A 72,089-nucleotide genomic window follows, 5' to 3' on the forward strand; every position below is an offset into this window, starting at 1 on the left:
AGCAATGACCACCCCAGTAAGAGCGATCCCGCTCCAGTTCCCGCAGTCATATCAAACCTAACCAGTCCCGTAAACCTGCCACTCATCCGTAGATATTGCGTCCGTTCTTGAAATATCTTCATCGGCATACTTCGCCGATGATTCCTGAAATACATACGGCCTGATTCCTGTAAAACTAGGGATATGTAGGTAGCTCAAAAGCCAGGGTGCGGCCTAAACCTCTTCAACCCGTTTTGCTCGGTCAAAATTGGACATCATATCTTTACCCGAAAACTCTTTCATTCTTCCCGGGTAAAGAGGGGCAAGTTGTTGATACCCAATTTTTCCATATATATTTTCAATATGCAAAATAACTTCAAAATACCATATATATGCATATATAAGCATGTCCAAGGATTTTATTATATAAGCAAGTCCAAATGTTTTATTATTTTTCCACAATTTTTTAAAGGTTTAAATTGATTTATTTTCTCCCTTTTATCCATAAAATCCCAATAATTATTTCTAGAATTATTATCTTGATAATTAATCTATTGGATTTTTATATTATGTCAAATTATGGCTAAGGTAAGTTTTACACATTTTTACAATTTTATTTAGTATTTTTAAAGCTAAATTGCACATAATTGCAATATTGTCCCTTTTAAGGTTTAATTATGTTTTGTACGCATAATATTGGGCCCTATATTTTTAAATTGTTATTTATGTGTTATAAATCATTTCAGTACTTTCAATTTATTTTCAGAAACTATTTACTATTTTTTATAAATTAAAAAGGGGAAATGGCTATTTAAATAACAACCCATTTGTATTTCAATTATAGCCTAAATTAGACCCCAAATCCTCAGCCCAATTTTGATTTAAACATGACCCTAACCCTTTCAAAACCAACCCAAACCCGGATCCCCACCTACCCTATTTAATCTAGGTCGTTGATCATTCAAATCAATGGCCACCATTCCACCTTACCATTTTTAACCCCAAAAGACCCCCTAACCTAAATCATTTCTCACCAGTCCGCCGCCCTTGAATCCCCTCTCCTATCAAACTCTCTCGGAAAACCTAAGGCTAACCCTAGCCGCCGCCACCCAAATCCACCCTAAACCCCTTCAATCCTCATTAAATCCATGGACTCCCATGGCTGTTTGAGACGTGTACTCATCTCCTATGTCTCCTTGTGGCCTGCTTTTGTGATCTCATGAAAAAATCTCCAAGAGACCTAATCCGGATCCTACTCGACTACGATCTATGGTCTTTTTCCAGCTATTCATGGCCGATCGAGTCAGATCCATGGCTTTTTCGGCAAGATCCGTAACTTTTCGAAGTTTTTCTCACTTTTCTAGGTTCTCTGAAACCCTAACCTTTAAGATCTTTTGATTTTCTTTCAGATCCATCTTAGATCTGTGTATGTTATGAGCCTCTTAAGTGTTTTCCTCAAAGCATTTTTGATTTTTTCAAAGCGACTCTCCGTCTTCAAAAATTAGGGTTTTTCTTAAACTTTTTTAAAAGATTTCTTCTCTAATTTTTCAGTATTAGCTTATGATTTTACAATGTTTAAATAGTTTGTTTATGTTCTTCTTCTACCTGTTCATCGTATTTGAAACCCTAAGTGTTTTGGTTCTATCCGGGGTTCTGAAACTCTCTTTGTTTATTTTATACGCATGCTTGGTTCGATTAAGTTCTTTGTGTTTGAATCCTTTTCCTTGTTTGACTTATCTAATTCTGAGTTCTTACCATTTTTTAACTCGACTATTGTTAAAACCCTAATTTCTTAAAAGGTTTTCCTCACTTATTGTTGTGAGTTTTTTACTTGTTTCTGACTTTCTTTACCTGTTAGACTAGTTTCTTTATTTTGGTTCTATGTGTGAGCCATGACTGCTTGACCTTGTTAATTACCATGCTTTGAATAGTCCTTACCCTATTCTTGTCACTCTTGTATATTTATTTTCATCTAGTTTGCTCCTTTTTGTCAATATGTTTGACCTTGCATGTCTAATACGCCTGTTCATTCCTTTCTATTTATATGTTGAAGTGCAGAATCATGACCATTTCTTGATTGATCCTGTTTTCCTTAAGTTACGAATGATTGCAAAACGGTTTTCTTAAAAACCCTAATTTTACTCATTTGTTTAAATTGATTGATTCCTTCCCTTTACTTGCTGTGATATTTTACCCCGCTGAATCCTTTCCCCAAATTAAGTATATTCTGTACCTAGACTCAATTGTATGCTCTATATTTTACTATCCCTTATATGGTCAGAAATCAATCTTTCTCAAATTGATTTTATTTCCTTAATTATCCCGTTAGTACCTGTTAAGCAGTAATTCCTTCATTAAAGTGAAGTACTTGTATTAGTGGGATTCTGATTGTGATTATTGCCATATTTGTGTTAAACCTTTACTTGTTACCATATTTTCTACTTGTTTATGAAGCTATAAAAACCCTACCCTCTCTTTTTTAAAGACACAAACAACTTAGTTCCAAAAAATACACACTTATACATTCAAACTCTCTATCTTTCTCTACTACTTGTGCTACTGCCTTGTCTAGCCGGCTGGAAGCCAAGGCTGGACTTTGGAACCCTGATTACTTTTCTTTTCTGCACTTTTCTTTCTCAACTGGTATATCCTAGTTTAATGTTGAAGCTTCAACAATAACATGCTTCTTTATGTGTTTCGGCTTCTTCCATTTTGGTCTACTTCTGCTTGTGGTCCTGATAAGATACATTACCAGCATGCTGTAATGTGTCCCCTTCCCTTTTAGATTAATGCACTCCCCTATGTGTGTTTCAAGGCATACTCTGTCAGTCGCTTATTATGTATTTGCCATCCCAAACCCCTATCCCCTCCATGTGTTTGTGTTCTTTTGGCTGATTTGTGATCATACCAGTATTAGTTATTGCTGTGCATGTCCAAAGTAGATCCCTGTTGGGGTAATTTGTTTAGAATCAAATATCTGTGTGTCCCAAATCCCTTAACCCCCTTTGTATGACTACTGATTCTGTGTGTGATCCCATCTTGGGAGTTCGAGTTTTGTTTACTACTACAATTGCTTTCAATCACCTTTGTTGCTGGTTGCTTTTCAAAATAAATAGATTTGACAGTCCAGTTTTTACACAAACGCTTCTTCAAACTATGTCAAGCACTCTCACATATACTCTTAGAATACTAGGTTCTGCCCTCTTGTGTGAGCCTTGCCTTGGGACCCTTGAGCTCTCTCTGAAAATTGACACATACGAATTGGCCCTTCCACACTGTACTCACTATCTTGGTTATGCAATCTGGGTGTGAGCACTACCCGGGATCCTTTGAGGTCCTTAGGGAACTCTAACATACCCAGATATGAGCAAGGCTTTAGAACAATATTGGCATTGAAGTAGTTTATTACATAACTCAGAGAGGAAGTCAGGATTAGGCTTCCTATGATTGTAACTTTTTATTTTTGCACTTCTTTTGTAATTCAATCATTTGGTCTGTGATAATTTGTAAACAAGTATGGGGTTAGCCAGTCAAAAGGATGGGAAATATGCATGTTTTAGCTATCAAAAGGGTAGAAAACATGTTATTAGGTTTATATTCCTATTTATGCAATATAAACCATGCTTAGGACTCATGTTCCTAGGACTTATACTTATTGTTTTCAGCATGTCCATTTCACTATCACATCCCTTATAAAATTCTACGTTAAATATGTTAATAATCGGTGTTTCTGTGATCATGTTCTTACTGCCATGCACACTTAGAGATCCTGTTTTAGGCTAAACTAATAAACATATCATCTCTGCATATTCTGGAAATCATGTTCAAATGCTGTAATATTTGTGCATATAGAAATCTTGCCTAGGATTCTGCATTATTCTGCACTCTATACATTAGATACCATGTCTTTAGGATTTCATTCACTTAAACACTCTAAGGCTAACTATGAATGCATAAAAGGAATAAAACAATTCTACTCAGTTTTTTACAAGCAACTGACCATAGTTCTGTATGCTGAACACCTAGAACAACATGTTGTAGGTAATATAATAATCTCCAAACTGTCTTAGCAATCCTGAATAACTACTGAATACTGCTTATGCATAGGCGACCCTTAGGTAATTACCTAAATAAAACTGGAGCTACTTTTATTTAATTATCAACTGCTACAACCAGTAGACAGACCTGATTCAGACTTCTTTTCTGGGTTATATAATGAATCTAGTTTTGACTTAAACACCCTTCTTTAGGATTTTTAAATTCAGACCTTAACTGTGTACGAGTCATGCTATCTATGTGCATTGTTTGCGGAGGTATAACGGAGCCTTTTATTTGCTTATATGTTTTCCCTAATTGCAGTTTTATATGTTTTGTATGTCGCCTTAGCATTTTACCTTTAAACCTAAGGGTTAGCCTAGAACCTCCTTCTTATTGGAATAAGAGTCCTAAATTCCTCCGAGACTGATAGGAATGGGACGGGTAACAACATGCAATAGAGGTCGAGACCAACCCTCGCTTTAATTACCTTAACGGGGTGGGAAAGGGTGATATGGATATGATGACCGGTGCACTAATATTATGTGTATCCCCTCTTCTGAGGAGTATCATACCGAGTATTGCATTGATGTGATCCATATTACAAACAAACCTAGGACACCCCATTTATTTTTATAAGTATGCTTAGACTATAACTCTTTTCCAAACCTTGCTTTTATTAATCGTTTTTCAAACACTTGTGTATTTAAACTTAAAATCCCCTATTACTTGAGCCTTATTTGTTTACTTGCTAATTGCACAAATTCACAAAAACTATCTGGCCGAGAACCACACTAGTGGATCCTGAGGGGTGCCTAACACCTTCCCTTAGGATAATTTCAAGCCCTTACCCTATCTATGGTTATCAAACATAGTTGTAGTTGGACCTTATAGGTGCCCTAACGCACCTTAAATCGTTAGGTGGCGACTCTTCAAATACCCAATTACCAAAAAGGAAATGAGTCATTACACCTCATGAACGTCGAAACCCGGACTCCTCTCCATGGAGGGGAAAAGGGGGCGCGACACCAGGTTCATTTGGGATGACACTGACTAAATAGTCACAAGCAATCAGAGTATTAATGCCTAAATAATCCTTGCTTGAGGCCATTTTCCATTTCTTCAAAGGCACATTGCACCTATCCAGAACCGTAGTCAGAATAAAGCCATAGGGGGTAGCATGAGCCTTGGAGCCATTGATGACCCTGTCTAGTATCTTGATGATGAATGTAGGCCAATTAACTTGGCTTCCACTCTCCAGGCACTCCATTAGCACTAAATCCATATAATTTGCAATACACCTTTTCTCCTGCCTGGGCAGTAGGCACTTGTTGACAAATTCAAACAAGACTTTGTGTTGTGGCCTCATTTCACTCTTCTGAATAGCCCTAGCCTCATTCACATCTGTAGCATCACAGAATCTCCTGGTAATTTCAAGGGCAGTAGGAAGGGAGTCCAGACATGGCCACCTTTGCCTTGTATATTCATCAAACCCTTCAAAGGGTATGTCAAGGATCTCTCCAGTTTCTCTGCATCAAATGTCACTTGAACTCCTTTTCACCAGGCTTCTCACTTTTCCATCCTTAACCTCTATATTTGCCATGAACTCAATGATCTCATTCCTGGCTTGACTTCCATCAATCTGAAGGACAATGTCCTTCCAGCCCTGAGAAGCTAAGACATCCACTAGTCTCATCATTCCTGGTTCCACTAGGTCTTTCATCAATCTTCCTTTCAAAATTTCCTTTTGCCAAGCATGGCAAACTTGTCTTGTTCACCATCAGACTCATCTCTTTTTTCTTCATCACTCCATTCCTCATCTTTAGACATTCTAACTTGTTTACTTTTCACTACAGACCTTGTCCTCTTGGCTAATGGAGGTTCAGCAGCCTTAGACACAGAGGAAGAATTCTTGGAAGAAGTCTTGGGCTTTTTGGGCTTGGGGGTCTGGACCTCCCCTGTTTGAACTTCCTCCTGATGGACTTGTTCCATCTCATCAACCTCCACAGCCTATGAGGACTCTGTAACCTTTCATTTCCTTTAGCCGGCTTTTTCTTCTTACTCTCAGCTAGAGCCTTTTGGAGATCACTCTCACTCTGCTTCACCCTACTTCTTGTAGCTCTTTCCTTTGGCAATGAAATTTTAGTAGTAGTTAGGGATGAAGCGTTTCTTTTCTTGGAGGGTTTAGGAGCACTAGGGGCTTTTTGTGTGGGAGTTCTTTGTTTCTTAGGATCATAACTTGCCCTAACCTTTTTCAACAGGTCAGCTAGGGTCTCTTTAGTAGATGAATCGGGTTCATCTTTTTGTGTGCTTAGATGAACTAACCATTCAGAAGCTTCACCAGAACCACTTCCCCCTGACTTCTTGCCACTCTCTTCTACCTTTTCTTGTTCAACCCCACAAATAGCAGGCACAAACAAATCAGCAGTGGGTGAATGATCAACCACTCTTTCCCATTTCCCCTCTTCACTATATGCACCCTATCTCTCTTTTTCTTTTTCAGATTTTTTTACCTCCACTCTTTCGTAACTCAGGTAATTCTAAATTCTTAACAGGCCCAACCAGAACAAACCTAGTTTCTAGAATTTTAGACGAAGAGAAACTTACTTTAGAAGGGGATTCATGAGTCTTTTCATAGTCAGAAGTCACAGGAGTCAGAGTCTTGGAACTGGCTTGCCTTTAATTTCTCATTTAATTTCTTTTTGAGAGCCCCAAACACTACTGTTTTGCGAGCAAGCATTTTCACCTTCTCATCTTGGGTTTGGGAGATGTACTGGGTGGATGAGGGGTAGATGAATTAGAGGGAGTGGGTGGTGGAGGAGTTCCAGGATTGTCTTGTGGGTTGGTCATGATCGTTGGTTTCTTGAGAGAATTTGTGAGTTAGAATTTTGGAGAAGATGGCAAGTGAAAGTGAAGAAGGATTTTTTTACAGTTTTGAATTATGGAGATAGCAGAAGGAATGGTGTGTATTTAAAAGAGAAATAAACATTTAATGTGTAACGACATCTTTTAGCAGTGGCCAATTAGAGGTCTGATATCTGAAATTGCAGGTTTGAATGATCGGTTTAACTTCCCTAGATTTTAGGCAATTTTTGTGGTTTAGAGTTCTAGGCTGACAGAACTGTTCAAATCTAACATACAGAGTTTTCTAAGGAATTGAACAATTGTAGGACTTCTGCTCATGATTTAAATATTTATATTTCTAATTGTGTAGAATATAGAAAACATACCTTAGCTTTCAGATGAACCCATACTGATGAACCAGGTTCTTCATTTAGAAATCTCTTGAACATGCCTCAATTTAACATAATAGAGAAAATTTTGTAAGAGATCAGTGAGTTATATTAACACAAGTCACAGGAGTATACTAATTTCAGTATGAGACTGAGTAAAAATTAATCTAGATATTTACACAAGTTCAGACTTCCTAGCCAAAATTTTTTTCGTTTTCAATTTTTTTTTTTATTTTTTTTATTGTGTATTCTGAGCTGGTCCTATTGGGTGATCTTAATCATCCCTAATTCCAACATATTCCTCTCAAAGTTTTCTCTACTAAGTGCTTTAGTAAAGATGTCAGCAATTTGTTTATCAGTAGCACAGAATTATATGGTGATCAATCCTTTCTCATAGTTATCTCTCAAGAAGTGGTGTCTAACATCTCTGTGCTTAGTCCTCTTACGACGAACTAGGTTCTTTGTCATACTTATAGCACTAGTGTTATCACAAAAGATAGGAATGCAACCAACTTCAATGCCAAAATCTATCAGCTGTTGTTTGATCCACATCAATTGAGCACAACAAGAGGCAGCAGAAACATATTCAGCCTCAACAGTGGATAAGGCCACTGAATTCTGCTTTTTAGTGGCCCATGATACAAGCCATGAACCAAGAAAATGAGCCACACCTGAGGTGATCTTCCTATCCATAAGGAAACCTGTATAGTCAGCATCAGCAAACCCTACTAGATTGAAATTACTACCTTTAGGGTACCAAATACACAAGTCAGTAGTGCCTTTCAAATATCTAAGTATCCTCTTGACAGCAGTCAAGTGAGATTTCTTTGGATTAGCCTGGAAAAGACCATAAAATCCTACACTGAAAATAATGTCAAGTCTGCTGGCAGTAAGATACAAAAGTGAACCAATCATACCCCTATACAACTTCTGATCAACAGATGAACCAGGTTCATCTATATCTAATTTAGTGGCAGTTGCAATAGGGGTGTCTATTTCCTTTGATTCATCCATTTTAAACTTTTTGATCAACTCTTTTGCATATTTCTACTGATGGATCATGGTTCCATTTGGGTTTTGTTTGATCTGTAAGCCTAAGAAAAAGTTAAGCTCACCCATCATGCTTATTTCAAATTCACTTCGTATTAGTTTAGAAAATTCCTTACTCAGTTTTTCAGTGGTTGCCCCAAAAATGATGTCATCAACATATATTTGTACTACTAATAGATCCTTACCTTTTCCCCCAAGAATAGAGTTTTGTCAATCTTACCTCTTTTGTATCCATGATCAAGCAGGAATTTGGATAAGGGTTCATACCATGCTCTAGGAGCCTGATTGAGTCCATATAGGGCCTTGTCCAGTTTGTATACATCATTTGGACACTCCATACTTTCAAACCCTGGAGGTTGTTTGACAAAGACTTCTTCCTTCAACTAGTCGTTTAAGAAGGCACTCTTCACATACATTTGGTAAAGGGTAAATTCCATGTGTGCTGCAAAGGCTACGAGGAGTCTTATTGCCTCCAGTCTTATTGCCTCTAGTCTTGCAACTGAAGCAAAGGTCTCATCAAAGTCTATGCCCTCCTCTTGGCTATATCCTTGGACTACCAACCTTGCCTTGTTCCTTGTAACCGTTCCATCTTCATCAAGTTTGTTTCTGAAGACCCATTTAGTGTCAATTACTGATCTATCCTTGGGACTTGTGACCAGATACCACACTTGACTTCTTTCAAACTGATTGAGCTCATCCTTCATTGCGTTTACCCAGTCTATATCCTACAAAGCCTCAGCAACATTTTTAGGTTCAATAAGAGACAAGAAAGCATCAAAAGCACAAAGATTATTCAGTGAAGATCTTGTTTTGATTCTAGAGGTTGGATCAGTGATTATGTTCTCAATGGGATGACAACTTTGGTACTTATAAGGTTTCACAACAAACTGATTTCCTTCTGATGTTTCTCCAATGTTTTGTTGCTGAGGAACAGGCTCATAGACAGACTCTATTGAGGTATTTGATTCAGTTCCCCCTGTCAGGTTGCCTTGGGTAGAAGAACCTGTTCCATCACCTGTTCCTTCTTCTTGTATAGGTTCAACATGAGCTGTGATTTCATTTATGATTCTTATAAGCCCAATAGCTTCATCATCATGTTCCTCTCTCTCAGAAAGAATGTTAGATTCAACAAAAACAACATGTACACTTTCTTCTACACATATAGTTCTTTTGTTATACACTTAATAAGCTTTGCTATGTGAAGAATATCCCAAGAATACTCCCTCATCACTTATGTGATCAAACTTACCTAGGGAGTCCTTTCCATTATTATTGCCAAAGCACTTGCATCCAAATGCCCTAAGATGGGATATATTTGGTTTTCTCCCTTTAAGTAACTCATATGGAGTCTTCTCTACAAGAGGTCTAGTCCTGCATCTATTGATGATGTAACATGCAGTATTTACAGCCTCTATCCAGAAGCTATGGGGCAGTTTACTAGAAAGAAGTATAGTCCTAGCCATATCTTCAAGATTCCTAATCTTTCTTTCAACTACTCCATTTTGTTGAGGAGTCCTAGGGGAAGAAAAATTATGATCTATACCATGTTCATCACAAAATTCAGCAAACTTAGCATTTTCAAATTTAGTTCCATGATCAGACCTAATTGATGCAAGTTGATTACCTAGTCGTTTTTGAATTTTTCTAACAAAGGCAGTAAACATGTCAAATGCTTCATCCTTATATGTTAAGAACAGTACCCAGGTAAACCTAGAGTAATCATCAACAAATACCATCACATATTTCTTACCACCTTTGCTCAACGTTCTCGTTGGACCACAGAGATACATATGAACCAGCTCCATCGTCCTGGTTGTGCTTACCATTTTCTATCTTTTAAATGATGATCTTACCTGCTTCCCCCTTCACAGGCCTCACAAACTTTGTCTTCCTTGAATTTGATGTTAGGTAGCCCTATCACTAAGTCCTTGGAAACTAATTTGTTGAGTTGATTCAGACGTGCATGATCAATTCTTTTGTGCCACAGGAGGGGATCATTGTCCAGCACACTCAAATAAGTGAGTTCATTTTCTAAAAGAGTAGACAAATCTACAATGTAAATATTGTTAACTCTTTTTCCCTACAAAACATTCTTATTAGTGGTAAGGTTAATCACAAAGCATTTGGTAGAGGTAAATGCTACAAGGTTACCTCTGTCACACAGTTGTGATACACTGATTAGGCTATATTTCAAGCCATTTATCAAGTAGACATTCTCAATGGAGTGTGAGTCTGTCTAACCTACCTTTCCAACCCCAATAATCTCACCTTTATTACCATTTCCAAAGGAGACATTACCTCCTTTTAAGTCCTCAAGTGAAAGGAACTGGTTCTTGCTTCCAGTCATATGTTTTGTGCAGCCACTATCCATGTACCATATTTGGCTACTTCCCTTCACTTGAACCTGCAAAAAGAAATCAGGGGTTAGTCTTAGGAACCCAAACTAGTTTGGGTCCCTTTCTATAGGCAAAGGAGTAAATCAAATATTTTTAGCCCACCCACGCAGCCTATATTTCTTTTGAACAAAGGCTTTGTTCTTTTGACTGGCCTTTTCTTTTGCATTACATTTATTTTTGTAATGGCCAGTCTTGCCACAGTGTGTGCAGATTTTGTTCTCAGGAAGAGTGAGGTACTTGCTTTTAGGATCCCACTTAGGTGCTTGAGTCCCATATCCAAGTCCTCTTTTGTTGCTACTGTGATGTTCTTGTAGCCAGGAAAGTGCATCAGAAGCCTTATTCCATTTGCAAGTTCTGTCTAGTTCATGCTTTACCTTCCCTAGGTCTTCTTTTAAGACTCTTATCTGCTCATCTTTCTTTTACAACTCATCCTTAGTTTTTCCTAAGTTTTCTTCTAAGGTGAGATGTATATGATCAGCATTTTTCTTACCTATTCCTAATTTTAGTTTTACATTTTCAAACCTAAGCTCTAGGACACTGGTGTCAAGTTCAAGAACCTAGTTCTTCAACTCAGCATTTTTACTGTCACTCTCATTAGCCCTAGATTCTAGATTGTTGAACTTGGCTTTTAATATCACACACTCCCTAGACAGCTCTTCCTTTTCATTGTTAATTATCTCAGACTCATCGATGAAGTCTAGCAATAGTTCAGACAACCTTTCATTAGACAGAAACTTAATTTTGTCTTTGAGATGAAAGATACTTACTCATTTGATTCTCCGACGGCCATAAGTGCTTGTTCGTCTCCAACTTCATCTTCTGAATCCTCATCTAATGTTTTTCCCCAAGCAGCAACCATAGCCTTTGTTGATCCTTTGTTCCTTTTGGGTTGAACATGTTCCTTCTTCCTGTTCCTTCATTCAGCCCTTTCCTTCTTCCATTCAATTTCCCATTGAGGATAGTTCTTAATCATGTGATCAGTCTTACCACATTTGTAGCAACCTCGTTAGTCTGTTTCTCAGGAGCCCTTGGTTTGTTGAAGGTTGTACCTCTTGAAGAACCCTTTACTCTTATTAAGTACTTTTTGAAATCCATTGTGATCATGGCTATTTCATCATCCTCCAGATCTGCACCTTCAGCTATTCTGAGAGCCAGACTCCTTTCCTTCTTAGGTGCATCCATTTTCTTAGTTTGCCTTCTTAGTTCATAGGTAGTGGGGTTTCCAATCAGTTCATTGATCTTGAGAGTAGAAATGTTCTTTGATTACTGAATAGCAGCGATTTTGCTTTCCCAAGTCACCGGTAAGACTCTTGTCAAGATTTTCTCAACCTTGTCTTCTTCAAGGATAATTCTCCCAAGAGATTTAAGTTCATTTGTTAGTGTTGTGAACCTTGTGTACATCTCCTGGATAGTTTCTCCTTCCTTCATAGTAAAAATCTCATATTGAGAATATAGTAGTGTTCCTCTTGATCTCTTTACTTGAGGAGTTCGTTCATGAGCCACTTGTAAAGTGTCCCGTATCTCCTTGGCAGTGGTATAGCTTTGAATCCTGCTATACTCGTCTGGACCTAGTCCACACACAAACAATTTCTTGGCCTTGGCATTCTTCTCCCATTTCTTCAAGTCTTCAGCAGTGCAGTCAACTCTTTTCTTTGGCACGTCCACTCCTTTAGCATTCTTCTTTGTAGTTGCCAGGGGACAATCAGGGACTATGTCCGAGAGTTCATAGTCTTATCCTATGATGTGATCTCTCATCCTGTTCTTCCACCAAGAATAGTACTGACCATTAAAGAGTGGAGGCCTAGCAGTGGATTGCCCTTCCCAGTTTCCAGGTGGTGCACTCATCTTGATCTTTTCCTAAGGTGTTAACCTCGTCAAGGATAACTGGCTCTTATACCAATTGAATTTTAAGCGTCAATACCACACAAGAGAGGGGGGGTGATTTGTGTGGTACCTAATTTTCACTTAACTGAACTATAGAAGAACCTGGTTCTTCTAGGTGTTCCAACTACTACTGTTTGCGGAATAATAAATATAGAAAATAAAGAACACAAAGATTTTTACGTGGAAAACACCTGGCTCAAAAGGTGAAAAAACCACAACCTACTACTAAAATAACTGATCCAAAACAACATTTACAAAAACTCGTTGTAAGCCTAAGGATTATCTCTAATCCCGTTGTGGAACACAACCTCAACTGTTGCGACAGCTTCAAGTTAACTCTAACTTGAACACTCTAGGTACCTAATACAATTGCTTTTATGAAAGCTGAAAGGTACAACGTAAAATCACCTACTACAATTGAACTAGAATAAAAGATAGACACATGGAACTAGTTCTTCTATCTCGTTCAAGTTGCTTCAGGATTGCACACTCGAATCACACATAAATTGCTTGCAAAGTCGCCTTGCTCTTTTGCTCTCAATTTAAGTTTAACATCTGCTTGTGTGCATGCTTGTAAAAGAGAACAACACTGATATTTAATGGATTAGTAATTACAGATTGATTGGGATTCAGATACTACTCTTTTATCATAGAAGAGTTCAAGTTGATCTCAAACTCTAACACTATACTCTTCCTAAACTGTGTTCTCTTCATGTAAAGAGTCTTTCTCTCCTTATCCAATATGCAACCTTTTCGATCAGATCAAGAGATATTGCTTCTTGATAAGTTAGATTTATCTCGTTCACGTGCGTCTCATATGACAAGTCGATCATGACAGTGCTTCATAAGATGGACCTGGTCCATGTCTGAGTTCTTTTGTCAGTCTTCAAAACATCACATGTTCTTGGGTCAACAATTTCTAATCACAGTAGCTGCTCAAAACAACCCAATGCCAGATATGAACCTCTTATCAAACAAGCCCTCATTCTAACACCTTTATACACTGCTAATGATGAAAGAAACACGCAAAACTCATTACTATTCATTAGATCAACAAGTCATGGAGCTCCCGCTCATTCGACAAGAGTTATAGAAAATTTCTAAGTTGATCAACAACAATATCCCTCCAAATATACCGCAATCAGATCCGATAGCACCTATTCTAGGTCCGATGACCTCATCGCATCTATGATAATCACTCTAGTGACATGCCACCTCAACACAATCTGAAACCACAACACGTGCAACCCGTGCACTAGTAATCAACAATACAAATGTACTCTAGAAAATGACTCCAACGATAGAACTATCCCGCCAGCTTAACAAGTACCATCACAATGTCATGCCAAGAACCCATCACACATTGCAGAACCCAAACACATGAATCTATCTCAAAGAATCATACCCTAATAAAACTCCACTACAATGTGTGACCCCATCCTAGTCCATATGAAATACCTCAGCCTCTTTGCTCAGAATCAATAACCACGCGCAATTCGACATCAATAATCCAAAGTGCTTTACCTTAACCATGGAGAGAAAATAACAGAATGCCACAATCCAGAAAGAATATAGCCAATGCACAATTAATCATGAAATGCCCAAATACTCATCTCACTCACATTCCTCTATAAAGCCCAAGTAGAATCGCACCACCTGTGCATATAACCAACGAATCATAACTCCTCGTATAATAGAAGAGTAACTCACAGATCATTTCAAAACACAAATAAGCTCAACAACGATCGAATGGCAAATCCCTCAACAATAGCAACATGGAGCCAACCAATCTGACTCGGTGTAGAATACATATCCAAATTGGGCCTACTAATGGACCCCAAACCAGCTCTAGTCACCCACAGATAGATGAATAACCCTTCAAAAGTCTACAATGACTGAATCATAACACATACTATCATCTAGATAGATTTGCCCATATCTTCGCAGTCCATAACCATAAAATAACCTGTCTATGAGAACTCCCAGTCTCCAAACCATAGAATATACAAATCGTCATACCTGATCTCAACTCCACCACTTGAATGTTTAATACATCCCATACACGCGACCATCCCACGTGGAATACTTCTAAAATTCTTCCATGCCTCATGGCAGAATTGAATATCAACAGTCGATGAACCATTAAAGTGCCACAATACCAATGAAGTATCCATAAATAAAAAACCATGCCCCTTCTGAAATGTACACTATCATCAAACCATACTAAATAGTAATATTATTTACCTAGTCATCTGAAACCGTCCATGCTACCTAAGATTTCAAGACCTTCCTCGCAAAACTGAATCGTGACCTTGCATATGCAAATCTCAATCTTGCACAGCACACCACAACTATTATGCCATGATATGAAAAATATGAAAATCCCAAAATCAACTCTGAGTAGCAAGCAAACTACATAATAATTTCTCCAATGACCTTCCATTTGATTTCATCTAGAGAAAATCACTATACATCACATGCTCATCACGCCAGTAGGAAATATACTCCTCGAACCATGCTAGAAACTATTGGGATCCCTTCAAAACCCATTTGCGCATATTTAAGCCATCAGAACTAAATCTCTATACCTAAACCAAGCTATGCAAGCCATTAAAAAGACGAGAGTATTGCCACAAACCAGTTGAAGAAACTCACTACATCATAAGAACAAAGAGAGACAATCACATCCGTCACCATGCTGATCCAACCTATTACCAAACCGTCCTAATTCTTCGAGTTCCTCCTGGATTACCTTCAAATTAATACTGTTCCTTGCCATAATACCACAATTCGCAACCAAAATGCACCACACGAGATACAAGAATAAAACAACACCACCCTAAGGCGCATAAGCTGCTGAATGCTCTCTAAAACACTCGACAAGTACCACAATCGAGATACCCACTCTGAAGAGACCTTTTGTGAGTTTAAAGTTGTTCATTTTTTTCCTTTTTAATACTAAAATGCAGAATCTATAATGATATAGAAATACTACGTGTATCGACACTATCCAATGTAACCCTTCGATTCTAGCCATGAACAGATCCACAAAATTCTCAATTGCTAGATTTTGTTCTTACATCCATTAGAACCATTTTTGTGAGTCTTCCACTCTACTCAGATCTCAATCAAACCGCCCAAACGGACCGAATGACCTGTGCCCTATTTCCATAAAGATAACCATGGAAGTAATCCATACTTCTAAGCAGCCAAGTGAATGCTTACCCCATGCACGATACATCATTTATGAATAACAACTCAACCAATCAATATTTCACATACACCCCCAAATCATAATACAACCCTTATCCAAAATTTCCTTTACTCGAGTGATCCTCGATCTCAACCTCTAAAAGCAATAACAGATTTACTAGTATACCTCAAACTGAAACCAATACGACACATAACCGTGTAATCAACTTATCAATAATAGACTCCCCCGCTTGGATCAAAGCCAACGAATAAATCATCTGATAACATACAATACCCATACACTGTTGCTGCCAAAATACCGCATTGAAATTCAACTAAATCCTTCATAAGCTCTTGTAACACAATCGTTAAATATCTCATATCCTCTACAATTCTCGCATTCATCCTTGTAATAGTCAGGCCAACTCTTACAAACGATCCAAACATAAATTGTAACACATATAATTCACTGGTGAAAGTGAACTCCCAACAAACAACATAGGGATCACACAAACCTCAGGACACCCCGCAGGAGATAATCCACCTGCTTCGCCTCAAACTAACATCTGTTTATAGCCTTCCACAGTCAAAACTATTACGCAATCACTTAATCTTCCTTAGTCTGAACTCATATCACAACATGAAAATCTACATCACTCCTCAACAAAACAACATCAAAGGTCCTCCAAGACACTCATAACTCAATATTATACGTTATATCAAGACAAAAATCAAGCACCAAATTTGCATCTTAATCAAACCCCTTTTGTCAAATCCAATCTATCTAAACATACCCATAGTCACTTCATACTCATCATATAGCAATCCGACCACTCATCTAGTTACAAATTCCCCTCATAGGGATGCTACCAAACATATAAGTCCAAAAGCATGTTCTTACACAATCAACACCTCTATGCTCATGCTACAGTCAAAACCCGGCCTTAAGTCCACCAAACTAGCTCATCATCATCACACAAAAACCATATCTCACACCTCATCTATAGAATTACTGAGTGCTGATGTGTGCATACGAATGCGTGGAAGGAATTCAAAAGTCATGGTTCAAGCTGAATCAATATTCCATGATAAAGAAAATAAAGATAAGAAATATATCCTAAATGTCTTGTAGCCTCTCGAAGATAGGAATGGACGTCATCATATCGATCCGCAAGACTCTACTAGACACTTGCTCGTGACTTGTAGATACTATAAACCTAGAGCTTTGATTCGAACTTGTCACGACCCAAAATCCACCAGTCGTGATGGCACCTAACCTAACCCGCTATGTAAGCCAACTAATAACTATCCAATTCCAACAATATTAAATAAACAATTAAACATAGGGGTTATTTGAATCTTATACAATTCAAAAAAATGGTAGTACAAATCATGAGCTTCTAAGAATAGAGATTACAAAGCATATATGAATTTAATACATCTTCTATTTGAAAAGTACATAAACAGAGTTTTATAAATCTACGGCTACCATGAACAAGAGGCAGCCACAATTGGAACGCAGACACATTGCCCATTCAGCTCCCATCCAACACAGCAACGTCGACATCTAAAATCTGCATGCAATATCCAAGAAGTGTAGTATGAGTACAACCAACCCCATGTACTCAAAAAGTAACAAACCTATACTTAAGTTGAAAGCAGTGACGAGCTAGAACATGGTCGAGTCCAACACCAGAATCCAACACAAATTCATTACAACATAGAGCATATAAATAATGAAGTAACTCGGAGATAAAATGCTCAGCGTTTTCAAAAAATTTCTGAAAATAGTTTGTTTTTTCAAGAATATCAGTGAAAACTCAATCCTTTAACAAAATCTTCGATAAAAATACGAGATAGTTTGAAAATTGTAGTTCTTTCCAAAATAAATAAGATGTTTCATTTTTTTCCCCAAACAGCAAGTGTGAAAAATTCCTCTCTATGCCCATATGTCAATGTGTGTGAAAGAAATCATGAGCGACGTGATATCGTACAGTATAAGGAACAATGCACCTCTATGCGTGTCTGTCATGTATGCATGCCAATGCCATGTATCCTAGAGATAAAACATGTACTCACATGCTCCACCCATGAATACGCAACCACTCGGTATATGGCACATACAGCCCAGGGAAGATCCATCCCGGAATATATACATCACTGATCATCAGTTGCCCAGTACCGAGGAAAGGCTATTCCGGTACCATGGAGAAGATCCATGTGCAAGTATATATATCAATGCTCAACCACTCGGTACTGTATCTGAATCATATGTCCTAGCAAAGATCCATCTCGAAATACATATATATACATCACTGACCATCAGTCATCAGTACCGAGTAAAAGGCCAATCATGCCCAATGGAGAAGATCCATCTCTGGATAATAATAATAATAACCTCACAACCACTCGGTCCTATATATGCTCTTACGACCAAGGGAAGATCCATCCTGGAATATATATATCAATGACCATCAGGCTCTAGTACTAAGGAAAGAGGCAAATATAGCCTCATGGAAAAGATCAATCTTCATACCAAGGGAAGATCCATCCCTAAATATAATCAACTACGCTCAATGGGGTGTGTTATAGACTCCGGAGGGGTTCCTTTAGCCCAAGCGCTATCATAATCAGAAATATAACCGCGGCGGCGTGCAGCCCCATCCCATGACTGTTACTCAGAATCAGGCTCTCGGGCTCACTCAATCATCAATCTATCCAGTCTCACTTACGGGCTCACAATGTCATGAAAACTGACCCGGAATAATGATATGATGTATGAATAAGTAGCAATTGAGACTGAGATATGATATGTATGTATGAATGTGACTGAGTACGAAATATCAATGAAATCGATAAGGTGACAGTAAGAAAACGACCACTATGGGTCCCAACAATACAACCATAAAGCCTAAATAGGGTATCTACCATGATGTATAGCTCAATTACTTTGTCACATGGTGATAAACATATATATCAACAAAGTAAGGCCACTATACAGTGTCCTAAAAACAACGGAGTCACAATTCACACGTTTCACGCCCACACGCCCGTCACCTAGCATGTTTGTCACCTCAACACCAATCAAATAGCACATAATTCGGGGTTTCATACCCTCAGCACTAAGTTTAAAAAGGTTACTTATCTCAAACAAGCCAATTTCAAATGTCGAGCAAGCCAAGTGATGCTCCAAAAATGTCATCACGCTCGTAGCAACCTCGGAACGACTCAAACTAGCCAAAATGCAACTCAAATACATCAAATACAGACCATGGAAACAATTACAAATGATAAAGATCGAATCCTAAATCATATCCTAAATCTGGCCAAAAATCACACTCAGGCCCGCACCTCGAAACCCGACAAAACTCATAAAATCCGACAACCAATTCTATTACGAGTCCAACCATTCCTGTTTCACTCTAATCTGACTTCAATTCGACATTCAAATCCCAAAAATTCGCTTTATGAAATTTCTACAATTTTCCCCAAATTTTCATCTCAAAATACTAATTGAATGATGAAAACAAACGATAATATTGCGTTTCTATTTTCTTTCTTGGTAACTCATTCGGAATTTTCTTCCTAACAAATTTCTAGGGTTTCATCTCTTCTTCGGAATTTTCTGATTTATTGGAGGAAAAGATCGTGATATATCGGAGAAAATCAAATTTAGAACAATTTTCAAATTTTATATTAGGAATGATCTAATGGAGTCAAAAGGTGGGAAAAAAAGTCCAGTAGTAGTTCCTTATTTATGAAGCTCCCCTCGGCTACAGCATTGAAGACGTTCGACCAAACGGTGGAGTCAAGAAGTTCCGATCTGTTGCTTACTCCAACTGCGTGCGCAAACCCTCCTGATATTCCCTAAGCTTTCGTCCTTAACACGTCAATAGACGCACCGAAAAAAAAAACAAAAAAAAAATTCTGCTTTCAGTTTCTTTTGCGCCCTCACTCCTTTTCTTCCTTCCTTTTCTACTTTCTGCTTTTGTGCTCATTGCTCGGAACATTTTCCTCTTTAACTTCTTTTGCTTCTGTGAACATTTTTCATCATGGATATGTCCTTGCCAGTCTCTGCCATTGGTTTTGAAGGTTTCAAGAAGAGGCTTGAAATTTCTTTCTTCGAGCCTGGTCTGTTTGCTGATCCCAACGGAAAAGGACTTCGATCTCTCTCAAAGGCACAATTGGATGAGATTCTCGGACCTGCTGAGTGCACCATTGTTGATTCCCTATCAAATGACGATGTTGATTCCTATGTCCTCTCCGAGTCGAGCCTTTTGTTTATTCTTACAAGATAATCATCAAAACCTGTTTCACCACAAAGTTGCTTCTAGCCATTCCGCCCATCCTAAAGTTGGCTGAGACCCTGTCTCTCAAAGTAAAAGACGTGAGGTATACCCGTGGGAACTTCATTTTCCCTGGCGCTCAGTCGTTTCCTCACCGTCACTTTTCTGAAGAAGTTGCTATCCACGATGGCTATTTTGGAAAGCTTGCTGCCGGTAGCAAGGCTGTGATTATGGGCAGTCCTGACAAAGCACAGAAATGGCATGTTTACTCTGCCTTTGCAGGACCTATTCAGTCTAATGACCCTGTTTACACTCTTGATATGTGTATGACTAGTTTGGACAGGGATAAGGCATCTGTATTTTACAAGACTGAAGGAAGCTCGGCTGCACATATGACTGTTCGATCTGGGATAAGGAAGATCCTCCCCAATTCTAAGATATGCGATTTTGAGTTTTAACCCTGTGGTTATTCCATGAATTCAATTGAAGGAGCTGCACTCTCAACCATTCACATTACCTCGGAAGATGGCTTTAGCTATGTCAATTGGGTATGATATGAAAACCATGAAGCTGGGTCCCCTGGTTGAGAGGGTGCTGGCATGCTTCGAGCCAGATGAGTTCTCTATTGCTTTGCATGCTGATGTTGCTACCAAGTTACTGGAACGTGTTTGCTCTGTTGATGTGAAAGGCTACTCTCGTGCTGAGTGGAGTCCAAAAGAATTTGGCAAGGGTGGTTCCATTGTCTACCAGAAGTTCACCAGAACTACTTTCTGTGGATCTCCCAAGTCCGTTCTGAAGGGCTGCTGGAAAGAAGATGAAGAGAAAGAAGAGAAGGAGTAGTATCTTGAGGGCTGTGTTATTTTTTCTTTCAGTGTCCGTGTCTGTCTCTGTCCGTGTCGGTGTTTGTTTTTTCAGTGTTTCTTAGAATAAAGGACTTGATGTCCAAGCTGTGTGTCGTTCGGATATGTAATGCCGATGTGCAAATTCTGAACTATTCTTGGCTTTTTGGTGTTACACCCGAAGCCCTATGAACCTGCATTTTGAATTATTGTGTCAAATAAACGTCTGTTTGTTGTGTAAAAAAAATGATGAAAACAATGATATATTCATGTACATTAACCATATCTGAGTTAGAATCACTTACCCCGATGAATTTCTTGAAAAACCAACGAGAAATCATCACAAACTTAGCACCCAAAGTTAAAAATATGAAATAAAACCCCAAGCCTCGCTTATATAGTACTTCCTCTGAACTTCATTGTGCGGTATGCACCATTCTGCTGCAGCCGCACTCTACCAGTCTCTACGGCCGCACAAAAATTGTGCGTCCGGACTTCTTAGCCCTCTCCTCTGCGGTCCGCATAATTATGCTGTGGCCGTACTCTCATTTTGCGGTGCGCATAATTATGCCGCGACAACACTTCCATAAGCATCAGATTAATATTAGAGTGCCGAGTCCTATCAAATCACGTCCGATTGACTTCAAATTTTTACACACAATATATATATATATATATATATATATATATATATATATATATATATATATATATATATATATATATATATAACACCGCGGACCTAGTCCATCTTCCAGAAATCCAACCCGAGGTCAAATACTTAAAAGTCAAACTTGGTCAACCTTTTTAAATTAAAATCTTCTAGTTGAGAATCATTCTTCCAAATCAATTCCGATTAATATGAAAACCAAAACCGACGATTCACATAAGTCATAATGCATCATACGGGGCTACTCATACCCTTAAACAACCGTGCGACGTGTAAATGCTCAAAACGACCGGTCGAATCGTTACATCCTCCCCCACTTAAATATATGTTCGTCCTCAAACGTGCCTGGAGTTGTTCCAAAATCCATCAAATCACTATATAACCATACCATGCACATACTCGGGGGTGATCCCACGTCACCATATCCCATATAGGTCTGATAACACAACATAACCGAAATTTCGTAATTCAAACTTCCTCATAAGCCTCAGAGCCAAATTTTTCCAACATCTGGAATTTTCTATAAGATCAGAATCTCGCATCTACACATTGTACACGTCTAAACAAGTTGTATCAAACCATATCCATAACCCCAAGATGTAATCACATGATATACCTCAAAAACTCAAATACTCATATCGATAATTTCTGGTCACAGTAGCTGCCCAAAACAACCCAATGTTGGTAATGAACCTCTTATCAAACAAGGCCTCATTCTAACACCTTTATACATTGCCAAAGATGATAGAAACACGCAAAACGCATAACCATTCGTTAGATCCACAAGCCATGGATCTTCCTCTTTTTCGACAAGAGTTATAGAAAATTTCTATGCCGATCAAAATCACGTGCAATCCGTGCACCAGTAAGCAACAATTCAAATGTACTCAAAATATAGAAAATGACTCCAACGAGAGAACTGTCCCTCCAGATTAACAAGTACCATCAGAACACCATGCTAAGAACCCATCACGCATTGCAAAGCCAAAACACACGAATCTATCACAAAGGATCATACCCCAATAAAACACCACTACAATGTATGACACCATCGAACCACTAGTCCATATGAAGTACCTCAGCCTCTTTGCTCAAAATCAATAACCACGCGCAATTCGACATCAATTATCCAAAGTTCTTTACCATAACCACGGAGAGTAAATAACACAATCCCACAATCCGGAAATAATATAGCCAATGAACAATTAATCATTCAATACCCAAATACTTATCTCACTCACATTCCGCTATAAAGCCCAAGTAGAACCGCATCACTTGTGCATATAACCAACGAATCATAACTCCTCGTAGCATAAAAGATTAACTCACAGATCATCTCAAAACACAAATAAGCTTAACAACGATCGAATGGCAAATCCCTCAACAATAGCAACATGGAGCCAACCAATCCAACTCGGTGTAGAATACACATCCAAATTGGGCCTACTAATGGACCCCCAAACCAGCTCTAGTCACCCACAGATATATGAATAACCCTTCGAAAGTGCACAATGACTAAATCATAACACATACTATCATCTAGCTAGCTTTACCCATATTTCATAGTCCATAACCACAAAATAACCTGTTTATGAGAACTCCCCATCTCTAAACAATAGAATATATGAATCACCATATCTGATCTCAACTCCACCGCCTGAATGTTTAATACATCTCATACACGCAACCATCCCCACATAGAATACTTCTAAAATTCTTCAGTTCCTCATGGCAGAACTGAATATCAACACTCGATGAACCAGGAGAGTGCCGCAATACCAATAGAGTATCCATAAATCAAAACACATACCCCATCTGAAATGTACACTATCATCAAACCATACCAAAATAGTAATATCATTTACCTAGTCATTTGAAATTGTCTATGCTGCCTAAGATTTTAGGACCTTCCTCTCAAAACTGAAGAGTGACCTTGCACATGCAAATCTCAATCTCGCACAACACACTACAACTATTATGCCATCATATGAAAAATACGAAAATCTCCAAATCAACTCTAAGTCGCAAGCAAACTACACACTCATTTAGCTAAGGACCTTCCATTTGATTTCATCCAGATAAAATCACTATACATCACATGTTCATCATGCCACTAGGAAATATACTCCTTGAACCATAGTAGAAACTATTGAGATCCCTTCAAAACTTATTTGCGCATACTTAAGCCATCAGAACTAAATCTCTCTAACTAAACCAAGTTATGCAAGCCATCAAAAACCTGAGAGTATCACCACAAAATACCTGTAGAAACTCACTACATCATAAGAACCAAAAGAGACAATCACATTCGTCACTATGTTGATCCAACACGTTACCAAACCGTCCTAATTCTCCAAGTTCCTCCTGGATCACCTTTAAATTGATACTTCTCCTTGCCATAATACCACAATCTGCAACCAAAATGCACCACACAAGATCCTAGCATAAAACAAGACCGCCCAAAGGCTCATAAGCCGTTGAATGCTCTCTTAAGCACCCCAGAAGTACCACAACTGAGATACCCACTTTGAAGAGACCTTCTATGAGTTTAAAGATGTTCATTTTCTGCTTTCTTGATACTGAAATGTAGAATCCACAATGATATAGAAATACTGTGAGTCTCGACTCCATCCGATGTAACCCTTAGATTCTAGCCATGAACAGATCCGCAAAATTCTCAATTGCCACATTTAGATCATACATCCATTAGAACCATTCTTATGAGTCTTCCACTCTACTCAGATCTCAATCTATCGGCCAAACGGACTGAACGACCTGTGCCCCATTTGCACAACAACAACCAAGGAAATAATCCATACTTCTAAGCAGCCAAGTGAATCCTTACCCCATTCACGCTACATCCTTTACGAATAGCAACTTAATCATTCAGTATTTCACATACACCCCCAAAGAATAATATAACCCTTATCCAAAATTTTCTTTACTCGAGTCATCCTCGATCTCAACCTCTGTAAGCCATAACTGATTTACCAGTATACCTCCAACTGAAACCAATATGACACATAACCGTGTAATCAATTTATCAATAACAAACTCCCCCACTTGGCGCAAAGCCAAGGAATAAATCATCTGATAACTTATAATACCATACTCTATTGCTGCCAAAATCCCGCATTGAAATTCAACTAAATCCTTTATAAGCTCCTGTAACACAACCGTTTAATATCTTAGATCCTCTGCAATTCTTGCATTCATACTTGAAACAGTCAGGTCATCTTTCACAAACGATCCAAACTCAAATTGTAACACATATAATTCATTAGTAAAAGAGGACTCGCTACAAAACAACATAAGGATCACACAAACCTCAAGACACCCCACACGAGATAACCCACCTACTTCGCCTCAAACTAACATCTCTTTATACCCTTCCACATTATAACTATTACGCAATCACTTAATCTTCCTAAATCTGAACTCATATCATGACATGAAAATCTACTTCAATCCATAACTAAACACATAAATGATCCTCCAACACACCCATAACTCGATATTATACGTTACATCAAGACAGAAATCAAGCACCAAATTTGCATCTCAATCAAACCCCTTTTGTCAAATCCAATATATCTGAACACACCCATAGTCACTTCATACTCATCATATAGCAATCCGACCACTCATCTAGTCACAAATTTCACTTATAGGGACGCTACCGGACATATAAGTCCCAAAGTACGTGCTCACACAATCAACACCTCTGTGCTCAAGCTGTAGTGAAAACCCGACCTCAAGTCCTCCAGACTGGCCTATCATCATCATACATAAACCACATCTCGCACGTCATCTATAAAATTACTGAGCGCTTATGTGCGCATACTAATGCGTGGAAGGAATTCAAAGAATTATGCTTCAAGCTGAATCAATATTGCATGATAAGGAAAGAAAGATGGGAAGTATAACCTAAATGTCATGTAGCCTCTCGAAGATAGGTATGGACGTCATCATACCGATCCGCAAGACTCTACTAGACACTTGCTCATGACTTGTAGAACCTATGAACCTAGAGCTCTGATACCAACCTATCACGACCATAAATCACTAATCCTGATGGCACCTAACCCAACCTGCTAGGTAATCCAACTAATAAATATCCAATTCCAACAATATTCAATAAACAATCAAACATAAAAGTTATTTAAATTTTATACAATTGCCAAGGACTGGTAGTACAAATCATGAGATTCTAAGAATAGAGATTACAAAACATATATGAAGTAAATACATCTTCTATTTGAAAAGTACATAAATAGAGTTTTATAAATCTACGGCTACCATAAACAATAGGTAGCCACAACGGAAATGCAGGCACATCTTCCAATTTAGCTCCTATCTAACACAGCAATGTCAGCATTCGAAATCTGCATGCAATATGTAGAAAGTGTAGTATGAGTACAACGGACCCCGTGTACTCAATAAGTAACAAACATATACTTACATTTAAAGCAATGGCGAGCTGGAACATGGTCGGTCCAACATCAGAAGCCAACACCAATTCATAATAGCATAGAGCATATAAATAAGGAAGTAACTCATAGATAAAATACTCAACGTTTTCACAATTATTCTGAAAATAGTTCGGCTTTTCAAGAATATCAGTGAAAAATTAAACCTTTACCGAAATCTTCGAGAAAAATACGAGATAGTTTGAAAACTCTAGTTCTTTCCTAAAATCCTTTCCAAAATAAATAAGATGTTTTATTTTTCTTCCCAAACAGCAAGTGTGAAAAATACCTCTCTATGCCCATATATCAATGTGTGTGAAAGAAATCATGAGCGATGTGATACCGTATAGTATGAGGAAGAATGCACCTCTATGCGTGTATGTCCTATATGCATGCAAATGCCATGTATCCCAGAGATAAAACATGTACTCACACAAACCACTCATAAATACTCAAGCACTCGGTATTGTATATGGCACACACAACCCAGGGAAAATCCATCCCGGAATATATACATCACTGATCATTAGTCACCCAGTACAGAGGAAATGCCATTCCGGCTCCATGGAGAAGATCCATCTCCAGGTATATATATCAATACTCAACCCTCGGTATTGTATTTGGCTCATACAACCCATGAAAGATCCATCATGGAATACATAAATATACATCACTAACCATTAGTCATTAGTACCGAGGAAAAGGCCAACCTTACCCCATGGAGAAGATCCATCTCTAGATAATAATAATAATAATAACAACCTCATAACCACTCGGTACTATATATGGCTCACACGGCCCAGGGATGATTCATCCCAGAATATATACATTACTAACCATCAGTCTCCAGTACCGAGGAAACAAGCAAATCCAGCCTTATGGAGAAGATCCATCTCCATACCAAGGGCAAATCCATCCTTGAATATAATCAACCCGCTCACTAGGGTGTGTTACAGACTCCGGAGGGACTCCTTCAGCCCAAGCTCTATCATAATAATAAATATAACCGTTGCGGTGTGCATCCCCATCCCTTAACTATCACTTATAATTAGGCTCTCGGCCTCACTCAGTCATCAATCTCTCCAGTTTCACCCACGGGCTCACAATGTCATGAAAACTGATCCGGAATAATAATATGATATATCAATAAGTAAAAACTGAGGCTGAGATATGATATGTATGTATAAATGTGACTGAGTACGAAATATCAATGAAATCAATGAGATGACAGCAAGAAACCACCACTATGGGTTCCAACAATAGTAGCATAAAGCCTAAACATGATATCTAGCATGATGTATAGCTCAATTACTTTATCACATGGTGAAAAACATAGATATCAACAAAGTAGGGCTACTATACAGTTCCCTAAAAATAATAGAGTCACAATTCACTTGGTGCACTCCCACACGCCCGTCACCTAGCATGTTCGTCACCTCAACACCAATCACATAGCATATAATTCGGGGTTTCATACCCTCAGCATTAAGTTTAAAAGAGTTACTCATCTCAAACAAGCCAATTCCAAACGCCGAGCAAGACAAGCGATGCTCCAAAAATGCCATCACGCTTGTAGCGACCTCCGAACGACTAAAACTAGCCAAATGCAACTCAAATACATCAGATACAACCCATAGAAACAATTACAAATGATAAAGATCGAATCCTAAATCAAATCCAAAATTCGACCAAAAATCACACCCACGCCCACACCTCAAAACCCGATAAAACTCATAAAATTCGACAACCCATTCTATTTCAAGTCCAACCATTCTAGTTTCATTCAAATCCGACTTCAATTCAACATTCAAATCCCTAAAATTTGCTTTATGAAATTTCTACAATTATCCCTAAATTTACATCTCATAATACTAATTGAATGATGAAAACAATGATATATTCATGTATATTAACCAAATCTGAGTTAGAATCACTTACCCAGATAAATTTCTTTAAAAACCCACGAGAAATCGTCACAAACCGAGCTCCCAAAGTCCAAAATGTGAAATAAAACCCTAAGCATCGCTTATATAGTCTTCATCTGAACTTCATTGGGTGGTCCGCACAATTCTTTTGTGGCCGCACTCTGCCAATCTCTGCGGTCGCACAAAAATCGTACGGCCGCACTTCTTAGACCTCCTCCTTTACGGTCCGCATAATTATGTTGCGGCCGCACATCCATGAGCATTAGATCAATATTATAGTGCCGAGTCCTATCAAGTCACGTCCGATTGACTTCATATTTTTACACACAAGACATAGATAACACCGCGAACCATCCCAACTTCCAAAAATCCAACCCAAGGTCAAATACTCAAAAGTCAAACTTGGTCAATATTTTCAAATTTAAAGTTTCTAGCTGAGAATCATTCTTCCAAATCAATTCCGATTAACCTGAAAACCAAAACTGACGATTCATATAAGTCTTAATGCATCATACGGGTCTATTCATACCCTAAAACAATCGTGCGAAGTGTAAATGCTCAAAACGACCGGTCGGGTTGTTACATCCTTCCCCACTTAAACATACGTTCATCCTCGAATGTGCCCAGAGTTGTTCCAAAAGCCAACAAATCACTATATAACCGTACCATGCACATACCCGGGGGTGATCCCATGTCACCCTATCCCATATAGGTCCACAACATAACCGAAATTTCATAATTCAACCTTCCTTATAAGCCTTAGAGACAAATTTTTCCAACATCCAGAATTTTCTATGAGATAAGAATCATGCATCTACTCAATGTACAAGTCAGAACAAGTTGCATCAAGCCATATCCATTACACCAAGATGTAATCACATGATATACCTCAAAACTCAAATACTCATATCAATAATTTCTGATCACAGTAGCAACTCAAAATAACGCAATGCCAGTAATGAACATCTTATCAAACAAGGCCTCGTTCTAACACGTTTATACACTGCCAATGATAAAATAAATATGCAAAACTCATAAAAATTTGTTAGATCAAAAAGTAATGGAGCTCCCTCTCTTTTGACAAGAGCTATAGCAAATTATAAGCCAATAAGCAACAATATCCCTCCAAATATACCGCAATCAAATCCAATAGCACCCAATTTAGGTTTGATGACCTCATCTTATCTAACATAATCACTCTAGTGATGTGCCACCTCAAAACAATTTGAAACCACAACACGTGCAATTCGTGCACCAGTAAGCAACAATCCAAATGTACTCAAATGGAGTATCCATAAATCAAAACATATGCCCCTTCTAAAATGTACATTATCATCAAACAAAACCAAATAGTAATATCAATTACCTAGTCATCTAAAACCGACCATGCTGCCTAGGATTTCCAAACCTTCCTTTCAAAATCGAATCATGACCTTGGACATGCAAATCTCAATCCCGCAAAACACACCACAACTATTATGCCATCATATGAAAAATACAAAAATCTCAAAATCAACTCTAAGTCGCAAGCAAACTACATACTCATTTAGCCAAGGACCTTCCATTTGATTTCACCCTAAGAAAATCATTATACAACACATGCTCATCACACAAGTAGGAAATATACTCCTTGAACCATGGTAGAAACTATTGAGATCCCTCGAAACACATTTGCACATAATTAAGCCATCAGAACTAAATCTCTTTAACTATACCAAGCTACACAATCCATCAAAAACCCGAGAGTATCGCCTCAAAACACCGGTAGAAACTTACTACATCACAATAACAAAAAGTGCCAATCACATCTGTCACCATGTTGATCCAACCCGTTACCAAACCGTCCCAATTCTCCGAGTTCCTCCTGGATTACCTTCAAATTGATACTTCTCCTTACCATAATACCACAATCCGCAACCAACATTCACCATACGAAATATTAGCATAAAATAATATCGCACTAAGGCTCATAAGCCGCTGAATGCTCTCTTAAGCACCCCACAAGTACCACAACCGAGATACCCACTCTGAAGAAACCTTCTGTTAGTTTAAAGTTGTTCATTTGTTTCATCTTGATACTGAAATGTAGAATCCATAATGATATAGAAATACTGCGAGTCTTGACACCATCCAATGTAACCCTCCGATTCTAGCCATGAACACATCCGCAAAATTCTCAATTGCCACATTTAGATCTTGCATCCATTAGAAACATTCTTGTGAGTCTTCCACTCTAATCATATCTTAATCAAACCGCCCAAACGGATGGAACGACCTGTGACCCATTTGCACAATAACAACCAAGGAAGTAATTCATACTTCTAAGAAGCCAAGTGAATCCTTACACCATGCACGCTACATCCTTTACGAATAGCAACTTAATCATTCAATATTTCACATACAACCTCAAAGCATAATATAATCCTTATCAAAAATTTCCTTTACTCAAGTCATCCTCGATATCAACCTCTGTAAGCCATAACTGATTAACCAGTATACCTCAAATTGAAGCCAATACGACACATAACCGTGTAATCAACTTATCAATAACAGACTCCCACACTTGCCGCAAAGCTAAGGAATAATGCATCTGATAAATTACAATACCCATACTCTATTGCTGCCAAAATCCCGCCATGAAAGTCAACTAAATCTTTCATAAGCTCATGTAACACAACCGTCTAATATCTCAAATCCTATGCAATTCTCGCGTTCATCCTTGTAACAGCCAGGACAACTCTCATAAACGATCCTAACTCAAATTGTAACACATATAATTCACTAGTAAAAGATGAGTTACTACAAAACAACATAGGGATCACACCAACCTCAGGACACCCCGTATGAGATAACCCACCTGCTTCGCCTTAAACTAACATCTCTTTATACCCTTCCACAGTCATAACTATTACGCAATCACTTAATCTTCCTGATTATGAACTCATATCACGACATGAAAATCTACTTCACTCCTCAACTAAACAACATGAAAGATCCTCCAACATACACATAACTCAATATTACACTTTACATGAAGACAGAAATCAAGCACCAAATTTGCATCTCAATCAAACCCCTTTTGTAAAATCCAATCTATCTGAACACACCCATAGTCACTTCATACTCATCATATAGCAATCCGACCACTTATCTAGTCACAAATTCCACTCATAGGGACGTTATCGGACATATAAGTCCAAAAGCACGTGCTAAGAAAATCAACACCTCTGTGCTCAAATTGTAGTCAAAACCCGGCCTCAAGTCCTCTAGACTGGCCTATCATCATCACATAGAAACCACATCTCACACTTCATCTATAGAATTACTGAGCACTCATGTGCGCATACGAATGCGTGGAAGGAATTCAAAGAGTTATGCTTCAAGCTGAATCAATACCGCATGATAAGGAAAGAAAGATGGGAAGTATATCCTAAATGTTTAGTAGCCTCTCAAAGATAAGTATGGACATCATCATACCGATCCGCAAGACTCTACTAGACATTTGTCATGACTTGTAGAACCTATGAACCTAGAGCTTTAATACCAACCTGTCGTGACCCTAAATCCACTAGTCATGATGACACCTAACCCAACTCTCTAGGTAAGCCAACTAATAACTATCCAATTCTAACAATATTAAATAAATAATTAAACATATATAGCAGTTATTTGAATCATATACAATTCCCAAGGACTGGTAGTACAAATCATGAGCTTCTAAGAATAGAGATTACAAAGCATATATGAAGTAAATACATCTTATGTTTGAAAAGTACATAAACAGAGCTTTATAAATCTACGACTACCATGAACAAGAGGCAGCCATAGTCTTCCAATTCAGCTCCCATCTAATAGCAACGTCGTCATCCGAAATCTACATGCAATATGCAAGAAGTATAGTATGAGTACAACCGACCCCATGTACTCAATAAGTAACAAACCGAAACTTATGTTGAAAGCAGTGATGAGGTCTAACATGGTCGGGTCCAACACCAGAAGCCAACAACAATTCATAACCATATAGACAATATAAATAAGGAAGTAACTCAGAGATAAAATGCCCAGCTTTTTAACAAATTTTCCAAAAATAGTTATGCATTTCAAGAATATTAGTGAAAACTCAATCTTTTACCAAAATCTTTGAGAAAAATACGAGATAGTTTGAAAATAGTAATTCTTCCCAAAAATCCTTTCCATAATAAATAAGATGTTGTATTTTTCTTCCCAAATAGCAAGTGTGAAAAATACCTCTCTATGCCCATTTATCTATGTGTGTGAGAGAAATCATGAGCGACGTGATACCGTACAGTATGAGGAAGAATGAATCTCTATGCGTATATGTCATGTATGCTTGCGTATGTGATGTACCATGCTGTCAGCCTCATGTGCTCGCACTCTCAAATGCTCAACCACTCGGTACTGTATATGGCACATACGGCCCAGGGAAGATCCATCCCAGAATATATACATCACTGATCATTAGTCACCCAGTACCGAGGAAAGGCCTTTCCGGCTCCATAGAGAAGATCCATATCTAAGTATATATATCAATGCTTAACCACTCGGTACTATATATGGCTCATACGGCCTAAAGAAGATCCATCCCAGAATACATAAATATACATCACTGACCATCAGTCGTCAGTACCGAGGAAAATGCCAATCCTTCCCCATGGAGAAGATCCATCTCCAGATAATAATTATAACCTTACCACCACTCGATATTGTATATGGATCACACGATCCAGGGAAGGTCCATCCTGGAATATATACATCATTGACCATTAGTCTCTAATACCGAGGAAATAGGACAATCCATCCCCAGGGAGAAGATCCATCTCCATACCAAGGGAAGATACATGCTTAAATCAGGCACTCGGCCTCACTTAGTCATTAATCTCTCCAGTCTCACCTACGAGCTCACAATGACATGAAAATTGACCTGGAATAATGATATGATATATCAATAAGTAATAACTAGGACTAAGATATAATATGTATGCATGAATGTGACTGAGTACGAAATAGCAATGAAGTCGGTGAGGTGATAGCAAGAAAACGACCACTATGGGTTGCAACAATACCAGCATAAAGCCTAAACAGGATATCTAGCATGATGTATAGCTCAATTACTTTATCACAAGGAGAAAAATATAGATATCAACAAAGTAGGGCCACTATACAGTGCCTTAAAAACAAAAGAGTCACAATTCACAGGTTGCACGCCCATACGCCCGTCACCTAGCATGCGCGTCACCTAAACACCAATTAGATAGTACATAATTCGGGGTTTCATACACTCAACACTAAGTTTAAAAGAGTTACTTATCTCCAGCAAGCCAATTCCAAACACCGAGCAAGCCAAGCGATGCTCCAAAAATTCCATCATGCTCGTAGAATCCTCCGAACGTTTCAAACTAGCCAAATGCAAATACATCAGATATAGCCCAAGGAAACAATTACAAATGATAAAGATCGAATCCTAAATCAAATTCCAAATCTGACAAAAAATAACACCAGGGCCTGCACCTTGGAACCCAATAAAACTCATATAATCTGACAACTCATTCCATTATGAGGCCAACCATTCTAGTTTCACTCAAATCCGACTTAAATTCGACATTCAAATCCCAAAAATTCGCTTTATGAAATTTCTACAATTTTCCCCAAATTTCAACCTCAAAATACTAATTAAATGATGAAAACAATGATATATTCATCTATATTAACCAAATCTGAGTTGGGACTACTTAACCTGATGAATTTCTTGAAAAACTCACGAGAAATCGTCACAAACCGAGCTCCCAAAGTCCAAAATGTCAAATAAAACCCTAAGCCTCGCTTATATAGTACTTCCTCTGAACTTCATTGTGTGGTCTGCACAATTCTGATGCGGCTACATTCTGCCAATCTCTGCGGTTGCACAAAAATCGTGCAGCCGCACTTCTTAGCCCTCCTCCTTTGCGGTCCGCACAATTATGTTGCGGCCGCACTCTTCTTCTGCGGTCCGCACAATTATGTTGTGGTCGTACTTCCATGAGTATGAGATCAATATTAGAGTACGGAGTCCTATCAAATCAGGTCCGATTGACTTCAAATTTCTACACACAAGACATAGATAACACCGCGGACCAAGCACAACTTCCGAAAATCCAACCCGGAGTCAAATACTCAAAAGTCAAACTTGGTCAACCTTTTCAAATTTAAAGCTTCTAGCTGAGAATCATTCTTCCAAATCAATTCTAATTAACCTGAAAACCAAACCGACGATTCACATAAGTCATAATGCATCATACGGAGCTACCTATACCCTCTAACAACCGATCGAAGTGTAAATGCTCAAAACGATCGTTCGGGTCGTTACAGTTATACTCCGTATTTTTTATTTTTAATCCAATGAACGAAATATTTGTAAATTGAAAGTATATCTAATAGATATTTGTTTTTATTAAAAGTTTTGCATTATAATTCAAGTATAATTTTTTGTGAACGAAAAGACCCCATAAGGTACATAAATTTATTTTTATAATGGAGAGGATTGGCGCTAAAAATATTTAGATAATATAAAAAAATTAACTATATTATAATATTTCAAGTCAAATTAATAAAATCACGGACATGAAACAATAATAAGATAGGAGAAAATAATATTATCTATAGTAAATGAATTCTTAATTATTTTTAATTTATTTTATGTCACGACCCGGAATTCCCACCTTCGGGATCGTGATGGCGCTTAACATTTCACTTGCTAGGAAATCCAATGTTAGTGGATTCTCAAGTCAACTTTAACCAATTTCAATAATAATAACAGTTAAGCTAAATAGAAACCAATACAGCTTTGCGGAATAACATAAACTCGAAATATCTAGAACATATAGGATATGGAGTCACAACTCACGAGCTACTATGATTCACGCAAACAGAGTCTAAAAGGAATTACACTATACTAAAGGAAAAGAAACAGTAAAACACTAAGACTAGGGAGAGACTCCAGGGTATGCGGATGCCAGCAGATCTACCTTGGGTCTCCAGTAAATCAATCCAGTGTCTAACCTCACAATCGGCTCGGTCCAGTACCAAAATCTGCACAGAAGTGCAATGTAGTATCAGTACAATTGACCCCATGTACTGGTAAGTGTCGAGTCTATCCTTGACAAAGTATTGACGGGGTTATGACAAGACACCCACATAATAAACCTGTGCAATTTAACATTATATGTACAAAATATTGACAAATAAAAGATAGACAGGTAATATTGGGAGGGGAACATGCTAAGGGGATTACAAGATAGAGAATCACAATAGTAATGACAACTTGATCAACCAATATACCTTGAACCAACAATAAATAGTAAACACAACGAAGGAAAATGCATGACATCACCTTTTCGTACTTTTACTCTCAACCTCATCATATATACAATAGAAACGACATGGCATCACCCTTCGTGCATTAACTCTCATAACATGGCACGACATTACCTTTCGTGTACTAACATTCAAAATGTGGTAGGGCATCACCCTTTGTGCCCTAACACTCTCCATTACCATAAAACAATGAACAAAAGACAACAAGGAGATAGAAATAACAAGAACAAGTCTTACATCAACATTTGGTCCAACAATACCAACCTTAACTTTGTAATCAATACTCAATTATCACCCAAAGATCCATAAACATGATAAGAACGATCAATTTGATTATACTAGTCTAAACATGGATAACATGATCAAAGGAAAGTAATAATTACAAGAAACCAAGTCCCACCCGCATGCTTTACCCGACAACAACGCATATGTACTCGTCACCTTACCTATACATTTTACCAAATATCTAAACACGTAGCAATTAGACAAATAAGTCCTAATCCCTCAAGTCAAGGTTAACCACGATACTTACCTCGCTCCAAAGAACAAACTCAAAGCTCAACCACCGCTTTGTCGTCCAACCAAGTCTCCGAACTAATAGAATCTAGCAATTTACCTACCAAACGATTCAAATAAAGCATTGGGAACTACCCACGATTGTAAAGAATTCAATTTAGGTCATTATTGAAAAAGTCAACAAAAGTCAACACCTGGGCTCTCTTTGTCCAAACCCGAAATTCGAACCAAAACCCGATTACCCATTCACCCCCAAGCTCGATTATGTGATTTGTTTTGGAATACGACCTCAATTTGAGGACTAAATCCCCAATTTACCAAATCCCTAATTTCTGCCCAAAAACACCCAATTAAACCATGAAAAGTCTAGATTTTAGACAGAAATCTAAGGGAGAGTAGTGAAAGATTGAAAAAAATTAGTTTAGAATCACTTACCAATGATTTGGGGAAGAAGGAGTCTTGGAAAAATCACCTCTAAGGTTTTAGGTTTTGAAAATTTGAAGAATGAACAAAAAACCCGTCTAAGTCATATTTACCTAGTTGCAGATGTCGCATTTGCGACCTGGGCTTCACAAATGCGAAGGAACCATCGCAAATGCAAAGTCCTTCACACCTCTATTGTCTTGACAAATGCAAACATGAACCTCTGCAATTGCGACCCTATGATTGCATTTGCGATCACTGCCTTCCCCAGGCTCACTTCGCAAATGCGAAGTATGTTTTGCAATTGCGAAAACTGTGTAGCCCAGCTACTCTTCTCATTTGCGTTGAGTAGCTCGCGAATGCGAGACTGATATGTTCAGAATTGCGAACTCTGATCTCGCAAATGCAAAATCAGAGGCCAGTTACCAGAAATTGCAGATACCAGCAAATGGTCTAGGTCCAATTTCACTCCGAGGCCTATCCGAAACTTACCCGAGCCCTCGGAGCTCTAAACCAAAAGTCCACACAAGCCTAAAATAACACCTAGAAATACAAAATTGAGCACCAAATCAAATGTAATTTTCAAGAATACTTTGAAACTCCTATTTTGACAACCGGACGTCCGAATCACGTCAAACCAACTGCATTTCTCACTAAATTTCACAGAAAAGTCATAAATATGGTATTGGACCTATACCAAGTTCCGGAACCAAAATACGGACCCAATATCCAAAAGTCAAACTTTGGTCAAATATTTCCATTTCATTAAGCCTTTAACTTTCAATTTTTAACAAAGTCCAATATCTCAGACTAGGGATTTCTGAATTCAATTTTGGGCATACGCCCAAGTCCCAAATCACGATATGGACCCACCGGGACCGTCAAACTATAAATCCGGATCCGTCTATCCAAAATGTTGACCGAAGTTAACTCAAATGAAGTTTTAGGCAAAAATTCTTATTTTTTAAAAAAATTAATATAAAAGCTTTCCGAAAACACGCCCGCTTGCACACGTAAATCGAGCAAGAGTAAAATGGGGTGTTTAAAGCTTAAAAGCACAGAATCAGGTTCTAAAACATAAGATGACCTTTCAGGTCATCACATTCTCCACCTCTAACATAATTGTTCGTCCTCAGACGGACATAGAAAGGTACCCGGGCTGGTGAAAAGGTGTGGACATCTACTCGCATGTCCGACTCGGACTCCCAAGTAGCTGCCTCAACGGGCTAACCTCTCCACTGCACTCGAGTTGAAGGATAACTCTTTGTTCTCAACTTGCGAACCTACCAGGCTAGAATAGCCGAGAGCTCCTCCTCATAAGTCAAATCCTTGTCCAACTGGATAGAGCTGAAATCTAGCACATGAGATGGATCATTGTGGTACTTCTGGAGCATAGACACATGGAATACCGGATGAACTGTTGATAAACTGGGTGGCAATGCGAGCTTATAATCCACCTCACCTACTCTCTAGAGAATCTCAAAAGGTTCGATGTACCTAGGGCTCAACTTGTCCTTCTTTCCAAACTTCATTACACCCTTCATGGGTGACACACAGAGCAACACTCTCTCTCTGACCATGAATGCCACATCATGAACCTTACGGTTGGCATAACCCTTCTGCCTGGACTGAGCTGTGCGAAGTCTATCCTGAATGATCTTAACCTTATGCAAGGCATCCTGTACCAAATCTGTACCCAATAACCGAGCCTCCCCCGGCTCAAACTATCCAACCGGCGATCGATATCGTCTATAATATAACGTCTCATAGGGGGCCATCTGGATGCTCGACTGATAGCTGTTGTTGCAGGAGAACTCCGCAAGTTGGAAGAACTGATCCCATGAGCCTCCGAACTCAATAACACAAGCGCGGAGCATATCCTCCAATACCTTAATATTGCTCAGCTCAACCTGCGTGCCCAACTCACGATGTACTGCCCTCCAAAAATTCAAGGTAAGCTACGTACCTTGATCCGAAATGATAGACACGGGCACACCGTGAAGACGAACGATCTCGCGAATATAAATCTCTGCCAACCGCTCTGAAGAATAGGTAATTGCCATATGAATGACTTGCCTTGACTTGGTCAGGCTATTCACAATGACCCAAATTGCATCGAACTTCCTCTAAGTCTGTGGGATTCCAACAACAAAATCCATAGTGATATGCTCCCATTTCCACTCAAGAATCTCTATCTTCTGAAGTAAACCACCAGGCCTCTGATGCTCGTACTTTACTTGTTGACAATTTAGACACCGAGATACATATGCAACTATATCCTACTTTATCCTTCTCCACCAATAATGTTGCTGCAAGTCCTGATATATTTTGGCGGTGCCCGGATGAATAGAATACCGAGAACTGTGGGTCTCCGTTAGAATCAACTCACAAAGTCCATCCATATTAGGCACACAAACATAACCCTGCATTCTCAAAACTCCATCATCCCCAACCGTAATCTGCTTTGTATCGGTGTCTCTAAGGACAACAAATGAGGATCATCAAAATGCTGCTCTTTGATACGCTCAAACAACGAAGAACGAGCGACCGTGCAAGCTAAAACGAGACTGGGCTCATAAACATCCAACCTCATGAACTGATTAGCCAAGGCCTGAACATCTAATACAAGCGGTCTCTCAGCGATTGGAATGTACTCAAGGCTGCCCGTCCGCCTGTCACACCTCCTTTTTCCGCACCCGAGGGAGTGCAAAGGAGTTTTTCCAATTAAAGGACAATCGAAACGGGATTGGTTTAATTATTTCAGAGTCGCCACTTGGGAGATTTAGGGTGTCCCAAGTCACCAATTTTAATCCCGAATCGAGGAAAAGAATGACTCCATATTACAGTCTGCGTACCAGAAATCCGGATAAGGAATTCTGTTAACCCGGGAGAAGGTGTTAGGCATTCCCGAGTTCCGTGGTTCTAGCACGGTCGCTCAACTGTTATATTCGGCTTGATTATCTGATTTCATACAAGTGTGAACTTATGTGCAAAATTTAACTTTTAACCGCTTTTATCATTTACTGTTTTTATCAAGAATTGCAACGTTGTGAAAATGTATCTCGAACCGCGTCACAATCAATGTACCCGTGGTCGTCGACACACTTTGACTCCGTTGAGATTTGGATTTGGGTCACATCAATGTGCACCCGAGTTTAAGGAAATTAAATTATTAAAGGCGCGCCTAAAGCGACTAGCGTATTTATTTTGGGTAGGACCGTGGAATTTTACTAAACGGTCCATCCCGAAGTCTAAACAATTTTTAAAGCAAATATTTACTGAGGGCCCCGCAATTTGTATTTTATTTGGCGAGGCTCATCTCATTCTTTTTTTTTTTTTTCTTTTTAAAATGGATTTGCAACGTCATGGACACGCATCTCGAACCACGTCACAATCAATGTACCCGTGATTAGAAACACATTTCAACTCCGTTGAGAATTGGGTTTGGGTCACATAAATGTGCACCCGAGTTTAAGAAGGTAAAATTTATTAAGGCGCGTCCTAAAGAGTCTAACGTATTGTTATTTTAGGAGGGTTGTGAGATTTGCTAAACAACCCGTCCCGGAAACTAAATTCTTCAACAATATACATTTAACAAGGGCCCCGCATTGGCACGTTGTGTTTATTTTCATCGAGGCTCATCTTGTTCTTACCTTAAAAGGTTATCCTATAGCAACTACGTTTCTTATCGCGTTTGTCCTTATCAATTGAAAACAGTATATAGTCCTAATTAATTAAATGCTTGCAAGCTATTTGTAATGACATTCAGAAAAGCTAAAAAAAAATTTCAGAAATGGGGCTGTATATGCAATCAGCCGAACAAACAATTCTGGGCCCAAATCCAGCCCATGCGCGATGGGCCAGACCTGGGCCTTCGCCTGTTCTACGCGGGCCTACTTAGTTTGCTTCGATTTGGGCTCGACCTTCATGAGGTTGAGGCCCTAAACTGATTCTTTATTTTGTGAAATGAGTTTATCAGTTTATGGGACAATATGGCAGAAGGAGAAAGAACTTTAACTAAAATGGATAGCTTTCCTATTTGGCCTACATTAAAGAATATACTATACCATCAGACTAAGTTTGAAATACAACTTATTACACTGGGCGTATTCTCACTTAGCAGTATACATACAAGGCTAGCATTCGTTAACCTACATTGATATACTTAGTATGTAGGCTGTTTCTATTGTCCAAACAAAAATGAAAATCATTATACAGTACATGATGTCTAATGTAACAATTTATGTATAAAAGTCACTCTTCAGGTCTTTTCTTTTGTATTCATGCTCAACTTTCCAATTACATTTGACAGAGTATTAGTCATGTACCTGGTATAGAGAACGAAAAGAAGAAAAGAATGGTCAGTTGGGCAGTATGCCACAAACGCAGCAGCAGCAGATACACAGCAACAGCACAGCAACAAACCAAACCAAATGTTTTCCACAAACCTCAGACGACCAACAATATTTCCCAGAACAAAGAGGACCAACAAATAGTCGAGTACCAAACCAATGAACCCAGAAAAGAAGGATGAAACAAACAGCAACAACAGAGTATTCAATGCAGCAACACTACCAATTGAATAACCAGAAACAGCTCAACCAATGCAAACCAAGAACTTGGCCAAGACAGCTTGACCAATATGCACTCTTAAACAACTTTCAGGCAGTGTTTGGTTGCAGTGTTTATTGGAAACTAACTTGTGTTTTTTTTTAGTTTTCTTTGAACTCACTAGACCTCTCTTTAGACTAAAAATTTTACAGCCTTTTGTTTTTTTTTTTTCTGAAGACTAAAAAGTCCAGCCTCAGACCCTTAAACTTCAGCCCCCCTTCTGTTCTAAAACAACTTATTTATAAGCTAATCGACCTAGTGCAGCTAAGCTGCCTGCCTCCTCCACTTTGCAGTCTGCCCATCCCTATTAAGCCCATCCTAAGCATATTTTGATGCCAGCCCTTTTTGTTCCCCACGCCTGGCTTTCTTTAATCAAGAGTTATGGGTTCATTTTTAGTATTCATTTTAAATTCCCATGCTCTTGTGTCTTGTTCCTCATTGGCATTAATTTAATCCCAAATTAGTACCCTACTTGTCAGCTCATTTAAACTAATCATTTTTGTTCTTTTCAAACCCCAGACTACCCTTGCTAGCCCTTGATTATCACTGCCCTGCCCATTGCAGTATCAGGGCACTTTGGGCTTTAACCATTCGATTTCAGAATTGCCCCAGCCTGGCTTTTTTAATTGTTTACAAGGTAGTTACAAACTAATATTCATAGGCAATGCCCAATTCAAACCACAATACAGGCTCATTAGTCATGCGACATTATTAGTTCGTTCGTTTCATTAGTTATAGAAAACTAATCGACGACATTTATCGAGTCGACTATACTAATTATAACAGATAATAATCAATCGCTCACATAAACAATACGTTTAGGGACCCAAAGGGCATCAGACAACTTTTATTAAATTACTGGGCCTATATGAATTAGTTCCTTTGACGATTAATCTAACTGACGATCATGTTTATCACAGAGTGTATTCAGAACAAACAGAAGACAATCGACCAAATAAAAGGTCTTTAACAGAGATGAAAGAAATCTGGAAAAAGTAACAAAATAACAAACAAACACAAAGAGATATGCTGACAACTTATTTGGAAATAAAACAAAAGAACGGAAAACTTACCAAAACGTTTAAACCAAAACAGAACCAAATCAAACTCGACTTCGAACTTTTGAGGCCGAACAAACTTTAACCAGGGTGTTCTCACATGAGAACACCTTGGTTAAGGTCTATTAGACCTCAAACCTATGTCAAAACTGGCCGGGTTCCCCAGGTGCATGTGTTTCAAAAGTCTGGATTTCCAGATCTGGATTTTTGGGAGTTGTGGGTAGATTCGGACCAAACCAAGTTTGGTTTGGTCACTAGGAAGGTCAGGGGGGTGTCTGGTATGAAGATGGGGTGGTTTGGTGTAGATCGAGTTTTGTCTCGAATCTTCAAATCCGGATTCGAGACGATAGGAGATGATTCGAGGTTCGTGGTTAGTGGATTCGTGTTCAGGGGAGTGAGGGGGTCTTAGGGTGTTCAGGGGGTGGTCACCGGCGTTCGTGCCGCCGGCTTTAATGGCGAAGAAGGCTAGGGCGGCTGCTAGGGTTTGGGGGTTTCAGGGTTCAGGGAAGGAGACGAGTGAGGGGTGGGGTTCGGATAGGGGGCGTGGGGTGTAAGGGAAGGTTTATATATGGTGAGGTTGATCGGATCTGAGCCGTTAGATCAGATGATCTCAACGGCTTAGATCTGATGTTGAGAAATGGGACGGGGTCGTTTGGTAATTAAACGAGGTCGTTTGGTTTAAGTGAGGGGTTGGGTCGGATTAGTTATTGGGTCGGGTTTGAACACGGGTTGTTGAAAGGGATTCTGAACCGTTGGATTGGCCTGGACGGACGGCTTGGATTTATTTGCCCGAAACGGCGTCGTTTCAGGAGGCACCTGGGCAGGCCTGGACTTGGACTGGGTCTGAGTGCTGGTTTGGGCCTGTTTTATTTCATTTCTTTTGGGCCCAAACCGGTTTTCCCTCATTCTTTTACTTACTTTTTTTTTTTTCTTTTAATAATAATAAATAAAAATAGCAAAATTAAAATCAACAACACTATAACATTTCCACATAATTATCACAAAAAATATTTAAGTGAGTTAAATCACAACCTAGAACGAACGACTCACATATTTATATTTTGAATTTTCTTTTAACGACACACATATATATATATATATATTTTTTGTATTTTTGTTTGATAATGACTAGATGCAAACTGGACAGACTCATAAACGACTAACAACACATGTCACGGAAAGATCGAAAAATTGTACAGCGAAGCCTTACGCCACTATTTTTATTTTCTTTTGGAGCGATTGTCCGTGAAGCAAAAATCACGTGCTTACAGCTGCCCCTCTTTGCTCGAAGACACGAAGGGTTTTCGCGCAAAGATAAGCGAGCGATTTTTGCCCGTCCGAATACTCCGTGTGAAGCATTTTTTGAAAAAGATTTGACCGAACCTTTGCTTCAGAGGTTTCCTACATATCCTGGGCTGAACAGGAATCAGGTCAATGTAGTTCGGGAAATTTTGGTAGCTGGGACTACCATGTGACTGTATTGCTTGCTGTTGTTGTGCGCTGTTGTATGCTGCTGTAGGATGCTACTGCTCAACCGATCTCCCTATTACATTGCTCTAAAAGGAAAACAAGAAGCTAAGTTAAACTGAGGATCCTGAGATCTCATCCATCTTCAACTTGTTCTTGCTGCCTTGCTTTCTTGTCGGCTAACGTTTTCCTCTGACGCCTTTATTTTGTGAACTTGGAGATGATGCTGGTCCTTCACCTTTTCTGACTGTCAGTTCTCATCACTTTGCTTGATTTGCTGGGGATACGGCTTTCTTCTTTAAATCTTCCAATGGTTTCTTCAGCGGTATGGCTTTTCATCAGAATTGTTATACTAGGCATGCTACAACGTTCCCAAACTGTTCCTTTTTCCTTTTGAATGGCGCGCTTGCCTCTGCAGTTGTCTGCTTCTTGGTGCTGGGGATTTCATTGTTTCCCGTTTGGGGATCTCTGTTGTACCCTTCCGTCTTCAGGTGGGGCGACTGATTCCAAAATCTAGAGCTGAATGTATTCCCGCATTATACTGGTGGGCGACCTAGAACTTAAGAGTATTCCCGCATTATACTGGTGGGCGACCTAGAACTTAAAAGTATTCCCGCATTATACTGGTGGGCGACCTAGAACTTAAATGTATTCCCGCATTATACTGGTGGGCGACCTAGAACTTAAGAGTATTCCCGCATTATACTGGTGGGCGACCTAGAACTTAAAAGTATTCCCGCATTATACTGGTGGGCGACCTAGAACTTAAAAGTATTCCCGCATTATACTGGTGGGCGACCTAGAACTTAAAAGTATTCCCGCATTATACTGGTGGGCGACCTAGAACTTAAAAGTATTCCCGCATTATACTGGTGGGCGACCTAGAACTTAAAAGTATTCCCGCATTATACTGGTGGGCGACCTAGAACTTAAAAGTATTCCCGCATTATACTGGTGGGCGACCTAGAACTTAAAAGTATTCCCGCATTATACTGGTGGGCGATCTAGAACTTAAAAGTATTCCCGCATTATACTGGTGGGCGACCTAGAACTTAAAAGTATTCCCGCATTATACTGGTGGGCGACCTAGAACTTAAATGTATTCCCGCATTATACTGGTGGGCGACCTAGAACTTAAAAGTATTCCCGCATTATACTGGTGGGCGACCTAGAACTTAAAAGTATTCCCGCATTATACTGGTGGGCGACCTAGAACTTAAAAGTATTCCCGCATTATACTGGTGGGCGACCTAGAACTTAAAAGTATTCCCGCATTATACTGGTGGGCGACCTAGAACTTAAATGTATTCCCGCATTATACTGGTGGGCGACCTAGAACTTAAAAGTATTCCCGCATTATACTGGTGGGCGACCTAGAACTTAAAAGTATTCCCGCATTATACTGGTGGGCGACCTAGAACTTAAAAGTATTCCCGCATTATACTGGTGGGCGACCTAGAACTTAAAAGTATTCCCGCATTATACTGGTGGGCGACCTAGAACTTAAAAGTATTCCCGCATTATACTGGTGGGCGACCTAGAACTTAAAAGTATTCCCGCATTATACTGGTGGGCGACCTAGAACTTAAATGTATTCCCGCATTATACTGGTGGGCGACCTAGAACTTAAAAGTATTCCCGCATTATACTGGTGGGCGACCTAGAACTTAAAAGTATTCCCGCATTATACTGGTGGGCGACCTAGAACTTAAAAGTATTCCCGCATTATACTGGTGGGCGACCTAGAACTTAAAAGTATTCCCGCATTATACTGGTGGGTGACCTAGAACTTAAAAGTATTCCCGCATTATACTGGTGGGCGACCTAGAACTTAAAAGTATTCCCGCATTATACTGGTGGGCGACCTAGAACTTAAAAGTATTCCCGCATTATACTGGTGGGCGACCTAGAACTTAAAAGTATTCCCGCATTATACTGGTGGGCGACCTAGAACTTAAAAGTATTAAAATTGCTTCCTCGTTCTTCCGAGAAAATTTTCGACAACCGGCAGAAAATTTTCTGCCCCGGTCTTGGTGACTCCCTTGGCGTTGCTGTTCTCGTCAATCCTTTGCTTTCCTGCAGCAGACAGAAGGATTTAATTAGTTTTTATCGTGGTGGTAGAGGGTGCCTTTCTGGCGGATGGTCTTCCTTTCTTCCCCTTTTCTTGCTCTTTGTCCCCATAATTGGTTGGCGGGCAAAGTTGCCTGTTGGGGGTCTCTCGCCTGCTGGGGATCGGTTTTCAATTTATCCCCTTTTCTTCTTTCTCTTTAAACACATGATGTGGGGGTCTGCTTCTAACTCCCGAAACCACTCCCTTTTGGAGCTTACTTCTTCCAAAATTTCCGGGCACAATCCCTGCATTGCCTGGGACCGGCCTTTACGACTGTTTGTATCATCCGGCATTTGGATGAATTCTCCTTTGGTTTCTGGTAGTAAGCTTTGAAAAATCCTTTCAAGACACATTTTAGGAAAAGAAATAAAGATATGGAAAAAAGAAAAACTTTCTGAACCAATATTTTTTGTGGGAGGAGACAATCCAAAGAACTTATCTGGAGGACACAATTGGTCCCCGTGATCATGACGTGCACCATAGATTCCCGACCCAGTCTATTTGTATCAATCAATTTGTCCGACGGTCTGACTTGCTGGGGATGATAAATGGATGTTCATCTTGTTGCAAATGTGGTAGCTTCGCTGATCTGTCTCGTCGCCTCATAGTGCCCTTCGAGGGGTTTTCACTAATGAGACTCTCTCTTTTCTCTCATCTCCCGGCGCCTTATGGTGCCTGTGAAGGTTTTCACCAATAAGACTCTCTCATTTTATATCCCTCATCTTACATCGCCTCTCGGTGCCTGCGAAGGTTTTCACCGATGAGACTCTCTCATTTTATTTCTTTCGAGGAATCGGGGTGCTGTAGATACGACCCTCTTTTCTGGAGATTCCTTTGACTATCAATTCGTTCCCAATCTTACGATCCTCTTCTTTGCTGGGGCTTGGTGTATTATTCTCGGCCTTATTTTCCGGATTTGGCATCTCTCGAACATTGATCGGGAGGTCTTTTGGATGTTGACGTTGGTTTTGGTGTGGGATTGAAGAAAGGCTACAAAAATGAAAACAATTTGAAGGGTGATGTGCTACAACTTTTGGAATCTAACCTTTGTTGGAACTTAAAACATAACCTCTGCCCCAGTTTTCTTGCTTGGGGAATTTTATTTTTTATGCTTATGTTGAGTTACGTGCGTTACGCACATTGTGCTATATTGTGCACACTATGTACATTATGCATCCTATATTTGCTATGATGCATACTATGTACATTATGCATCCTATATTTGCTATGATGCATACTATGACCGAGCCGTGAGGCGCCTACGTATCCTCTTTGAGGAATCAGGTCAAACGTAGTTCCCACGGTTTTATATTCCTTGATTTTTCTTTTCTTTCTTTTCATTTTCTTTTCCTTTTCTTTTTCTTTTTCTTTTCTTTTTCTTTTCTTTTCCTTTCTTTTTTTTTTTTTTTTATATCTTTCCCATTAGCGATTCCAAAAGAGGGGTATTGAAAGAATTTGCTCAAGGCTCAAAGGGGAAAGCGAAGGTTAAAAGTGTTTGGATAGAAGAAAGAATTGCCTCCGTCATCTCATTATTCAACAAATGCCAAATACAAACAAATAAACCAAAATTGCCATAATTTAAAGAAATTACGCATAATATCTCTTGACTGCATCTGAATTGATAGCCATGTCGACACATCCACCTTCGACATCTGTCAAACACAAGGCACCATTGGCCAAGACTCTGGTCACAATATAAGGCCCTTGCCAATTTGGGGCGAATTTGCCTTTCGCCTCGACCTGATGTGGGAGGATCTTCTTCAATACCTGCTGCCCTACTTCAAACTTCCTGGGGCGCACCTTTTTATTATACGTTCTTGCCATTCTCTTCTGGTACAGCTGACCATGGCACACTGCTGCCAATCTTTTCTCATCTATCAGGCTCAACTGTTCCAATCGAGCTTTGACCCATTCATCATCATCAATCCCGGCTTCAGCGACAATTCGGAGGGACGGAATTTCGACCTCCGCTGGTATCACGGCCTCAGTCCCATACACCAACAAATAAGGAGTTGTGCCTATGGAAGTCCGGACGGTAGTGCGGTAGCCCAACAAAGCAAAGGGCAATTTCTCGTGCCACTGTCTGGACCCTTCCACCATTTTTCGCAGTATCTTCTTGATATTCTTATTGGCTGCTTCGACTGCTCCATTTGCCTTAGGACGATATGGGGTGGAATTGCGGTGTGTAATCTTGAATTGTTGGCATACCTCTCTCATCAAGCTGCTATTAAGATTCGCACCGTTATCCGTGATGATCACTTTTGGGATCCCAAATCTGCAGATGATATGGGAGTGAATAAAGTCCACCACTGCCTTCTTGGTTACCGACTTGAAGGTTTTAGCCTCAACCCATTTGGTGAAGTAATCAATGGTCACTAGAATGAACCTGTGACCGTTGGATGCTGCTGGCTCGATGGGCCCGATGACATCCATGCCCCAGGCCACAAACGGCCAAGGTGCTGACATCGTATGTAACTCTGTTGGCGGAGAATGAATCAAATCTCCATGTATCTGGCACTGATGGCATTTCCTCACAAAAGTGATACAGTCGCGTTCCATGGTGAGCCAATAACACCCTGTTCGAAGGATCTTTCTTGCCAATACATATCCGCTCATGTGTGGTCCGCAAACTCCCGCATGTACCTCTTCCATAACCGTCATTGCTTGACTGGCATCTACGCATCTCAACAATCCCAAATCCGGGGTTCTTTTGTACAACACTCCTCCACTGAGGAAGAAACCATTCGACAAACGCCGAAGGGCTCTTTTTGGTCTCCCGAGGCATGTTCTGGATATATCCCCATTCTGAGGTATTCCTTGATATCATGAAACCAGGGTTCGCCATCTGCTTCTTCTTCTATGGTATTGCAGTAGGCGTGCTGATCACGGACTTGGATATGCAGAGGATCAACATACATTTTGTCAGGGTGGTGCAGCATTGATGCTAAGGTGGCTAAGGCATCTGCAACCTCATTGTGAACTCTCGGGATGTGTTTGAACTTCACCGATCGAAATTGCTTGCTCAGATCATGCAAGCATTGTCGGTATGGTATGAGCTTTAGATCTCGTGTTTCCCATTCCCCCTGAATTTGATGTACCAAGAGGTCCGAGTCTCCCAAGACCAAGACGTCTTGGACATCCATGTCAGCAGCCAAGCGCAGACCCAGAATGCAAGCCTCATATTCGGCCATATTGTTAGTGCAGTAGAAGCGCAGTTGGGCCGTAACAGGATAATGCCGTCCTGTTTCAGAAATGAGTACTGCCCCTATTCCAACCCCTTTTGCGTTTGCAGCTCCATCGAAGAAAAGCTTCCAACCTGATTCCTCGGGTAATTCCAACTCATTCGTATGCATCACCTCTTCGTCAGGAAAATACGTTCTTAAGGGCTCGTATTTTTCATCAACGGGATTTTCTGCCAAATGGTCTGCCAGTGCCTGGGCTTTCATGGCCGTCCTTGTCACGTAGATGATATCAAATTCTGTGAGCAGAATTTGCCATTTTGCCAACCTCCCCGTGGGCATAGGTTTCTGAAAGATATACTTCAATGGGTCCAAGCGGGATATGAGATAAGTAGTATATGAAGACAGGTAGTGCTTCAACTTCTGAGCTACCCAAGTCAGGGCGCAGCATGTTTTCTCGAGTTGAGTGTACTTGACCTCATGCACTGTGAATTTCTTGCTAAGATAGTAGATGGCCTGCTCCTTCCTCCCTGTGTCATCATGTTGCCCCAGTACACAACCAAATGAATTTTCCAAGACCGTCAGGTAAAGGATTAGGGGTTTCCCGGGCTTAGGCGGGACCAATACGGGTGGATTAGACAGATACCCTTTGATTTGGTCGAAAGCCTCCTGGCACTCTGCCGTCCAACCTACTGCAGCATCCTTTCTCAGTAGCCGAAATATGGGCTCACAAGTTGCTGTGAGTTGAGCGATGAACCTGCTGATATAATTGAGTCTACCCAGCAAGCTCATTACCTCTGTTTTGTTCCTTGGCGGTGGCAAATCTCGGATGGATTCAATTTTGGATGGGTCCAACTCAATCCCCCGTCGACTGACGATGAATCCTAGCAACTTCCCTGATGGAACCCCGAATGCGCATTTGGCCGGGTTAAGCTTGATATCATACCTCCGGAGTCTTTGGAAAAATCTCCTTAGGTCTGCTACATGGTCCTCCTGACGCCAAGATTTGATGACCACATCATCGACGTACACCTCAATTTCCTTGTGTATCATGTCATGAAACACCGCAGTCATTGCTCGCATGTACGTTGCCCCGGCGTTCTTTAACCCGAACGGCATTACCCGATAGCAGTAGGTTCCCCATGGCGTAATAAACGCTGTCTTCTCAGCATCCTCTTCGTCCATTAGGATCTGATGATAACCCGCATAGCAATCCACAAAGGATCCGATCTCGCGCCCAGCGCAATTATCGATCAGGATATGAATGTTGGGTAACGGGAAATTGTCCTTGGGACTTGCTTTGTTGAGATTGCGGTAGTCGACGCACACCCTGATTTTTCCATCCTTCTTTGGGACTGGTACCACATTGGCCAGCCACTCGGGATACCGAGTGACCCGAATGACCTTAGATTGTAATTGCTTAATCACCTCTTCTTTGATCTTTACACTCATTTCTGTTTTAAATTTCCTTAGTTTTTGCTTGACCGGAGGGTATGCCGGGTCAGTGGGCAATTTGTGAACCACTAAATCGGTGCTCAATCCAGGCATATCATCATATGACCATGCAAAAACATCTTTGAATTCCCTGAGAGTTTCGATCAATTCTGCTTTGACATTCGGCTCAATGTGGATGCTAATTTTGGTCTCTTGGATGTTATCAGCGTTTCCTAGGTTCACAGCCTCAGTGTCATTTAGGTTAGGCTTGGGTTTCTCTTCAAATTGGCATAGTTCTCGATTTATTTCTTCGAAGGCTTCCCTTTCGTCACATTCGGATTCATTATCACAAACGACCTCTTGCATCATTGAGTCAGATTCAGATTGATTTATTAGACTAGGTCGAAGATCCGTTGTGCATGCCATGTCATTAGGACCAGTAAAAAGAGAACTGTTCAGAAAGAAAACAAAACCAGAAATTAAAATGGGACAAAAGAAAAGAACTTTATTAAATTTGCAGGATAAAAAGGGTTCACACTTTTACAAAACGAAAGTAAAATTGGGATTACACCCTTGGATAATCCGATCAAACAAACAAACAAACAAAACATTAATCAAAGCCTACTACCAAGACTCCCCTCGGACAGGGAGAGGAGTAATCGTCCAATTGTTGGTCTTGGCCTCAGGCCCCACAAATTGTATCTCTGCCCTGCTGGAACCCTCTCCAGCTTCCACCATACTGACATCTGCGAATAGTCTCTCAAAACTCTGATTCAGGTCTTCATTTACACCGATCAAAGGTCCTCGAATCTTTGGGATCGCTGACCCCTTGGCACTTGCTTTAACAAAAGACCTTGAGAGGCGTGGCACTGGTTTAGGCAGAAACCAGACCTTCTTCTTCATTCTTCGCGCCTCCTTCCTGTCTGCTGCGGTTGGTTTGAACCCCAACCCGAAGGTTTCCAGATTCTTAGGAAGGGAAACAGGTTGGACTATCCCTTGAAGTTCAACTCCCAGGCCTTTTCCCGGCACAAATCCGTTACCCAGCATCTCCGATACCATCATGACTGTTGCGGCAGCTACCCTAGGGTGCGGGATGATTTCTCCTTCAGAGATTTTGTTGGCCGACCCTGTATCGAGAATCTGGTAGACCCAAGGACCCTTGTCATCACTGGTCTCTATGAAAGGCACAATGATTCCGCCCATGGTGTATGTTGTATCCTCACCGTGCAACACGACCTCTTGTCTTTCCCACTCGAACTTCACTGTCTGATGTAGGGTGGAAGGCACCGCTTTAGCTGCGTGAATCCAGGGTCGTCCTAACAGCAAGTTGTAAGATACCGTGGCGTCCAATACCTGGAATTCCATGGTAAACAGGACCGGGCCAATGGTTAGTTCAAGTACAACATCCCCCACAGTGGCTGTTCCGTTTCCGTCAAACCCTCGGACACAGATGCTATTCTCCCGGATTCTTCCACGGTCAATCTTTAACTGGTCCAGGGTGGACAATGGACAAATATTGGCGCTTGAGCCGTTATCCACCAATACTCGGGTTACCACCGAGTCTTCACATTTGACAGCTAGGTATAGAGCTTTGTTATGCTCCGTACCTTCCACCGGCAGGTCATCATCTGAGAATGTCACTCTGTTCACCTCGAAAATCTTGCTAGCAATGGTTTCCAGGTGGTTTACAGAAATCTCACTGGGTACATGAGCCTCGTTCAATATCTTTAACAGGGCCCGACGATGTTCCTCGGAATGTAGGAGTAATGACAATAGTGAGATCTGGGCAGGTGTTTTTCTCAGCTGCTCAACCACAGAATAGTCTTGTACTTTCATCTTCCTCAGGAAGTCTTCAGCCTCTTCTTCTGACACTGGCTTCTTGGTTGCCACTGGGTTGGTTTTTCTTAACTCCGCCGGAGCAAAACATCGACCTGATCGAGTCAAACCTTGCGCTTCACAACTGACTTCTTCCACCTGTTTTCCTTGGTACGTTGCCACTGCTTTTTCATATTTCCAGGGCACAGCCCTGCTGTCAAGCACAGGCAGTTGGACCACCGGCTTTATGGTCACCCGTTCTCTACATACCCCTTTCAACATGACTGCCGGTGTGGGCAGGATCCCTGGTATTACCAATTTGCTTGGCTCGGGTTTGCTTGTTACGACGGACGGGTTCTTCCCCCATATTACTACCGGCTTGACACCTTCTCCCTGCGACTGTACATTTGTTTCTCCCCTGGTTAAGACTTCTTTTGGGGCAGCTTGGATCATCATCACTGTTTGTGAGGGTTTTCTTAATTCACCTCCCTCACACACCAACTCAATCATGTGAGCTTCGTGGTGCGCTGGCAGCGGGTTTTGGTTGATGTTAGGAGCCTCCGGTGTCTGGACCTCGATCTTATTGGTGTCAATAAGATCCTGTATGGCGTGCCTTAACTTCCAACACTTCTCGGTATCGTGCCCAAGCATCCCTGAACAGTATTCACAACTGATTGAACGATCCAAATTCTGAGGCGGGGGATTTGGTTCCCGAGTATGGACGGGACTAACCAAACCCAATTGCCGCAGCTTGTGGAACACAGCGGTGTAGGTTTCTCCCAGTTCGGTGAAGGTTCTTTGCTTCCGCAACCTGTCATTTCTGGCATCTGGATTTCCCCGGAAACCTGCCCCTGAAGGATTTCTATATGCCCTTGGTGGAGGGTAAGTGTTTTGTGGTGGTGCATATATGTTCTGGGGAGCCGGTGCGCGCCATTGTGGGCGAACCGGAGGCTGAGTGTATACCTGGGCTTGGTGTACGGAACAATGTGGTTCTCGAGGTGGATAGAAATTTTGTGGTGGGTTGTATGGATAGTTTGACCTGTGAGGCCTGGGTTGGTTGTAGTGTGGCCTGCCAGCCCTGGGCCAACTGCCTGCCTCGATCGTGGCAACCTCTTCTTTCTTTCTTCTTAGCGCACCTCCCGTGCCGCTTTGAATAGCCTGGGTTGTGGCCTTAAGTGCCGAATAGTTTAAGATCTTGTCCGACCTCAAACCTTCTTCTATCATGACCCCTATTTTGACCACCTCGTTGAAAGATTTTCCAACCGTTGTCACCAAGTGACCAAAGTAGGTTGGATCCAATGTCTGCAAAAAGTAGTCTACCATCTCTCCCTCTCTCATGGGAGGATCGACCCTAGCTGCTTGTTCTCTCCAGCGGAACCCGAACTCGCGAAAACTTTCCCCGGGTTTCTTCCCAGTTCTCAATAACGTGAGACGGTCTGGGACTATCTCCAGATTGTATTGGAAATGACCTGCAAAAGCCTGCGCCAGGTCATCCCACGTGTACCACCTGCTGAAATCCTGCCTGGTATACCATTCCAGTGCAGATCCGCTCAGACTTTGGCCGAAATAAGCTATCAACAGCTCATCCTTGCCTCCTGCCCCTCTCATTTTGCTACAGAATCCCCGTAAATGTGTCATGGGATCACCGTGCCCTTCATATAAATCAAACTTGGGCATCTTGAACCCAGCCGGGAGTTGGACATCTGGGAAAGGGCACAGATCTTTGTATGCCACGCTGACTTGATTGCCCAGCCCGTGTAAGTTCCTGAAGGATTGCTCCAGGCTTTTGAACTTTCTCAACACTTCATCCTGTTCAGGGGCCTTAACCGGCTTCTCAACCTCTGCCGGGACTTCCAAATGGGGATTGTAAGCCTGTGGTTCGGGTGCATGGAATGTAGGTTCAGGGGGATAGAATTGTGTATCGTGAGCCTGAAACAATGGCTCACTGGTCGTTCGTTGCAAAGGGGCCGATGCAGGTCCCACAAAAATGGGAATATTGGGTGTTGGGAGAGGTTGATGGGGTGGTGGAGCTTGGGAATCATGAGGGCTTCTTTCTTGATGATAGAGGGGATTTGGGCGGCTTGTGGAGGGGCCAGAGTGAGGGTATTCCGGCATGTGTCCCAGTGTCTCAGGGCTCTTTTGTGTTTTGGCCAGGGCTAGCTGCATTGCATGCATCTCTAGTCCCATCCTTTCAATCTTTTCCATTGCCTCTTTTAGCAACTGGCTCATCGGCCTTTCTTCCTCATTACTATTCTCTGAAGTAGTCATGCTTGTTGCTACCGGTCCTTTGGATCTGGTTTGGTATGAATGTGTTGCCAGAATTCTTTAACAACTAACTGTCTGGTTATCAGACAACAACAAACTTTGTTAGTGTTAGAGCTTAACAGATTTGATCATAACACATAGAGGATGCAATGCACCTAGGCAGTTAACCGTTTCTACATGCTTTGCTTCAAACCACATGCGTCATCCCGGTTTGTTCATTCGTCTCTTTTAGAGTATTCTGCGAAACCCCGCGTCTTATTTTATTTACATTTTCTTTTCTTTATTTATTAAAAGCGGTCGAATCTTATGGGGATTGCCTACGTATCACGTCCCCGCGTGAATCAGACCAGGCGTAGTTCTGCCTTAAAGTAAAAACACACAATTTTTGTGAAATCATTGAATTCATTCTCAAAGTTTTGCTATTACAAATTACATCAAGCAAGGAATAGCAATAGTACAAACTCGACGGTTTCAAACTCGGTTTAACGAAAAAGAAAACAACATATGGAAAAACAACCAAAGCCAAATAAACAGGACTTGACCAAAACTAATTCTCCAATTTAAGGGGCCGTGAGGCATCATCCGGCCTTTTTGCGGCTCTAGGTGTAAGGTCTCTTTGCAAGCTCTTCAATTCGTTCATAATCCGGCGGACGCAACCCATGATGGAAACAAGGAGGGTCTTCCGAGGTGTTCGCTCATATGCCAAGCATTTCATGTAGATGTAATGCCCTATTTCATCAATCCTTCCCCGGATGTTGTCCCTTTCTGTGAACAAATGCCTTATCTGTTGGTTCTTCAATCCCAGTGTTTGCGCATTGTTGGCAAGCTGATCCTGGAACATCTCCATTTGCCTTTCCATTCTGGTCATTGCATCGTAATATTGCCTTCTGTCGTCTTGGGCATTTCGTGTTTGCTTGAGGATCCTTTCTCGAAGAGAGGCATTCGTTTCCCTTAATGTCCCGATGCTCAGTTCATACTCCCTTATGACTTGTTGCAGGCGCTGCCTCCGAGCCATCGCACCCTTTGCCCACTTGGTTCGCAATTTTGCTGTGCTGGCCCTGGCTTTTTCCAAATCTTCCTGGCATTCCGCAACCTGATCTTTTAACCCTGCTATCAATCTTTTATCTGCCTGGCTTCTTAGCTGGCTATTAGCCTCTTTTTTCATTCTCCGGATCTGAGCTTTGAGGATCTCTCCTTCTCTGATTAACTGGTTCTTTTCTCCCTTGTGGGCAGCAGACTGTAATTGGCACTCAAACTTCATATCCTGGATTTGTTGCTTCAGTTTGCCTGCTTTGACAAGATATTCTTGCTCTTTGGCCAACCAGTCCCACTGTTCTTGTGAAGATTTGGCAAATTCTTGCAGGTGAGGTCTTTTGGTCGGTCTTCCAGGTGATGTCTCCCTTTTGTACCAGGCTTGATACCCGGGCGAAACTTCCCCTTTTGCCCGATTCATTACACAAGTATTTGCTTCTAAGTATTGACATTGGCTCCAAATTTGATGAACCCTTGCTTCAGGAAACTGGCCGTCGGGACTGATCTCGATTACCTGGATGCTCAGATCCTCGTCTTTCGGCACTATCTGATACCTCCCAAGTTGCCTTAAAACCCGATGCGGCGCGTATGGTTGAATGCTCTTAAGTCCCATTAAAAGAAAATGGGGCCTGGCTGCTGGCATGTATATGACTTCGTCGATCGGTAACCATCCTAGCGCCCACTGTATTTGACTGGCGTTGAGGGTTTGGAAATATGAGGTCCATGCTACAACTCCTTCTGGTAGGTAGGTTTCATCAACTCTGGTATAGAACTCCTCTATGCAGGTCTTTCCAGCGGATCCATGGCTCAGAAACTGGGCTCGGTGACATAGGTGTTCGATCATCCATATTTGCAGCAACAAATTGCAACCCTCGAAAAAGCTTCCTCCGGCTTTGCAAGAAGTGAGTGCCCGGAATATATCAGATACTATCATGGGCGCCAACGTACTATCACTCTGTGTGAGCAACGTACTGACGACCCCTGCTATCTTTATGTCAATATTCCCATCTTTTCTTGGGAATATTAGTAGTCCTAAGAAAGTTATCATGAAAGCAATTCGTCTATGTTCTTCCCACTTCTGGCGATTACCTTTGCTGCACAACTGGTTTTCTGGCTTGTCGAATCCTCCTATGTGACCATATCTTTGATATATGAAACTCGTGCTGCAAAAACCTTTTGCCAAGTCAGGGTTATGAACTGTTCTGACTATCTTTAAGGAGTCCAGGAACCGGTGTACTGCTACAGCTCTTGGAGCAATCAGATATTTGTGCCTCAAAGGAGTCTCAGTGCTGCCGATATACCCTGCTATTTCTTCTAAAGTTGGGGTAAGTTCGAAATCTGAGAAGCGGAAGACATTGTGCGCAGGATCCCAGTGGGGGACTAGTGCCCTTATGATATCTCCTCGTGGCCTGATATCCAACAAACTCGTGAGGCCTTTCAGATACTTCTTGATTTCGTCATGCCCCTCTTTGCCCAAATCATTCCACCAGAGCCGCAATTGGAGGGGAATTTTATTCATGATTGAAAAGGGTTCATTCGGAATCGTGCTCATTCTGCACATTTATTAACAAGATTTTAACAAACGACACTTATCCTGCTAAAAACAAAAATATATGCGATTTTTTGTGAATTTTGAATTTTCATATATATATATATAAAACTTTCTAAAGAAGTCAATAACGGAAAATATTTTGGATTTTTTTTTTTTTTTTTTCGAAAAACTGGGAGCCTGAAAGGACTTTTCTAGACCTTTAACAAGATAAATACTTTTGCCATAAATAAAGATATATACATTTTGAAATAAAGCAAAACTTTTGAATTTTTCATATATATATATATATATACATATATTTGTAACAAATAATAAAAGTAAAGACCACACAAGACTTTCTTTTTTATTATAAAAAAAAATTTAAAATAAGATTTTTTTTATTTTTATGACAAGACAACTCTATATTTCTATTGATATATTTTTTATTATGAAAGGCAGAACAACGACTTTTCAAAATTTTGGCAGAGTTTTGACAGTATTTGTTTTTTTTTTCAACAATAAACAATCAATTCCTAACCGTTATTTCCCTTTTTTTCACAATATTCCAAATATTCAAACACCGGTCAGCATGCGGGCATGAGACAAATAAATGCACGGAAAACAGTGGGATGCACCAGAATGGTCTTTTCATATCAGGTTGCTAGTCCTAGACGGACCCAACCCCTGTGTTGAGTCCCCTAAGTCATATGCAACGTGATGCAAATAAGCGTTCCTACTAGGGATCCGGCATGAAGTCACGTTATTCTATGTTCAAAACCTGGGTCGGTGTTCTAGACAGTGTACCCGAGCGGACAACTCGAGTTGAGGAAGGAGCTCCTTTCCGGGAACCAAAAGGCCAGCCGGCTTAGAAACTTTCCGAACCTCTTTTATTTAGGGTATGACACTAACAGAATAAGGAGTCTCAACCAGTGAGCACATCCCCGGAGGTGAGAAGAGAAAGGTTTCGGCACAGTTTATATACAGTTCAAATAATATCAAAGCGGTAACAGCAACATTTAGCACATTAGTCTCAAAAACATGTAATAATCAGATAATAAATAAAGCCAAATAATAACAATTATTCTAAGCTCGACTTCTTAACCCTGAACCATTGGTTCTGGGTTTTATGTTCCCCAGCAGAGTCGCCAGAGCTGTCACACCTCCTTTTTACGCACCCGCGAGGGCGCAGGAGTTTTTTCCAATTAAAGGACAATCGAAACGGGATTGGTTTAATTATTTCAGAGTCGCCACTTGGGAGATTTAGGGTGTCCCAAGTCACCAATTTTAATCCCGAATCGAGGAAAAGAATGACTCCATATTACAGTCTGCGTACCAGAAATCCGGATAAGGAATTCTGTTAACCCGGGAGAAGGTGTTAGGCATTCCCGAGTTCCGTGGTTCTAGCACGGTCGCTCAACTGTTATATTCGGCTTGATTATCTGATTTCATACAAGTGTGAACTTATGTGCAAAATTTAACTTTTAACCGCTTTTATCATTTACTGTTTTTATCAAGAATTGCAACGTTGTGAAAATGTATCTCGAACCGCGTCACAATCAATGTACCCGTGGTCGTCGACACACTTTGACTCCGTTGAGATTTGGATTTGGGTCACATCAATGTGCACCCGAGTTTAAGGAAATTAAATTATTAAAGGCGCGCCTAAAGCGACTAGCGTATTTATTTTGGGTAGGACCGTGGAATTTTACTAAACGGTCCATCCCGAAGTCTAAACAATTTTTAAAGCAAATATTTACTGAGGGCCCCGCAATTTGTATTTTATTTGGCGAGGCTCATCTCATTCTTTTTTTTTTTTTTCTTTTTAAAATGGATTTGCAACGTCATGGACACGCATCTCGAACCACGTCACAATCAATGTACCCGTGATTAGAAACACATTTCGACTCCGTTGAGAATTGGGTTTGGGTCACATAAATGTGCACCCGAGTTTAAGAAGGTAAAATTTATTAAGGCGCGTCCTAAAGAGTCTAACGTATTGTTATTTTAGGAGGGTTGTGAGATTTGCTAAACAACCCGTCCCGGAAACTAAATTCTTCAACAATATACATTTAACAAGGGCCCCGCATTGGCACGTTGTGTTTATTTTCATCGAGGCTCATCTTGTTCTTACCTTAAAAGGTTATCCTATAGCAACTACGTTTCTTATCGCGTTTGTCCTTATCAATTGAAAACAGTATATAGTCCTAATTAATTAAATGCTTGCAAGCTATTTGTAATGACATTCAGAAAAGCTAAAAAAAATTTCAGAAATGGGGCTGTATATGCAATCAGCCGAACAAACAATTCTGGGCCCAAATCCAGCCCATGCGCGATGGGCCAGACCTGGGCCTTCGCCTGTTCTACGCGGGCCTACTTAGTTTGCTTCGATTTGGGCTCGACCTTCATGAGGTTGAGGCCCTAAACTGATTCTTTATTTTGTGAAATGAGTTTATCAGTTTATGGGACAATATGGCAGAAGGAGAAAGAACTTTAACTAAAATGGATAGCTTTCCTATTTGGCCTACATTAAAGAATATACTATACCATCAGACTAAGTTTGAAATACAACTTATTACACTGGGCGTATTCTCACTTAGCAGTATACATACAAGGCTAGCATTCGTTAACCTACATTGATATACTTAGTATGTAGGCTGTTTCTATTGTCCAAACAAAAATGAAAATCATTATACAGTACATGATGTCTAATGTAACAATTTATGTATAAAAGTCACTCTTCAGGTCTTTTCTTTTGTATTCATGCTCAACTTTCCAATTACATTTGACAGAGTATTAGTCATGTACCTGGTATAGAGAACGAAAAGAAGAAAAGAATGGTCAGTTGGGCAGTATGCCACAAACGCAGCAGCAGCAGATACACAGCAACAGCACAGCAACAAACCAAACCAAATGTTTTCCACAAACCTCAGACGACCAACAATATTTCCCAGAACAAAGAGGACCAACAAATAGTCGAGTACCAAACCAATGAACCCAGAAAAGAAGGATGAAACAAACAGCAACAACAGAGTATTCAATGCAGCAACACTACCAATTGAATAACCAGAAACAGCTCAACCAATGCAAACCAAGAACTTGGCCAAGACAGCTTGACCAATATGCACTCTTAAACAACTTTCAGGCAGTGTTTGGTTGCAGTGTTTATTGGAAACTAACTTGTGTTTTTTTTTAGTTTTCTTTGAACTCACTAGACCTCTCTTTAGACTAAAAATTTTACAGCCTTTTGTTTTTTTTTTCTCTGAAAGCTAAAAGTCCAGCCTCAGACCCTTAAACTTCAGCCCCCCCTTCTGTTCTAAAACAACTTATTTATAAGCTAATCGACCTAGTGCAGCTAAGCTGCCTGCCTCCTCCACTTTGCAGTCTGCCCATCCCTATTAAGCCCATCCTAAGCATCTTTTGATGCCAGCCCTTTTTGTTCCCCACGCCTGGCTTTCTTTAATCAAGAGTTATGGGTTCATTTTTAGTATTCATTTTAAATTCCCATGCTCTTGTGTCTTGTTCCTCATTGGCATTAATTTAATCCCAAATTAGTACCCTACTTGTCAGCTCATTTAAACTAATCATTTTTGTTCTTTTCAAACCCCAGACTACCCTTGCTAGCCCTTGATTATCACTGCCCTGCCCATTGCAGTATCAGGGCACTTTGGGCTTTAACCATTCGATTTCAGAATTGCCCCAGCCTGGCTTTTTTAATTGTTTACAAGGTAGTTACAAACTAATATTCATAGGCAATGCCCAATTCAAACCACAATACAGGCTCATTAGTCATGCGACATTATTAGTTCGTTCGTTTCATTAGTTATAGAAAACTAATCGACGACATTTATCGAGTCGACTATACTAATTATAACAGATAATAATCAATCGCTCACATAAACAATACGTTTAGGGACCCAAAGGGCATCAGACAACTTTTATTAAATTACTGGGCCTATATGAATTAGTTCCTTTGACGATTAATCTAACTGACGATCATGTTTATCACAGAGTGTATTCAGAACAAACAGAAGACAATCGACCAAATAAAAGGTCTTTAACAGAGATGAAAGAAATCTGGAAAAAGTAACAAAATAACAAACAAACACAAAGAGATATGCTGACAACTTATTTGGAAATAAAACAAAAGAACGGAAAACTTACCAAAACGTTTAAACCAAAACAGAACCAAATCAAACTCGACTTCGAACTTTTGAGGCCGAACAAACTTTAACCAGGGTGTTCTCACATGAGAACACCTTGGTTAAGGTCTATTAGACCTCAAACCTATGTCAAAACTGGCCGGGTTCCCCAGGTGCATGTGTTTCAAAAGTCTGGATTTCCAGATCTGGATTTTTGGGAGTTGTGGGTAGATTCGGACCAAACCAAGTTTGGTTTGGTCACTAGGAAGGTCAGGGGGGTGTCTGGTATGAAGATGGGGTGGTTTGGTGTAGATCGAGTTTTGTCTCGAATCTTCAAATCCGGATTCGAGACGATAGGAGATGATTCGAGGTTCGTGGTTAGTGGATTCGTGTTCAGGGGAGTGAGGGGGTCTTAGGGTGTTCAGGGGGTGGTCACCGGCGTTCGTGCCGCCGGCTTTAATGGCGAAGAAGGCTAGGGCGGCTGCTAGGGTTTGGGGGTTTCAGGGTTCAGGGAAGGAGACGAGTGAGGGGTGGGGTTCGGATAGGGGGCGTGGGGTGTAAGGGAAGGTTTATATATGGTGAGGTTGATCGGATCTGAGCCGTTAGATCAGATGATCTCAACGGCTTAGATCTGATGTTGAGAAATGGGACGGGGTCGTTTGGTAATTAAACGAGGTCGTTTGGTTTAAGTGAGGGGTTGGGTCGGATTAGTTATTGGGTCGGGTTTGAACACGGGTTGTTGAAAGGGATTCTGAACCGTTGGATTGGCCTGGACGGACGGCTTGGATTTATTTGCCCGAAACGGCGTCGTTTCAGGAGGCACCTGGGCAGGCCTGGACTTGGACTGGGTCTGAGTGCTGGTTTGGGCCTGTTTTATTTCATTTCTTTTGGGCCCAAACCGGTTTTCCCTCATTCTTTTACTTACTTTTTTTTTTTTTTCTTTTAATAATAATAAATAAAAATAGCAAAATTAAAATCAACAACACTATAACATTTCCACATAATTATCACAAAAAATATTTAAGTGAGTTAAATCACAACCTAGAACGAACGACTCACATATTTATATTTTGAATTTTCTTTTAACGACACACATATATATATATATATATATATATTTTGTATTTTTGTTTGATAATGACTAGATGCAAACTGGACAGACTCATAAACGACTAACAACACATGTCACGGAAAGATCGAAAAATTGTACAGCGAAGCCTTACGCCACTATTTTTATTTTCTTTTGGAGCGATTGTCCGTGAAGCAAAAATCACGTGCTTACACTCTTTAGTCTCCTGTATTAAGATGGCATCATCTCCTGTGATTAACAGGTCATTATCATAGTCTTTCAATAGCTCCAACCATCTCTCATGCCTCAAATTGAGATCCTTTTGTTTGAACAAGTACCACAAACTTTGATGATCCGTGAATACCTCATATGACACGCCATAAAGATAGTGCCTTCAAATCTTCAACACATAAACAATGGCTCCCAGCTCTAAGTTATGAATAGGTTAATTCTTCTCGTGAACCTTTACCTGTCATGACGCATAAGGAATCACCCTGCCATATTGCATCAATATCGCACCGAGTCCAATACGAGATGCGTCATAATATACCGTATAAGATCCTGAACCTATGGAAAACACCAACACTGACATCGTAGTCAAAGCAGTCTTAAGCTTCTGAAAGATCGTCTCACACTCGTTTGACCATTTGAATGGGGCACCTTTCTGGGTCAACCTGGTCAATGGGGTTGTTATAGATGAGAATCCCTCTACAAACCGATGGTAATAACCATCTAATTCCAAGAAACTCTGGATCTATGTAGCTAAAGTGGGTCTAGGCCAGTTCTTAACAGCCTCAATCTTCTTAGGATCTACCTGAATATCCCCCAACGACTGAGCTCAACCAAAATTCGTATTTTGAAAAATTAGCATATAACTGGTTGTCTCTTAGAGTCTGAAGAACGATCCGAAGATGCTACTCATGCTCCTCTTGACTGCGGGAGTAGCTCAAGATATCATCAATAAACACAATCACAAAGGAATCCAAATAGGGCTCGAACACCTGGTTCATTAAATCCATAAATGATGCTAGGGCATTTATTAGCCCAAATGACATCGCTAAAAACTCATAATGCCCATACCGAGTCCAAAAAGCTGTCTTAGGGACATCGGATGCCCTAATCCTCACTTGATGGTAGCCAGACCTCAAATCGATCTTTGAAATCATCTTAGCACCCTGAAGCAGATCAAATAAGTCATCAATCCTTGGCAATGGATACTTGTTCTTGGTGACTTTGTTCAACTACTGATAATCTATGCACATCCTCATCGATCCATCTTTCTTTTTCACAAACAACACGGGCGCACCCTAGGGTGAGACACTAGGTCTAATAAAGCCGTTATTCAAGAAAATCTTGCAACTGCTCCTTTAATTATTTCAACTCTGGCGGGCTATACGGTATGGCGGAATGGAAATGGGCTGAGTGCTCAAAGCCAAATCAATACAAAAGTCGATATCTATGTCGGGTGGCATCCCCGGCATGTCTGTAGGAAATACCTTTGGGAACTCACGAACAACTGGTACCGTATCCATGGAAGGAATCTCTGCACTGGAATCGTGAATATAAGCCAAATAAGCTAAACACCCCTTCTAGACTATATGCTGAGCCTTCACATAAGATATAACCCTACTAGCAGAATGGCCAAGAGTCCCTCTCCACTCTAATCGAGGAAACCTTGGTAAGGCTAAGGTCACCGTCTTGGCGTGACAATCCAATATAGCATGATAAGGTGACATCCAATCCATACCCAAAATGACATCAATATCAACAATATCGAGAAGTATGAGATCTACACGAGTCTCAAGACTCCCAATGGTAACCACACACCAATGATAAACATAATATACAATGATGGCATCTCCCACATTGGTGGACACATACACAGGGGCACTCAAAGAATCACGAGGCACAACCAAATATGAAGCAAAATAGGATGACACGTAGGAATAAGTAGAACCCAGATCAAATAGAACTGAAGCATCTCTACTACAAACTGAAACAGTACCTATGATAATCGTGTCAGATGACTGAACCTCGGGCCCGACTAGAAAGAGATAGCATCGGGGCTAGTCCCTACCACTCTGAACTACCTCTCGAGAACGGGCCCTGGCTGGCTGGCCTCCACCTCTAGAGGCCTAACCTCCACCTCTAATGGCCTGACCTCCACCTCTTGCTGCTTGACCCCTACCCCTAACTGGCTGAGCAGGCATTGAAGCACCCAGTCCCAGAACCATGGCACAAGAACCTTGATACTTAGATCTGCTTGATGCTCGAGGGCAGAACCTGGAAATGTGCCTCGAATTACCACAAGTATAACAAGACCTTAGATGATTGACTGTTGATCCTGAAATTGACCTTGTCGGCCTGAGTAACCACCTTGAAAACTCTAGAGCAGAGGTGCACTACTAGGAGCTAGTGGTACACTATAGGCTAACTAATTGGAGTAATGCATATGAGGGACACGACCACCTGAAGCACTGTAATATGCCTGGAGTGCTAAATGAAATAGCTGGGGAGGATGGCCTCTACCAAATTACCTCTGTCTCGAGATGAGGCACCACTGAATCCACCAGAAAGATGAGGTCTCCTATCATATCCCTAACTACTCCCCTAAGCTAGTACCATCTCGACTCGCCTATCAATATTGGCAACCGTCTGAAGAGAAATCTCACTCCCAGTATCCTTAGCCATCTGCAACTTGATAGGCTGAGCAAGTCCCTCAACAAACGTGCTCAGCCTCTCTCTCTCTCTCTCTCATGGTAGGAAGCATAAGAATAGCATGATGGGCCAAATCCACAAATCGGGTCTCGTACTGAGTGACAGATATAGAGCCATGTTGAAGTCGCTCAAACTGCCTCCGATGGTCCTCTCTAAATGTGATAGGAAGGAACTTCTAGAGAAATAGCTGAGAGAACTGGTCCCAAGTAAGAGCAGGTGACCCAGCTGGCCTAGTTAACACATAATCCCTCCACCATTTCTTGGCGGAACCTGACATCTGAAATGTAGTGAAATCGACCCAATGGGTCTCCACTGTGCCCATGTTTCGTAACACCTCATGACAGCTATCAAGATAGCCCTGGGGATCCTCTGAAGATGCACCACTGAAGTAAACTAGGAAAATCTTAGTAAACCTATCCAATCTCCATAAAGCCTCAGAAGACATGGCTGATCCATCACCGGCCTGTGCCGCAACACCCAGCTGAAATACCCCAACTGGATGGGCTACTAAGCTCTGGAACTGGATAACCATCTACTCCAGAGTGTGAGTAGCAGAAGTCTGTGCTTTTCCCCAAGCCTGAGAGACGGTTGGTGCCATAGGGAATGTGCGGCCTATGCCACACTCTCCATGTGGCCCACTAAGAGGACCAAATAATCCTGAAGCACTGGGTGGAAATGAACCTCTCTAAGACCTGAGTTGGTCCTGCTGTAATAGTTTGGGCTGGAGCCTCCTTATCAAACTCCACACGAGGCTCTGCTACTTGGGTTATTGCTCGAGCTCTAGGCCTGCCCCTGCCCCGGCCTCATCCTCGACCTTTGCCCCTCGTAAGAGTTTCCACTAGGGCTCTGGTTGCTGCTCGGCTGAAGACGTGGTATGTGTTCTTGCCATCTACGAGAGAACAAGAGTATAAGAGTTCAATTAGCAAAGAGAGAACAAAATCGCACGACAAAGAAGAATAGAAGTGAAAGTTTTTCCTAAACTTCATAGCCTCTGAAAGATAAGTACAGACGTCTCCATACCGATCCTCCAGACTCTACTAAGCCTACTCATGAATAATGACACCTAGGCAACCTAGTGCTCTAATACCAACTTGTCACAAACCGGAATTCCGAACTTTGGGACCGTGATGACGCCTAACATTTCACTTGCTAGGCAAGCTAATGTTAGAGGATTCTCAAGTCAACTTTAACCAATTTCTATAATAATAACAGTTAAGCTAAACAGAAACCAATACTGCTTTGCATAATAACATAAACACGAAATATCTAGAACATATAGGATCTGGAATCCCAACTCACGAGCTACTATAATTCACTACAAATAGAGTCTGAAAGGAATAACACCGTTCTAAAGGAAAAGAAATAGTAAAACACTAAGACTAGGGAGACTCTCCAGGGTCTGCGAATACCAATAGATCTACCGTAGTTCTCTGGTCAATCAATCCAGCGGCTAACCTCACGATCAGCTCGAGCCACTACCAAAATCTACACAGAAGTTCAGTGTAGTATCAGTACAACCGACCCCATGTACTGGTAAGTGTCGATCCTAATCTCCTCGAAGTGATGACAAGTCTTTGACAAGACACCCATATAATAAACATGTACAATTTAATAGTATATATACAAAATAATGACAAGTAAAAGATAGACAAGAAATAACGGGAGGGGGAAACATGTTGAGGGAATCACAAGATAGAGAATCACAACAGTAATGAGAACTTGATCAACCAATATACCTTGAACCAATAATAACAAGTAAATGCAGTAAAGGAAAATGCACGGCATCACCCTTCGTGCTTTTACTCTTAACCTCACAATATAATCAATAGAAACAGCACGACATCACCCTCCGTGCATTAACTCTCACAATATGGCACGACATCACCCTTCATGCATTAATAGTCATGATGAGGCACGACATCACCCTTCATGCATTAACACTCTCTCTTACCATAAAACAATGAACAAAAGACAATAGGGAGATAGAAATAACAAGAACAAGTCTTATTTCAATATTTGGTCCTATATACCAACCTCAACTTTGAAATCAATATTCGATTATCACCCAAAGATCGGTAAACATGATAAGAACGATCAACTTCATTATACTAGTCTAAAAATGGATAACATGATTAAAGGAAAGCAATAATTACAAGAAACCAACTCCCACCCGCATGCTTTACCCGACAACAAGCACAGGTACACATCACCTCACCTATATGTTACACCCAACATCTAAACGCGTAGCAATTAGACAAATAAATCATAATCCCTAAAGTCAATCCACGATACCTACCTCGATCCAAAGACCAAACTCAAAGCTCAACCACCGCTTTTCCTTTCAAGTAAGCCTCCGAACTAATAGAATCTAGAATTTACCAACCAAATGATTCAAATTAAGCCTTAGGAACTACCCACGATTGTAAAGAATTCAATTTATATCGTTATTGAAAAAGACAACAAAAGTCAACACCCTAGCCCGTTTGGTCCAAACCCGAAATTCGGACTAAAATCCAATTACCCATTTACCCCCGATCCCTGTTATGTGATTTGTTTTGGAATCCGACCTAAATTTGAAGTCTAAATCCTCAATTTACCAAATCCCAAATTTCTACCCAAAACCCCCCCAATTCCACCATGAAAACTCTAGATTTTAGGTTGAAAGAAACTAGTTTAGAATCACTTATAATGATTTGAAGAAGAAGGAGTCTTGAAAAAAAATTGCCTCTAAGGTTTTAGGTTTTGAAAATTTGAAGAATTAACCAAAAATCCCATCTAAGTCATAGTCACCCGGCTGCAGATATCACATCTGCGACCTGGGCTTCGCAAATGCGCAGGAACCATCGAAAATGTAAAGTCCTTCACATATCTGTTGCCTTTGCAAATGCGAAGATTAGTTCGCAAATGCGAACATGAACCTCCGCAGTTGTGACCATATGATCGCATTTGCGATCACTGCCTTCCCCAAGCTCACTTCACAAATGCGAAGTATGTTTCGCAATTGCAAAAACTGTGTAGCCCAGCTACTCTTCGCATTTTCGATGACTAGCTCGCAAATGCGAAATTGATATGTTCACAATTGTGAACTCTGATCTCGCAAATGCGAGATCAGAGGCTAGTTCCTAGAAATTGAAGATACCAGCAAATGTTCCAAGTCCAATTTCATCTGAGGCCCATCCAAAACTCACCCGAGCCTCAGGACTCTATACCAAAAGTGCACACAAGCCTAAAAATAACATATAAACTTGCTCGAGCGATCAAATCGCCAAAATAATACCTAGAACTATGAATTAAACACCAAATCAAATGTAATTTTTAAGAAAACTTTGAAACTTCTATTTTCACAACCGAACGTCTGAATCACATCAAACAAACTCCGTTTCTTACCAAATTTCACAGACAAGTCATAAATATGGTATTGGACCTATACCGTATTCTGGAACAAAAATACGGACTTGATATCAGAAATTCAAACCTTGGTCAAACATTTCCATTTCGTTAAGCCTTTAAGTTTCAATTTTTAACAAAGTCCGATGTCTCGGACTAGGGACTTCTAAATTTGATTCGGGGCATATGCCCAAGTCTCAAATTACGGTATGGACCCACCGGGATCGTCAAAATATGAATTCGGGTCCGTTTACCCAAAATATTGACCGAAGTCAACCCAAATAAAGTTTAGGCAAAAAATCTTTTTTTTATTACCATTTAACATAAAAACTTTTCGAAACACGTCCGAACTGTGCCCGCAAATCAAGAATAGCTAAAATGAGGTGTTCAGAGCTTAAAAGAACAGAATCGGGTTCTAAAACATAAGATGACTTTTTGGGTCATTACATTTTACAAACGACAACTTCAGATGTCGTTTAATACATTTCTAAGTTATTTTTGTAAAAACTATTAACTCAATATCAGCCATTATTATATTTTACACTACAGTTATCGATTTTTCCTTAGAACTATAGGAACAACCTCTTCATTTTCAAATCTCTAAAGAAACTTGATAATAATATTTATGCGTTACTTTCTTGTTTTTAATATTAGGTCACGGAAATAACTATAAATATCATAAGATATTCCCGCAGAAGTCTTTAGAAATAAGAATAAAATATTTAAGGATTTTATAGAAAAGAATTTCTGTCTTTATTGAATTGGCTAATGAGATCAACATTCTATCATTTTCAAGAAACCTACTTTTGATTTTATAACCTAAAGATATATTTTAAATATTTATTTTGTGATTTTTTAAAATAATATATTCATTAATATAAGGTACACGTGCAAAGCGCGTACCCTAAGACTAGTATATATTATATATGCCACTCTCCTTCTATGGATATATGCCACTCTCCTTCTATGGATGTTTTTTTTTTTATAGTCAATATATGCAAGATATTATGGATTTTGCAGTTTGAAACGTGGAAAACCTAAGACAAAATAATTTATCAGGCTGTTACTAAAGAAAATACAGCTTTTCTTCTTCTGAAATAAACACTCAAAAGAAAAATTATATCTGTAAAAGCAGAGACAAAATAGAGCTGATGAATTTACTTAAAGTAGTTAATATTCAAGGTAGATGATGGCCTTTATATAAGCATGCAAGAAAATGTACATTGCATCATACTTGCCCATTAACACAACAAATCCACTAACTAAACTGAAAATAACTTCTTCTTATAACTTTCACTAACCACTAAAAATAATAGTGACATTACATGCTAAGAACCAGGTAACTAAGTAACGAGAACTAACCAGACTAACAACTAAAGACTTAGCATTAAACAAAAAAACAAAGAGGTGGAGTTGGTCTTTTAACACTCCCCCTCAACTCCTACTTCTTTCTGTATATGATGCCGAGCTCACGCTAGAGACTTCCAATCTTACTGGTGCTCAAGATTTTTGTTAGCACAGTTGTTTCTTGATATTTTGTTTTGACCTACACTATTTTTAATTTTTCACTTCTTCTTCAAGAACTTTTTCTCGAAGAAAATGGTAATGTACCTCCACATGCTTAATCCCAGCGTGAAAGACTAGATTCTCATCCAAGCCTATCGCTCATTGGTTGTCACATTACAAAAGAATTACATACTCCATTGGCAGATGCAAATCCTTCGGCAACTGTATAAACCAAGTGCTCTCTTGAGCTTCCATTACTGCTGCTCTGTATTCCGCTTCTATTGTTGACAAAGACAGTTGGTTGCCTCTTGCTACATGCACCAAGAAACTTCTTTGGGCCCAAGAATAAACACATACCCAATACTCGATCATTGAGTATCATGATCACATGTATAGTCAGTATCACAATAGCTTACCAACTTACAATCTCCATGTTTCTTGTACATAATACCATATCCAAGGATACCCTTAAAATATATCTCAAAATCCTTTGAATTGTTTCCAAATGAGGCTTCTTTGCATTTTTTATGTACCGGCTCATCACACCAATATCATAAGAAATATGGGGTCTTGTTAGCATTAGGTAGATCAAACTACCCACTAATTGTCCATACATTATTGCATCTTTTAGGTCTTTCCCTTCATGAGCACAGATCTTATTGTTTGCTGATGCGGACAATTCTTTCTTCTGTGCGGCCAACCTCTAAGCTAAGTAAGTGGTTCAAATGTCCAAGTTCCATCATGTGGAAGTATACTGACTTGTTTTCCTTTGTTTGCAGAATTGTTTCTTCATAATCTCCTATTAGAATAAGGTCATCCACATATACTAACACAATAGCTAGCTTTTGCCAATAATTTTCACAAAATAATTGGAATTCAAGTGCTACAAAATAACTATCATGAGTAAGAAATTCAGCAATCTTACCACACAACCCCCTTAGCGCTTGCTTTAATTTATAGAGCATTTTTTGGAGTTTACACACAAACCCCGTGATGATATTATTGAAACCCAATCGGTTGATATATGTAGATCTCTCGATTCAACTCTCCATGCAGAAATGCATTCATTACATTCATCTGCCACAGGTTCCAACCCTTACTAGCTACAAGTTTGCAATATTAGGACCCAAACAGTTGTAATATTTGTCATTGGATTAAATGTTTCATCATAGTCCACTCTATATGGCTTGGAAAAACCTCGTGCTACAAGATGAGCTTGGTGTCTTTTAATTGATCCATCTGTATAGTGCTTTATCTTGTAAATCTATTTGCAAGAAATAGATTTAAGATTCGTTGTCTTTGACACGATATCCCAATTTTATGTAGCTTGATTTTCATATTTTTGCATTTCTTCTCTATATGCAATTGTTGATGGGTTATTTCGTATAAAATGAACATCTTCTCTGCATGATGAACAGTAGTTTGTATAGGTTAAAATTGGCTTATATTAAATGATCGAACAATAGCATAACACTTGGAACCAAAGACAAACAGAAGACGAGTTGGGTAGCAACCGACACTGGGAACAACATTTGTAGTTGGCATCGGATAGACCTTGAAGGGAGCACAATAACGTAAACGGGTCGAATGTTTGTCACCAAATGGCATTCAATGAAGAGTATTCCCTAGCATTAAATAGGCAACCTTTTCAGAGAATATTAGCATTCATGGTCTGCCGTTACACATTCATCAATGGTCCCTCTTTATTATCATTTAAGAGGAGCTCGATCCTAGGATCTTGATTCCCTAAATATAGCTATAAACAGTAGTTTCAACAGTCATTGTACGGAGATGAAAGCTTGGCAAAACTTATGTTACATTCCCTTCTCAAGCTCAATATAATAATTTGACTTGTTCTTTCATATTGTTCTTATTTTTATACTCGAAGGAATTGCGCTCAGAGCCAAGCTTTTCATTTCTTTTAATTTTAACGCGAAGTCTATTTTTTAATCTTATTTACTTATCATTTTTGGATCAAATCAGATTGCTAGTCCATAAACCATGTAACAAATTCAACTGTACTGTTTGACAGGTAAACAACACCGTAAGGCATAGACAGTTGCGTAATTGAGTTGATCCTTGCGTTTATTACTAGTAACTTGTTTGATTCTTTGTTTATTAGCAAAAAATAAAAAATGGCAGCTAACAATGTCAACATCGCATACAACAGTGAGGCATGTGAAAATTACCTCAACATGAGGATTCAATCAGTGACGCCCACAACGAGGGGGATGAGGCAATCCCAGTCCATGGAGGACAGTATCCTCAACTTGTATGGGAGCCACCTCCCGATGCGGAAGATGAACACGTTGCGGAAATAGTAAGGATCTTGAGAGAGCAACCGAAAGCCATCATGGGCCAGCTTTCAAGGCAGGACCGGGTCATGATGTATTGAAACAAGTGTTGTCATGCGATTCTAACAATGCAAATAGAAGAGGCCTGGTTCTTCCTAGCGTTCCTTAAAATTCAGACGGCTCATAGAGTTGATAAGAATACCCCC

The 72,089-nt window shown here is 40.1% G+C and overlaps 1 pseudogene; it reads left to right on the plus strand.

The window, feature by feature from the left end:
- Positions 1-19,306: 19,306 nt before the first annotated feature.
- On the plus strand, positions 19,307-20,930 carry LOC107832743 (S-adenosylmethionine decarboxylase proenzyme-like; annotated as a pseudogene).
- Positions 20,931-72,089: the final 51,159 nt, after the last annotated feature.

Source organism: Nicotiana tabacum, chromosome 16 (genome assembly GCF_000715075.1).
Source record: "Nicotiana tabacum cultivar K326 chromosome 16, ASM71507v2, whole genome shotgun sequence".
NCBI classification, from domain to species: domain Eukaryota; kingdom Viridiplantae; phylum Streptophyta; class Magnoliopsida; order Solanales; family Solanaceae; genus Nicotiana; species Nicotiana tabacum.